The sequence below is a fragment of the Acanthopagrus latus genome, chromosome 2 (assembly GCF_904848185.1).
Source record: "Acanthopagrus latus isolate v.2019 chromosome 2, fAcaLat1.1, whole genome shotgun sequence".
NCBI classification, from domain to species: Eukaryota; Metazoa; Chordata; class Actinopteri; order Spariformes; family Sparidae; genus Acanthopagrus; species Acanthopagrus latus.
In genome coordinates, this window is record NC_051040.1 from 23,726,291 (window position 1) to 23,798,379 (window position 72,089).

Sequence of the window (72,089 nt, forward strand, 5' to 3'; positions counted from 1 at the left end):
AACATTTTAAATGTGTGACAGCAGTAAATGAAGACGGAGGGATGAAAGCATTTACAAAGTGTTTATTCTCTGACTTTATTCACTCTGACATTTAGTCTCTGTTTTATTTTCATGTTGTTCATCTGACAAATGATGATGAGCAGCCGCCATCAGCCGTGAATCTTAACACTCATCTAGACTCCACACAGTTGGTTAGTTATTGACAGCAGCTGTCAGATAATATTCATGTCAATCATTGATTAGAGTGCAAATATATGCAAATAAGAATCTGCTATTAAATACAATACAGTCCTGTCTTTAACCCAGTTTACTTTATAGTTTCTCTCCCATCTTAACCTTATTATTTAGCCACATGACCTTTAACCTTGTCTGAACAACACGTGTCTATTTGAGCTCCACTCAGACGGAGCAACATCATTTTGTTGTATATACCTGTACAATGACAATAAAGTTATTATTATTTATTGTGTTCAAAGACTCATTGATCTTCTACTAATGAAGCTCTGCTGCTGCCACCGCAGACTGTTCCTGTCCTGGTTTTGTGGACCTGATTAATGCTGAAAATAGAGGCTGCAGTTTTCACAATCCATTGCTGAGCCTCCTGCAGTGTTGTGGTCTCTGAGAGAGAAATATCTCAGATAGTCTAATGTCAGCATCAGCCCTTTATGGCTGACCACAGTGGTGATCTGAGAACTCCAGTGTTGCTTATTACAAAGGATCAATGGTCCATGAGAGAGCTGTGATGTAGTGAGGAAATATAATGTTCCTCTCCCTCTGTCCAGATAACTTGTTTGTGACTGTGTACCCAGTATGAAGGCTGTGTTGAATATCACAGTGATAAACCACAGATAGAGGCTGACACTTGTTTCTACTCAGTGTCTCTAATTTACTGAAAACATCAGCTGTCTCTCTGAGCAGTGAACAGGAAATAAAACCGATGTAGGAGAAGAATCTGGATGTTGAGTGAGACACACATGTAGATGTACTGCATGTGTGTGTGTGGGGAGGCTGACAGTTTGTTTGGTGATCGTCTGAGGCTCTGGTTGTTGTGATGTGTCCAGCACTGTTGTTGGCACATAGTGAGCCCTCGTTTGTAGCCTTTCTGATGACTGAGCACGCAGAATTGTCAGTAGAGCCCGTCAGTGATCATCCGTCATCTCTCTGATCAATTGTTTGGCTAAGACGAGAAGAGAAACGGAAAGAAAAACAGAAAAAAAAGGCTTTGTGTCACAATAGCATCTATGATTTCACCTATTATTATTGTGTTCTCAATTACAAGTGACTATATGAGCGACACTTGTTTCAACGTTTTTTATATCCACAGCCCCAAGTCTTCTGGTGTCCCTTTGTCAATGACAAATACAGACCGCCACACCTGGTGGTGTGGAGAGTTATGACGTCTCCTGCAGGCGCAGGATGTTCCAGCTGGTTGGTCGTCGGCTGAAGTCTCTGCTCTGTTTCTAAAGTGCAGCTTCTTGGCCGAGACACGGGCGATGTGAGGCAACGAGACAGTGAACTTTCATCATCAGCAGTTCTTTGATGCTGCTCTGGTGTGTCTGGGCCCGAACACTTTCAGGCATGTAAGCTGTTGAAAAGGCTCTGCTGCACTTGTTCAAACACTGGAACCTGTTCCTGATGCCCCACATTACAAACAAGTGAAGCACAGAGCAGCAAGACATCAGGCAGCAGGACGTTATTCAACCTGACTGCAGGTGTCAGTGAAGGACGTCAGCATTAAGTTTAATGATGAAATGATTCCCCTCAGGTAGGTCACAGCAGAGCAGCTTTATGAAACTGTGTCATATGTGAGCCAGCACCCTGCAGTCTTCACTTTTAATCTGCTCACCTGACCTGAAGTCAGTGTTTACTCTCTTTGTCAGACAGAGGGACGATGTGTGTCCCCTCAGTGTGGTGGTCCATCCAGCATCTTTTATATTCATTCTGCAAATGTTGCATTTGCCGATTCTTTTGTTTGCACTTTGTGTGTAGTTCCTTTAAGTGAAGGTAAGGGAACAAATGGGAGAGCAGCAGCAGCAGCAGCTGTTGTTGTTGTTGTTGTTGTTGTTGTTGTTGTTGTTGTTGTTGTTGTTGTGTTGTGGCCGTGTGCTCCAGATGAAAAAGGTGACACATGAGGGAAAGACTCCAGTCCAAGTCCCAAACTCTGGTCCCCGTCTCTGGATCCCAGCACAGGACTGTTGTTCTCTCTGCTCCATGTGTCTCGTCTACATGTAGTCGGAGTTGTTCAACAAACTCCAACTTAACTTCTGACCACTGTGCGTCTGAACTGGTGTCTCTATGAACAAACTATTCATTGATTCAGCTGTTTTTCTTTTTTGTCCTCTCTTTGCTGCTTTTGTCTTTTTGTCTCTTCTCAAGACTTCACAGTCAGAAGATGATGTTCACTGACCTCCGTTCACTTCAGATTCATGATACTGTTGTCAGTGATTCATGAACTCCTCTTTCTCTCACAGACAATAGTACTCCATCTTCAAAATGTTCATCCTGCTTCTTCTGCTCTGTGTACGAGATACAAAGGAAGTGTTCCTGAGTCAGTCTCAGTCTCTGGAGATTTATATGATGGATGAATCATCGTGCTGGCCAACACAGCACATTTAGAAATATTAAAAGGAATTATATCACACAGCACCACTCACAATAAATCACATTAAATCCCATGGGAAAGGTCCAAACGATTTATAAGACTATGATATATAAGCACAGAAATTCAACTACAAACCAGGTGAATCTTTTTGAATTTATTGTAGGATGTAATGAAACTTCACATGACATGATTGATATAAACGTCTCCCAGCATCCTGTCTGATCACCACGCAGTCGTCTGGTCCTGAGAACAACAGCTGACTGCAGTTCAGTAACAAGCAGCAGCCTCAGTCAGTCGGCTGTGCTGTGTGTGATGAGTTTCATTGGTGGGAAATCCATGCAAGAAAATATCATCTGTCAGATAGTTTAGTTTTCCATCATAACACAGAGTGTTGACATGTTTGTGTCTTGTTCCTCTGACTGCAGCTCTCAACACATTCAGTCATGTTAAAGTTTTGCTTCAGTGAGTCTGAATTCTTGTCGCTGTCGACGATTCAGCCTCAGTCAGTCTGACAGGAAGAACACAAAGGTGTGAAACATGCTAAGAAGCGTTATGACGGTGTTAGCTGCAGGTCTGAGTGTCAGTCCTGTAAACGTCCTCCTTGTTTGGCTGTCAGAGTGAAGAATGTGCTCTGTGTTTCAGACTCTTTGACTCTGTCTGACCTCCTGAGATTGAACTCCTGAGCTGCTCCACACTGAGAGAGAAAAGTTTCAGTGGGAAGCTCTCTGCTTCCTTCAAAACTGCATCCTGTTAAATTTAACTCTGATAAATCACAGTGGTGAAGCACTGATGGGATGATTGGACCGCTGCGTGGGAGTAAAGTGGGACACACATTTCTTGTTTAGATGTTGCAGAGCTCTCAGCCGCTCTGAAGAATGAGACCAGCAGAAAGAGCATTTGGCCTCTGATGAATGTAATTATGTGAGCGCTTCAAATAACTGCAGGTCTGTGTGGAGCAGCTCGTGTGATGCATTATGTTTATGGCTGTTTACTGTCAAACTGTGTGTGGATATTTTTAGCTGGCTGGATGAACAGAACGCACAAGGAGTTTGTTTGTGCAGACAGATGAGACCTTAATGTGTCTTCTGACAGTCGTATTTTAAGATGAACACACACACACACACACACACACACACACACACACACACACACACACAGTAATAAAGTCTTCTCATCACTGGTATCTATGAAAGTATCAAGAGCAAATCTCTGAAAGTGAAGTGATCATACAGAAGGTGATCAGCTGTCAGCTTTGTTTCCTCCCTGCTGGTCAGTGTCGGAGCTCTCTGAGGGTTCACAGAGCTCATGAGGTCGTCTTGTTGGGATGAAGGATCCAGGAAGAGTTCTCACTGCGACAGCTGAATCATTTTGTTGTTACGACCTCGATCACACCACGAGAGCCAGACTGGCTGTATCATTAACAGGCTCTGTGTTCCCAATCCACCGTTCAACAAACACTGATTTTAATGAGGCAGCATTTTGTTGTTTTTATTTTCCCCACAAAACTCATCTTGAAGTCTCCACAGAAATGTTTTTCATGCTTTGAACGCAAAAGTGTGTTTTGTTCTGAGCCCAGAGAATCACCAAGTGCTCCATTTATCCACATGTTTAATGATGAGGAGTTCAACAAACTGAGTCATTTTTACTGAATACATTTTTCTTTCTTTGAGCTGTTGTCGGCATCTGTTCTGTAATTTATGATGAAATAATGTGTTGCAGTGGAGCTCAGCTTTACCAAAAGCTCCTGTCAGTGTGGACATGGATTTATTTTATACCCTGTATATCATCTGACTATTTATTTTACTCAAACACATAATGCATAAAAGACAGAGCAGCACATGTTTTAATGTTGAAGCTCTTTAATCATACTGGACCATCAAACCTCAGCATCCAACATACTGTGGCTTCATTTCTCTCTCGTGGTTTTCATGATCTCCCACAGTAACTCAAAGTGTCTCCGAGCCTCCAACATCAGTGTCCACAGTTCATAAAGTTTTGCTCCAGACGCTCAGCGTCTTGTTAGAGCTGAACATACGCAGTCTAAACCCAGAGGTCACTTGTTGGTTGGAGTTGTTTGCTGGTGAAGTCGGCCTTGATGCTCCGCTCTCTTCTTGCTGTCTGGCTCCACATAAACATCAGAGGCGATTTGTGCCGCTTCGCTGATTCTGTTAATATCTGAGAGAGCAGCAGACGTGTTTGTACTTCAGATGGTCCAGTTTCTGCACCTGTGTGAGCGGTATACATGTCACCTGGTCCTGATGCATCCACCCTCCTTCTGTGTGATCACCAGAGAGCAGCAGGCAGTCAGAGATTCTCTCTGAGCTCAGTTTTCTCCTCCAGGACCAGCAGCTTTGTGAGTTTTAGGGTTATTGGGCCTCCTCAGGGACACAAAGCTAACTATTAGCCCTGTTTCTCTGGAGGACAGAGCTAACCTTCAGTTTATCTGTCACCAGAGCCACTGGGGACAAAGTGAGAGCAGGGTCAAGGAACCAGCAGAGGTGGCTGAGAGTAAAATAATAAATGAATGATGAAAAAAGCAAACAGAATTATGTTTAAATCTGTCTCAGTCTGGCTCTTTCATCAGCCCAGATGGAGGCTGCCAAGCTGTTAAATGATGCCTCGTTCGTCTCTCGCTGGCAGCAGCCTTCATGCTGAGAAACACACAGATTAGCTGTCACACAAACACACAAACGCACACAATTTCATCAGATCACTGGACTCATTAGCCTCTGTTTGTGCCGTACATAGACAGAAACATGTTGCCTGAGTGTTGTGCTCCTGGATTGTGAGGACTTTTAAAGCCGTCAGCGTCGGTGGCTCTCAGGCTCAGTGACACTGTGAGACTCTAAATATAGAAGTGGTTGGATCGCAGCCACACAAAGCTCCGCTGACTGTATCGATCACTGGATACTTTCTTTTATTGGGAACCATTTAAAATGTCCTCGGGGAAAACAAATGACTGTAACTGTCAAACTGCAAACACACCAGAGGCTCGTTGTCTTTAAGAAGCTTTTTATAATCTCTTTACTCTCCCCTCTGCTTTTCATAATTACCTCAAAACACATCGACAAGTACAAACTGGAAGGTTAAGGTTCTTTATTTGTTTCATTTCCTCATTTTCTTTTTCATTTTGTGTGTTTTTTCAGCTGCCAGAGGCACCAACACAGTCTCCAGTCATCACTGCGCCAGATTCATCCATGAACATGTTATTATGTGTTTTCTGGTCATTTAGCTGCCGACCTTTTCCCCGCCTCCCTCTAATGATCCATGTGTTCCCCACACAGACGTCCTCACCTGAGGCTGCTCTGCACAGCTCTGCTGGAATCTCAATTAAATGTGTCTCCTCAGCTGGATGTTTACCAAAGCTATGAGGCTGAGTGCCGTGCTGGAGGACTCAAAGTTCTCAGTGAAATGAAGGATTTTTATATTGCTTAGCTGCTTGTTGTCTCATTAAAACTACTGGGTGAGGTTTGGAAATGAAACAAGTAGAAATGGAGGCACGTTCAGAAACCTTTACTCATGTATGTCTCAGACTAAAGTGTGGTGGAGAGATCCTGCAGGGTCACAGCAGCTGTCTGTGTTTCACTGTGTGTGTGTGTGTGTGTGTGTGTGTGTGTGTGTGTGTGTGTGTGTGTGTGTGTGTGTGTGTGTGTGTGTGTGTGTGTGTGCCGTCCACACACTGTCAGTTATTCTCTCATGGGTCGTTTATTGATATCACCCTCGTCTTCTTTGCCTCCATCACTCTGCAGGAGCAGATTGAGAGCTGAATTGGCTGTTTTACCACAAATTCATATTTCAGTATTCAGTCATTAATCTGCAGTTGTTTGAAATATTTTACTGATTTCAGCTCTTTCTTTAACAAAAAGTCAATGATCCATTTGCTTTCCACTGGTGAAGCAGCTTTGATTTCTTCACCCAGCAGCTGTAATAAGATCACTGAACATTCACACTTTAATCTGACAGTAATTAGCTCATAACTGGCTGAATGTCATAACATCCTGAGAAGACGAGCTCTTGTAGCGTGAAAATTTTCTCTGTGTAAAAGGTCAGACCTCTCTCTCTCTCTCTCTCTCTCTCTCTCTCTCTCTGTTTCAAAGATAATATCAAGCATCCTGCTGTTTTTAACTGGATCAGAAAGAATGTTATTCCTGAGTTTTTCTGTTTCTAGATGTAGTGTTTGTTGGTCGTTATCTGCCGGTCATCACATGAAGGCTTCCGAAAGTTAAATCTGAAGGTTTTCTTATTGTTTAAAATGCACTTTAAAAATTCATGAAACACAAAACACAATCCAAAGATTTGTGTCTCCTCCAGCAGCATCAATTTTAGTTTGACTGACAAGTCTTTTAATTTGAAAATGTTTTCTGAACTTTTGTTGAAGTGATGTCGGCAGTGTTTTTGCACCTTTTCCCAACTCATTATATTTTCATTCAAAAACGTTTTTTCTGTCATTCTCTTTTGAGAAAGTCTTTTGGTCTTGTTCTCACACCAAATGTCTGAGCGTGTCGTCGGGTCCGGGGACAAAGTGAGAGCTGCTAATGTGCTCATTAATCTCTGATTGCTCGGAGGGTCTCAGTTCTGAGCACAGAGCAGAAATGTCAGAGCGGCCGTGATCACTGTGAGCCAGGTTAGATAAATCACATGAATCATTCCTGCTTCTGTCACATTCTCATCTTCAGTTTTACACCTCAGTATCTGTGCAGCGTTCACACACTTCCTGTTCATCTGAGCCTGAACTCTGAGCTGTCCATCATCTCAGATCAGAATCAGAAGCAGATGCGGCGGTCATTTACAAAGATATTGTAGCTGGATGTAATTTCCACTTGATGTGAGTTCTGCGTAAATTGCAGTTGGAACATTTCAGGCTTTGGTGGAGTCACAAAACATGTCATTGCATCGCTGATGAATCTTTTAATCAGTGATGATCTGCTGATAAAACTCATGTGTCAGTTCAGTCTTGGAGCACTTCTTTTCTGGCCTCTCAGGATCCACAACAGACACAAACTCCTGCATGTTGTCGAGGCAGTGACTGCCGTCTGACAGCAGGAGAGTTTAAAAGCAGGCGGAGACAGTCGGGTGGAGGAGACGGAGGCTGTGGAGTCGGAACAGTGGAGTTTCTAATGACTTACTGAATAACAAGCGTGTCTGAACACACCTGGAGCAGCTGTCAGTCAAACCAGCTGCAGCAGCCGTCACTGTCATTTCAACACTAACACACACACACGACTTGTTGGTGAGTTGTGTGTTACACAACAGACTGTTTATTAACTGAACAGTTAACAGATGACATCACTGCTCAGACAGACCAGTCGTACATGTTAATGGTCATCACTGTTATTTTGATATAATTGAAGGAACAGACAGCTGCTGTAGACTTACTGGACTTTATCGTGCTTATAATGAGCTTCATGTGTGCTGTAAATGGCGAGCAGTGTTTCAGTGTGTGTTATACAGTGTCGGGGCTCAGTCGTGGTCACTGAGGCCTGTCTGTAGCTGTGATCTGGTTCACTGGAGGGAGAATCTCTGAGGGTCACACAATTATTATTATTGTTTGCCTCTTTGTCTCAGTTCAGTAATACAGATGTGTTTCCATCTGGAAGAGTCACTTTGTTCCGTCCTACATCGTTTTTTTTTGCTCCGTCAGAGGTGATCTTTCTCTCCACCCATCTGTCTTGAGTTCCCAGCCCCGCTCTGTCTGCACCACACGGGGGGAGACAGAACAAGCTGAGCCCCTTTTGACTCTGCAGGCTTCACCATTCATCTCCATCTGTCCCAACACACAAAACACACGTTCACACTCTCTTCCAAGGCCTCGGCAGCGTCGGCATGAGAGTACAGCCTCTCCCTTTCTACCCGAGGAGAAGAGACTCCGGGTTCTCTGTGTTTCTGACACATGTTGTGTCTCCATCCTCAGCTCTCTGCTCTGAGTTTAGACTCTCACATCTCAGATCAGACTCAGAGGAAGTGCTCACCGCGCTTCAGATGGACACTCACCAAACACTGACCCACATCACAATGTTTGTGTACCACAGTCTGCTACCGATATGACCACATCAGATTATATGATCCTGCTGTTATGTTTTAAGTGTTTAATATCAATAATATTGTGTGATGTTAAAAATCACTGCAGCACGAGTCGCCGATGTCCAGTCCAGTGTGACGTTATTGTTTAGAACATATAATGTTTCTGCTGGGACAGTTTTATGAGTTCAGCTCCTTTAAATATTTATCACATCGCAGCATGAAGAGAAAGTGAGTTCAAAGGAGGATCGTGCTAATTGGAACAAATGTGTTTTCTCTGCCTGCGAGACAGAAGAGACCTCAGTGAACAGAGCGCTGACTGAAACTCAGATGGTAACATCTCGTTAGATCTCTAATAAAGAAAAGACTTTTATGATGGAGTTGAAGGGAAACGTCTCATTGTTCAGAACAGTATCACTGTTTAATCTGTCCTGATTCACCAACCAGCATCACACTGACTCTGAAAGTTTCCACATGTATAGATTAGTTATATATGAACATCCTGACAGTCAGTCTGCATCAACATCATCTGACTCAACATTTTAACACCACGTCCCACTGAGTGAGTTAACTTGCAGTTTATCTCCTGAATAATTCATTGACTTCACAGCACATGCACTGTGACTCCCACACATGAGGCCTGTTTAATGGACCCCAGGGACAGTATTACAGAGAGACTCCACAGAGGAGAATACGTGGTCATTCAGAGACACACAAACATTCATGACAAGGTCAAACATGTTGTTAGAAAGCAGATAACGTATCTTTTTAAAAAGCTAATACATATTAGATCTATGAGTGCATGAGTCAGAATAAGCACCATTTAAATTGTGTTACCTCCAACAGGAATCGTAAAGTAAAAAAACAAGATGAAAAAAGCAAAAGCATCAAACATTAATAAATGCTTGAGTTAATAATTCAGGAGGGATGTGGCCTCATCTGTGTCCTGCAGCTCAGTTCACAGCTCATTTCATGCACACGTCTCTGTGCTGCTTGGAAACTAAAAGACAAGTTGTTTGATGAGGTGCTGCAGCCCTTCCTGACTGCTGGGTGAAGAGCAGCAGCCCTCGCCCAAAGCAGCACGCCTTCACTTTCACCTGGCACGTTTCTTCTTCTCCTCTCTGTGGAGGCAGAGCGATGAGGTCCTGCCATAAATGACAGCTGGGATAGTAGCCAGCACCATCAAGGCAGAAAGGCAGACACCATCATTCAGCCGTCCTCTCCTTCCTAAAAGCCTTTGTGCCTAAAAATACAGAGCTGTCCTCCTGCTTCCTGCCCACTCATGTGCCCAAGGCAGACTAGATGATGCCTCCACCCAAAACCCCACTTTTGGTGTCTCACTGCTCTGTCAAATTGTTTTCACAGATGAGATCAAACCTGATGACTCTGACTGCATCTCTGAGCACAGACATGTTAAATTATGAAGTCACATGTAGAGGAATAAAACTCTGTGTCCTCATAAGAATGTAAAAAAAAAAAAGAAAAAAAAAAGTCCTCAATGATTTATTTTACTGCTCTTTTGATTATTGGTCCTGGAAAGCGTCTGAACCTTCAGGACCAAGTGAAGTACACACTGCAGGCTTCACTTATCTCCTGTAGCCTCCTGCACAGACCCACAGACCCTTAAAGACTCCATCATGAAGATCAATATAACAGAGTCCCCACAAGGTGAAATAATGTCTCGTCTGTTTCCAGGACGTGCTCACGCTGATGTCACTGAAACCATTACAGTATCCTGATCTGGCATCTTTAAATGTCCTTCTGTTAAATGTCAACTCACGCAGCCTCAGAGACAGATATCAGTCTCAGCACCGAGCCTCGTCACGTCCCTTTCTCCAGCAGTGACAGGTCCGAGAGACGTGGTGTGACTCCTGCTGCTGGGGACGAGGCGGATCAGAACCTTTGACAGCTGATTAGATCAGAGCTTCAGGGTGTGTACAGGAGCTTGTTTGTGTCTCTTGATGGAAACACACAGCTGAATGAAGGTTTTTCCTCCAGCAGGGCGGATCTATCGTCGTGGACAAAGAGGAGGGTCGGTTCAGTTCTTCGTCACAGTTCACCAGGTTTAACAGCTCCCTCCTCGCTGTCACCGATCAGCTGGAAGAGTTTGTGTGTGTCGGCTGGACAAAGCTTTGTGGTGGATGAGGCTGTGTGCTGCTGCAGGGTGTGTTGCTGTAATACACACTGAGTCCTTTATTATGAAGCACACACAGCCGTCCATGCATATTGTCTCTTACATCACACCGATGTGTTTCTGCAGATGAGTTACATGCAGTCACTGCGTTCACAGACGTTCATTCTGGTCAGTAGACGATACATAATTCTTTATTATCTGTCTGACAGAGATGATGGGCACAGATTTATTCAGACGTCGTCAGATTTAAGTTCCACAGCTTCAGCCTGTTTGTAAAGTGAGTGAGGATTGATTTCTCTGTGGAGGAGAATAGATTGAATATTTGGGCGGTGATAGATGTGATCACTGCACTTTATGAGATGCCTGTTTGTGCAGTTTTAAATCACAAGATTTGCAGTGAAAAAAAACAGCAGAAGACGAGCGGTCGTCAGTACAGAATCCTTTAACAGGTGTTTGAACGCACAGTAGCTGTTAAATGAAGCTGACAGCTGGAAAAATCAAATGTGTGTGGAGAACATTTTCAGACGGTGGATGTCAGGACTTTACAGCAGAAGTTCCTGATCATGTGTAGACGACTGGCTCAGCTGTAAGACTGTCTCCAAAGAGTGTTTAAAGGACAGCTGGTGGATTCAGTCAATTCTTCCGTCTCTCTCTTTGTGTCCTTTCACACAGTGAAAGTGAATCAGCAACACAAATTGTATTCTTCCTGTTCACGAGCCAAGCGGATCTTGTTTGTGGAGAGGCGGGTGGCTGTTAAGGAGATTTAATGGCTCTAATGTTGACTTCGATGATGTGATTTGTCAGAGATATAACTGAAACACTACGAGGAGCCATTAAACTAAACTGTGGTGTAGCTTTTGTCTTTATGGGCGATGAAGGTGAACACAGAGGATGGATCATGACGGGAGCAGTCCAGGTTAATCACTTTCACTGAACTGCTGTACAGCGACAGGCGACAGACTCAGAGGAGAAACTAAACTCAGGTTGTAACCAGCTGGAAGATTTCTCATGTCTCAGTGTAGTGAAGCTGTCAAACAGCCTGCAGCCTGTGGAAACTGTGCTCACTGTAACAGTGACAATATGACACACATGTTACTGCACATTACATCACACAAACAGTGAGCTGATTTTTCAGTGAACAATAGTCTGTTGTTCATTGATTACAGTGTTAATTTCCTTCCTTGTGGACATGGACTTTTCCATATCAGTGTTGCTCACAGTGACCAGGACAGTTTCTACATCGTTCATCAGGAGTTTGAACCGAAAGTTCTCATGTTTTAGCCTCATGGAGCTGAATACAGTTCTGTTGGCTCATTAACTCTCATCTGTGATCCTCTGAGTGTCACATTAAACCCAGTGTGATGCATTATAGTCATTTCACTTATAACATAACAAGTATCATGTTTGTCCTGATTCAGTTGCCTCTGTGTGAAGAATCATCAAACAGCAGCAAACCACATCAACATATATTTCACTTCTACTCTAACACGTATTTTTGTAACTTTTCCAGAGTATCTTTGGCTTTGATCTGAACCTCAGCTGGTACTTTAGAAACACAGATGAGGAGAGAGATATCCACAGACTGAGGTGTGTGTGTGTGTGTGTGTGTGTGTGTGTGTGATGATATCTCCACAGTGAAAAAGTCTCTCGTCCTGACTTTCTTCCTGCAGCAGTTAGTGTGAGGAGAGAACCACTGCTGGCTGTTTGATCTGGTTCCTCATCTTCCTCCTCCTGGCTCGTCTGCATGTTAAAGCCTCAGGCTGGAGTCCTGCCGGCTCTCCCTCACCTCATATACACTGACACTGATCTGTATGTTGGAGAGGGTTGTAGAGCTTCTGATTAACTCTTCATCTTTGTGGTCATTAACATGAACACATGTAGCTGAATCATTCAAACAAGCTCACATTATCTGTTCCTCTCTCCAGTACTAACGACTACAGTGATGATGTATTTGATTCAAACAGCCACAGACTCTGGATCAGCCTCACAGTAGATTTGAGCTCATGCAACGTCTCTGAGCTTTAGAAGAAAAACGTAGAGGCCATCTTGAGATGAGAACAGCTGTGATGCAAGATGATATGTATGCTGCAGTGAAACACATGAAATGAGAGAAGGAAGCAAAACAGATGAACTGTGCCAGATTTATTCAATATGCTCGACCACCCTCACGTGGTCAAGCTGAGATATCGTTCTCTGAGTTCAGTCACCTTCACAAAACCTCCAGAAAAACCTTTGATGGCAGAAAATGAGCTGCTTCATCACTCGGCCTGGTGACTTGTTTAGAGAGAAGACTGAAGAATTGATCACATAACTCACTCACTGTTCAGACTGTTGACACTCATGTTCTCATGAAGCCTCTGAGCCCTCGTCACTCTTTATCATTTATCTTGATCAGTTAGCAGTAATGTGCCGACTCCAGCCAGTTGTGGATTTGATGATAAAAACACATGAATATCTTCACATCCCAGATAACACCTCATACTCATCCTTTGCCAAACACTGCTGCACTTTTTATTTTGTCCTCTCTGTCTTTCCTCACACTCTGCCTGTAACATCCTCCAGACAGGTTTCATATCTCTCTCCATCTGTTTCCCTCGAGACTCTGCTCAGGTAGAAGAGCTTCTGCATCCACAAACAGCCTCACACACATTCACTCTCACACACACACACACACACACACACACACACAAATTCACACTCACACAGAGGTTGTGATGTGTGAAGAGAAATAGAAGAAACACATTTCAGTGCAGAGCGGTGTCAGTGGGCTTCTCCTCATCACTCCGCTCTCTCTTTGCTTCATCCTTCTGACACTTTTGGTGGATGGTGTGATCTTTCCTGTTGCTCTGTTTCTGTGTGAAGTGACTGTCTCTTTATTTAAAGGATCATTTCACGGGCCACTCTCGTTGTTCATCCTCAAGCAAAAGACAAATAGATAATCTGCAGCTGATGATGAATCCCTTCTATAAACTCCGTCTTTTGGTCTCTTCTCTGAATCCCACTGAGCGTTACACATCAGTGTCTTCAGACTCCATCTGCTACGTCCTTTTCACCTCATGTCAACCTGACCTCAGGCCAGCCTCTCTCAAGCTGCCACGCCAGGCAGAGCTGGCACACACACACTGTCTCAGCCTGGCACAGATCAGATCCTGTCAGCCTCTGTTACTACAGGAGACGTCAGATCATCACTAAATCAGCTAATGATGAAAGACACAGAGAGAGATGAGTTTTCAGCAGCTGGACTGAGCTGCAGCAGAAGCTCTGCTACATGCTGATGTGAAGCTAAATGGTCATTTTGCTGTTTAAAGTCCACATGTGTATAAATCTGTATCTCTGATCTCTTCTGTATGTTTTTCATGCTCGTACTTGTAACATCAGTTTTCTTCCTCTGGAGCATTTTAAAAACACTGCTGCTTCATGTTCAGCCTGGATGAGCTCTGTATCTCTCCTCTCTCCATGTTTTTGCTTCATTTCATAAGTTCAGAGTGTCTCTTGATACTGTTGCACCTCTTAAAGTTAAAATATGAGCTGCCAAAACACACCTTCAGATGATTTAAGAGGACAGGGTGCTGATGGAGGAGGTTAAAGCTGACACTGTATCATCTGGGAGGAGAAGTTGTAAAATTTAACCGGGCAGTGTGTGAGGAAGATGTTTTTACTGCAGTGACTTGAAGCTGATCATGAGTTTGTATATGTTTTAATTGCATTTTTCTTTTTTCTCCGTCTTCTGTTTTTTCTCTCCGGGAACTCATTGTGAATCTTCTTCTGTGGATCCTGAAATGCAGGTAAGACATGATCAGTTCTTCTACAGATGAAGTGTGACAGTTCACACACAGGTGTGTCTGTGTGCTGTGTGTCACTGTGTGGTCGAATGATGGGAGGATACTTGTATTAAGAGGATTTCCTACATCAGTTGGTTGATGCAGGTGGAGATTCACAGGCTGTTACGTGGTGGGAGTGGTGTGTGTGACGTGTGTGTGAATTGAATGCAGTGTGTTTTTACCGTCCTTGAAAAGCAGAAGCTGTTATGCTGCATATATTTGAATTGGGGCACTGCTGAAATACACATATCACCAGATTACATTGGTATTACAACACTCCTGTGCTCATAATGTAGTGAGGTGATAACTCTCCCTGTGGAGTGAATCTGACTGACAGAACAGACTTTAAAGAGGATGTAAAGCAGAAAGCAGCTCTGTAGTTTTGTCACAGTTCTTCCTCCCTGTGTCTCTTTGTCTTTGTAAACTCGAGGACAGATGTCGTGACTCATCAGACCGACCTCTGTAGTGATGCAGCAGACACACACACACACACACACACACACACACACACACACACACACACACACACACACACACACACACACACACACACACACACACAAGTGGGCCGACACTTCAGCTCTGTGAGCAAGTGCTTTGTAATGTGGGCTCCAGATGAGACAGAGCGAGACAGAAGTGCACTGTCAGCAGTGTCTTTACACACAATCAGGGGATCTTAACTCGTCCAGTGTATTCTCATCTTGTTCAGAACAAGCAGGAGAAATCATTCCAGCCTCTCCACGTTTTCTCCAAATGAAACACACACTATTGACTTCAGCTTCATGGAGCTCTGTGCTGTCAGCAAACCTGAAGCACCTCAGAGAAGCCACATGTTGTGTTTGGATCCCAGACGCACTAAAGAACTGCCTGAGCATTGTGTAGTGAAGCCAAGCTAATGAAGAGCCAGGCATTAGACTGAGCCTGATGTTTTCTATTGGCCACATCCAGCCAGACATTACCTTCAGTATTTCACCTGTCACTGTATTTACTCAGTGTGCAGAGCTCAGCCAGCTGAACAGGTCCTGCATGTGGTCCTGCACACTGTCCCTCATCTGTCACTGAATGTAGGTCAGACTTTTACTGGAGTTCTCACAACACAAACAAACCATATAAACACAATTTTCTCACCAACGTTCATCTGGAGGACAGAAACACTGTGAGCTGGACGTTAATTATAAATGAAGACACCTGGAGGTCAGCAGCTCTCAGCCTGGTGTTCAGTAGAAGACGTGAGCACACTGCATTAATGTGAACCTTCTCTCTAATGAGGGAGTGTGATGAGGAGCGCTTGTTTTCCCTCCAGTCGTCAGATTGTGATCACAGAAGTGTAAAATCCTGAGGAACTGTCTGTAATCAGAGATTTTACTGGACTGGTAGCTTTGCTGCAGGACTTGTCCTGTCATGGCGACTGTCTGCGTTTGAAGCTTTAATCTTTTGTAGAAAGTATTCTGACACTGTGATCTGTTACCTGCCCTCCATGAGGTGAGTCATTATGAAACTACCTACTGCTCAGCGTGTACCTAAATGATGACACATCATGGCTTTAACATCACAGATTGTCCTCGGGACACCATGAGCACATAAATATGTAAAAGTGAGCCCACACATATAAGTGACTTTCTCCAGAGAAATCAGCTCGACTCTCTCTGAACTGCAGCAGATACTCGAGGCAGAGGAACTCTATAAATCCTGTATTAGCTCTGTGGCACTGAGGGGAGATCACTCTGGCGAACAAACGTTCATCCATCATCAATTTGTGCCGTGTCATGTATTAACAATGGTGGGAGTGATATGTCACTGATCAGATTCAGGTTGATGGTCAAAGGTGACCAACTTCAGTGATTCAGTCTCAGAGCTTGTGTCAGTCTTCATCATGAGATCACATATTTAATATAAAAGCAGAGTGCTGACTCTTCCAGATTCTGGTGGGAAAAGAAAGGCAACGTTAATCAAAACAGATCATGTACACATGCTGACAGGAAGTTGTTTCTTCTCTATGTAGTTGTTCACTGTCTGTTTAATCTCATCTGTGTTAATTACACCATGAAGCAACAATTGTCTCCAGCTGACCTTAAATCCTCCAACCCTCTGTGACTTCACTTCACTCTGATGGTGTTTATAATCCACCACAGTCCCTGTCAGTGTCTCCCAGCCTCTAACATCTGTGTGTACACTTTGTAAAGTTTGCTCCAGATGAGCTCCAGCGTCTCATCAGAGCTGAATGTGTGGAGTATAAACCCAGAGGTCGACTGCTGGCTTTAATTGTTCAGTAGTGAAGACGCCGCTCTGCTCTCCTCCTGTCTGACTGGTGTGGTGTGAGGATCAGAGGTGATTTGTGCTGCTTCACAGGTTCTTGGAATAATGTGTGAGCAGAGTCAGAAGCTGTGAGCTGTTCTTGGTTATCTGAGCGTCCTCAGTGTAAAGCAGCTTCAGCTGGCTGACTTTCTTGTGCAGTACACGATGCAAACATGCTGCTGGTGGTGATGAAGAGACTGAAGAAGCTGCTCTGCTGGCTGTGAATGTAGATGGAGTCTGATGTCTGACTGAGAAACAGATCAGCAGAGACATCAAGACAAACTTGATACTGGATGAAGATGATGGAGAAGAAGGGAGGAGGGAGAAAATGGCTGCCAGGAAGCGGGAAGGCTTCATTTATTAGTTGAGAGAGGAATGGAAGTGTGCCTGAGTGTGTGTGTGTGTGTGTGAAAAACAGAGAGAGAAAATGTCTCTCTCACAGCTTCTACATTTATTATCTCTGTCCCGTCTTCCCAGACGGATGCTGTCAGGCAGTTTAATGATGCCTGTTTTTCCTTCAGTGGTTCTGTCAGCGGTCATCATGCTGAGAAACACACTTGTGGTCTCAAACACACATAAATACACAACTACACACACACACACACACACACACACACAGACACACACACACACACACACACAAATCATTATCAGAAATAACTCTTTGTTTCTAACGACATGTGTTGTGATGACTGTGATCAGTAAACTCCACTGACCTGTCTCACTGTTTCATTCATACAGAGAACAAACATGTTGTGTGTTCTGACATCACTGCACACAAAGATTCCTCAAAGGTGAGAAAGCATCGACACACTACAGGGACAACAACGAGCAGCAGAACCATTTTCACTGAGTTTCCTTCAGCAGTTTCTCTCGACGTCAGCGAGGTAGAAAATATAGAACAGATGGAATTTACAGCCACACTGGAGACGTCTGCACTGGTCACAAGAAACTGTATTTCTACTGAGAAACACTTGAAATGGCCTCAGTGGCTGTAGCACTGGTTCAAGGCAGCACTCTCAGCATCACACACTCACCACCCACTCTCCCAGCAGAGCACCCACTCTTCTTTTACAGCACCCGGCTCTCTTTTCATTGCTCTCATTCTTGAGCAGCCAGTCTTCCAGTGTCGACCGGTGGGACTCCTCCCAGAAACATTTATTCCACTAACTTCACACAAAAATGTGCCTCGCTCTCTGCAGGAGGTTCAGATGGCCAACTTTTCCTCTGCTGATCTGACGTCACAGCCGAACTGAAATACAGGATGTTGATGAGATGAAACAAACGTTGCTGTCACTGCATGTCTTTGAGTTTGAGGACTCATGTGGAGCGATGTCTGACAGAAACCAATGAGAACTTTTTATGAAGCTTTAATAACAGAACTGTCTGTTGCCACTTTAATTAAAACTGGAACACTGAAAGATGTTGACATGACATTTATACTATTATTTTTTCAGGACATGTTCTATCACTAAAGGTTTTAATGCTGTTCAGTATCTCAGCCTGCAGTCATCAGCACAGCAATGTGTCTGTGATCACAGTACAGTGAGATCAGAGCAGAAGTTCTACTGTATTCAGTGTTTGTCTCCTTCTGATCTCTGGAGCAGAGCTCCCGCTGGGATTAACACTTCATGTTTGACTGCAGGAAAGAACAAAAACACCTCCAGCAGTCTGCTGAGTGAAGGTTTTCCCCGTTCAGATGAAGACTGAAGGTCAGGAGCACATTCTGTCCTCACTAACTCACCAGTGCCATTTTCCTTGGCAACAGTCTTACCACGACCTTCCTGAGGCTCCGTGTCATAAACACAGGAGAGAATACAATTTAGAGCAGACTTCAGAAAATCAGAAAAAAAAGGTTTCTTTAAACTTATCACAGCAGAAGCAATGAACAAAACAATAGTGTCCATCAGTTACTGTAATTCAGTGATGATTGTGATCGGCTGGATATCTGTAGACACGTAAAAAACAAAACAATTAAATGTGTAAAAATACTCTCTTGTGTGTATTTTACATACTGAACACCTGAACTTCACCTCTGTCACTGTTCTATTTGACATGTAGAGCAGATGAGTCATTTAAAATGTCATTTCAGAGGTCTGTTGGTTATATTAGGATTATTAATCATGCCCATTATAAACAGTGTTTGAGAAGAGGATTTAAAACCTCCCCACAGCACCACATCTGACAGATCAAATGTCATTTTAATCAATCAGACACTGTTTGAACTTCTCTTTACCCTCTGCTGTCCTCCTGTAGGCCGACGTGACCAGACATAATGTATTAAGCCTTTAAAACAGACTGGGAACATTTCTGCTTGGTTTTAATCAGCAGTGGTGACTGTTTGACAGTGAAGACAACAACTCCCATAAACCCACACAACTTCTGTCCTCTGATTTCATCAAGAGACTCAAAGCAGCAGAACTTATATACTGTGTGATTACATAATTCAATCAGATCATTTCAGCACAAGAAAGAACTAAAGTAGAGATGAGCTGGTGGAAGTCTTTCTATGTGATCACATGTATAGATGGTTTAAAAAAAATGGTACAGATGCTGTAGATTGACTGGAAAGTTAGTTTTAGTGGGGAAGAAAAAAAAAAAGATGTTGAGAGTGTGATATCGCTGCAGAGAAGTCATTCTTAGGTTGATGTATTTCTAAGTTATTTCAAGTCAGCACCTCTAAGAGAACTGAACATTAAAGAGTTTCTTTTTTTGTTTAAAGATGGACTCCTCTGGTCTTCACACCTGCATGTTTGCCTTGAAGAGGAACTTGAAAGCTCTTCCAGCTGAAGTGTCGTCCACTTCAGTCCAGTGAAGAACAGACTGCTAATTCCAAAGTCACCTCCAGAGATTTCACTGGATGTCTGCAAACACTGTCCATGTTCCTGTCCTGATGGACGCTCTGTATCAGATCCAGTCTGTTGTATCACTGACAGATGATGTCCACTGATGACATCAACAGTTCAGAAACCACTGAACATGTGAGATGTAGCTCTGTGTCTGCTGACACTTGTCAAAGTAACAACAGTGAGTGTGGGGACATTATATTGTAACACACACTATGATAGAAGGTGGAGGTTACCACAGTTTAACCAAACGCTTCACATTTCTATCACTGACACAGCAGCTGCCTCTCCTGAGGCCATCACACACCATGTAGACACACAGATGGAGCCCTGAGGGTTAAACATGTCTCCCTGACTGTCTCCTTCTCTAGTTTCTCTCTTTCACACTCTGTCTTTCTCAAGTCCACCTCTGAGTAAATGTTCCCTCCAGGTGAGCTGTTCTGCTCACCAGCCACCGTCACACTGACTTATTATCACAGGACATTAAGAGAGACGTTGCACCTGGAGATCAGGGCTCCACTGACTGTTCTCTGATGAGACAGTGATGAAAGGTTGATGTCACTGTACAGATGCTCTCTCCTCCTCTTGGCTCTGGGTCGGGGTCAGGCTCATTTGATAGGGGTCACCCCTTCAGACCAGAACTGTTGAATCTTTATTCTGAGGTGAGTTTAAACTGTAACACATCTGTGGACACTTGATGTGGTTTGACAGATGACTGACACGTTTCCTCATGAAGGCTGCAGAAGTGATGCACAGCTGAATTATTTAACCCAGAGTGTTCATTCTGTGGGTTGTCACTTTGTCACCTGTTGGTAAACTGAGTGATTTCCAGCCACTTCACTGGCTGTCAGTCACTGTGACATCCTAATAAGATCTAAATCCTCACAGCTCCATTTGAAAACCATCCGGCTGCTGTCAGGAAGGAGAGGACAGGAAGTGCCGCCTCGGTCCGATCCATCCGTCTGTCCGATGTGCACCACGCCTGCATCGGCCTGGTTTAATGCTCCTGCCTCAGCTCAGTGTCACTTACTGTCGGGGCAGTGATCTGATTCTTTTCTGATGTGCAGCGTCGCTCCATGGATAGATGTTGGGATGTCTGATTGTGGAGCTGCTCTTCTGTCGTTTCCTCCACTCTGTAGAGCTGGTGGAAGAAAACAACGTGCAGAGTGAGAAGTGACGGAGCTCCAAAACCTGAGGCTTGATTCAGACCACATCAGGTGGTGCAGAGAAACTTCAGCTGGCTTTGTGTAGACAGAGAGGAGGTGATGAACAGAGAGAGAAGTTACACCTTTAACCATTTCCCTGTGTCGTCTGACAGACTTCTGTCTCTCAGCTGAACGCTGAGTCATGCTCTGCTGCCAGGCACCAGTCAGCATTAATAATGAGTGAATATATCCAGAGACTCACACTTCTCCCCTCTCTTATTAAACACACAGCTCCTGGAGCTTGTGTACATCATGCAGAGCTCTCCAGTGGCAGTAAAGCTTTGTGGCAGAACAGCTGGATATTATTACTCACTCACAAAGGGAAAACACTGTCAGCTGTTCACTCAGCAGGACCAGGTCTACATTTACATGTGTAAGTCAGGAGGCTAATGTGAGCTCATGTGCTTTCCACTAGAAAATCTAATTAGTGCTTATTATTGTCCTCATGAATTCATTGTCTGTACAAGAAAGAGCTTTAGTGACTGAAGAGCTGCTGCAGGCTCAGCTGCTCCTGGACTGAGTTTGGTTTGGATTCTGAATGCCATTAAATCATTTCTCTGTTGTTTGAGGCTCATGTTACTGTAGCTCTGTGTTCAAGTTAATTTAACAGATGTGTCGGCTTCTTGAAATCATTGTAAAATTATGTAAATCGTTTAAATCAAGAAAACAACATTTGTTCATCCTATGAATAAAAGTGTGTTTTTGTAATTGAGCTGACTTAGTGAACAGTCTAATGTTATCACCACATCAGAAAACCCATGAATTAAAGCTCAGCTAGTCTTAAACACAAATCGTCCTGTGAGGATGCGTGTTGTGTATGTTTATTGAGAGTTTAAGCACTGATCTCCATTTCAGACACTTGATCCTTTTTAAATCCACAGTAAGTTCAGGACTTAAATGTCCTCATGGAATATGGATGCACTGCCTGTTTTTCTCCGGCCTATGTATCCTCCCACATGACCCACAGCCTCTAAAATCCTCCATTATTAATATTGATGTAGCAGAATCTCTCACCAGGTGAGATCATGTCTCATCTATTATGCCAGGTCTCGCTGCTCTCAGCCATGTGGGACTAAACTGTTTCTTATTCAGTCTCAGTCAGTTTCCCATTTTCACTGGAGATGAAAACTCACATAAAAATCATTCATCTGAACATCCTCTGCTTTTTAACTTGTGCTGAAGTTATTTGTCTCTCAATCAAGCACCAAATACTTGCAATAATAGCAACTCTCTGCTGTTAGAAACACAAAGTTGTCATCCTCCCTCATTGTTGTGTTGTTTACCAGGACAACAGAACTCAGTGAGGGTTAAAGCAGTGAAGATCTGACCTGTACATGAGCTCTGACCACAGAGCTGTTCCTGTGTGTGGTCTCACCTGAACAGCTTCATACTAAAAGCTCTAATTCAGACCTCCATCTGAACCGTTTGACTGTGATGGACAGCTGAATGAATAATAACCTGGTATTATAAACAGCTCCGCCTCTCTGCTGGAGTTAAAGAGAGAGAAAATGTTACAGACCTGTCAGCTATCAGTGACCTAACATACAGACATTACAGAACCAGCCTGGATCATCATGTGACAGGACACGTCTTTGGGTTTTAATGAACTTGTTCTGCTTCATAGAGATGATTATATTCTGTGTCATCTTGTTAATAATTCTTTGATGGCGTCACATCAGCAGCTGTCAGGCAGCAAAGAGTTTCTGTCCAAAGTCAATGAAAGGCATCTTCACAATCCTCTTAACAAGATTAATGCTGACCAGTGATTTATTTTTGATGTGGACTGAAGCTGATTCTGGCTCTGCTCTCTTGGCACAAGACTGGTTTCCTCTTAGATGAGCTGGAACAAGTTGTCTGGCTCAGAGGATGAGTTCTGTCCAGCAGCTTTATGTAGCTGCTTGTTGTTCATTGATGACATGGTTGTTAATAGATGTAATATTCACTGAGGTCAGAGACACAGTCACATGCACACAGCTCCCTGGAAGTTGCAGCTGTGCTGTACATTGACCTCTGGACGGTGTTATGATCTTTCTTATGACTGAAAACAAGAGATGCTCTTCTGGATGCTGAAGGCTGTGCACAGTCAGAGGTGAAATTAAATTCTGTCTGTCTTAGTAAAGGCCACGCTGGGAACAGGGAGCGAGCCAAGAGCAACAATCTGTCCCAGAGGTGAGATACGAGAGTGGAGAGGGCACAATGATAAAGGTTTACAATGACACCCTGGCACTGTGGATGGGACTCTGTGCTGTAGGAGAGAGACTGGCTGAGAGTTGTGTTACAGCTCTCTGACTGACAGACAAAGACCAACGTTGTTGGCATCCTGCCTAGAAGAACACAAAGCTTCAGGCAATGTGACTGTGATTTTGGGCTGTATTCATAAAGTCGAGTCTTCTTGACTTTACAAAACTTCCTGCAGGTTTCTGTCCCACTGAGACACACACACACACACACAGCGACATGGACCAGAACACGCTGATGTGTGAGTCAGTGCAGCAGTGTGAGTCTGTCTCCATCAGTTGTAGAGCAGCACACACTGTGTGTGTTCGGGTGATGGAATCACACACCCACTGCTCTTATTAACATGGTGACAGCTCAGCCTGCTGATCTGTGTGAGGAGACTCATGAGGATCAGATGCAGAAGAACACGATTCTAATCATTATTCGGTCCTCTTAGATTTCTGTCAGGGAGAATAAAACAAGGATTTTAAAGTTTCATTCTGCTCATTCTGTTCACACTGAGTGCTGATTCAGGTGAGCTGCTCTGCACAAACTCTTTAAACCCCAAAGGAATAAACTGAAGGTGTCTGTGCTCTCTGACTCTGATGAAGCTTCTGAAACTGCTGAAGTTGTTGTTGTCAATTCAAGATCAGTTGATTTGATCTGACTGTAGAAGAATAAACTCCATCTTAACGAGTCTGTTTTTCATTACATTAGTAAATACCAAGCACTCAACACTAATTGTATCCATCCAGTCTACACATAACAAAATTAAAGTCAACACTTGTTCCAGCTCCAGCTCCAGCTCTTGTTCCCATTTTTCACAAGTTGCAGTAAAACACAAGACTTCCAAAACAAGTAAAATGGTAGTTAACACTCCTTTTTTTCAAGATACTCCATCCACCTGACAGATGTGGCATATCAAGATGCTGATTAAACAGCAGGATTAGTGAACAGGTGTGTGTTGGACTGGTCACAATAAGAGGCCACTTTAATATGAGCAGTTTAATCACCCAGTATCATTACAGATGTTGCAGGTTCTGAGGGAGGATGTTGTTGGCAGGCTGACTACACAAATGTCACCAGAGCTGTTGTGTATCTCGACAAACGAGGAGAGCTCACTGATACAGATTTTAACCAGTTTGCGCTCAAACTCTGAGTTCAAGAAAAAGTCTCAGATCTTTAGATGACAAACAGATGTGTTGAGTTTATGTTTTCTTAATTGTATTGTAGGAAAATGTGTTTTATTAGAAGATACTTGACTAAATGCTCGATAGAGGGTGGCTGAAAAATGTGTTGCTAGGATCCACAATTTTGAGTGTTAAACACAATGTCTAGACAAACAAAGTATAAAGCAACAGAAGCATGATAAATATAGTTAATGGAGATTTTACTAACAGATTAAACAGGTTTACATCCTGCAACAGGTGAGCAACGTCAAACTTACCTGAGGATGAGAGAAGCAGCAGGCAGACAGGACACAGTGAGCTGAACAGTCAAGTGAAAGAATGTGACGACGTGCTGAAGGAAGAGTGAGGACTGGCAGTCTGACGAGCCAATCAGGTGCAGCTGGGGAGGCGGGTGCTGTAACAGGTGGTCAGGAGGCTGATGGACAGGTGAGACATGACTGATCCTGTCCAACATCACAGACATGAGACAGCAGGAGAGAGCAGCAGGAGCACAAACAAATATGAATCAGAGGTAAACATGTCAGACAGAGGAGACGGTAAAATGCAGGGTAGATCCTGGAGGGTTATCTGGTCGATCAATGTGGGTGAACAGTTTTCCTTTCAGATGAATCGTTAAAAATATCTCTCACCTTCTCTCTCTGCATCGCTCACATTCAGTGGGATAATTACAACAAGCAGAAAGGTGGAAGCAGAAAACCTCCACCGGCCTCCCTCATACCTCGTCATAAATATTTATGAAGACATTTGAATAATGTGATTTTGTAACAACAAAATATCATTTGGAGGGAGGAAGAGTGGAGAGTGGGAAGGTGAAGAATGTCAACAAGCAGAGGAGGAAGAATCTGCCAGAGTCAGAGTTTGGTCTTCTGGGGCTGATGAAGGAGACACAGTCTGGAGGTGAAATTCATTTGAGTTTTCGTGGTGACACACTTTGAAACCTGTTCCCCATCTGATCTGCTCCTGACGGCCTGCTGTGTGTTTACAGCCGCTCTCCACTTCCACTGACTCTGTAGTTTGAAGGTTGTAGACACTAAAACTCTACAACAAGTTCTTTTCCTCCGAATCAGCCTCAGGAAACTAAACAAAACTCTGACACATGAGCTGGTGGTCAGAGGACATGAGAACAGAACAAACATGGTGTGAATGGTAATTATCCACGGTCTGTTCTATTTGTTTGGATAGAACAAAAAGTGAATACATAAATAAAATCATGACATGTTGTACGAGCTGATGTCCTGGTACAGACGGTACAAACAAATTGATTTTCAGAGCCAAGATGACTGTCTTTTTAAACATGTATCATATGTTCCCCCTGTTGAGAAGTGCTGTTCCTCTGTTTGTATCTGTTGACTGGAACTGGAAAAGGTGCACGACACCGTGAATGTTACTGAGTTAGGACCTCACAAAGAAAAGGTCATTATCTCAGTGACTCACAGTTTATTTTTGCATGTCAACATTAACGCTGTATTTTTTTATAATCATCACTCAGATGTGTGAGTCCTCTGCAGATGATATTAATACTGACAAAATGAACAAACTCAGGATTCATATCAGAAAGATGCCTCTCTGATGGTTCAGACTGTCTCCACTCACATTATTCAGGATATAATGACAGATGTGAGATTCAGTGTGTTCCCTGACAGAATGTCAAATAGATGGTGGAGGAAAAAAAAGTTCTGCTGGTGTCTTTGAAACCTTCACAAGAAGAGGAAGGACAACTTTCATCACCATGACTCATACAGAGAGAGAGAGAGAGAGAGAGAGAGAGAGAGAGAGAGAGAGAGAGAGAGAGAGAGAGAGAGAGAGAGAGAGAGAGAGAGAGAGAGAGAGAGAGAGAGAGAGAGAGAGAGAGAGAGAGAGAGAGAGAGAGAGAGAAAGAGAAAGGGGAAGTGAAAAGACAACTCTGGACCTTTGTGGAGCTTTAATGGTAACACATGATCATCAGTCTGAATGATTTCATCTGGTCATTAATGTCTCATTAACATGTGTGACAGGATGTTTCTGTGTGTTGTTGTAAATCCTGTATTTATTGTGTTATGATGAAGTGAGGTTTTGTGGTCTTTCTTCTTCACTGTGCTCATTTATATCCCTCAAAGGTGTCGGGCTGCCATGTTTCCTCCTGTTCTGCGAGCTTGGCACATTCTGTAGAAAAATATGTGTAATTTATGTATTAAAGAGAACCATTTGGATGATAGTGTTATCTTGGGAAAAGCACAGATACTAATTTCAGTGATTAAAATCATTTTGATTACTGGAGCTCCTGGATAATACTCTGATGCAGTCATCCATTAAGCACAGTGAAATTCCCACAGAAACTAAATGTGGTTGTGGCCGTTACACAGAGCGGTTCTGCCTCTGGAACAGAAACATGTTTGTCTGTGATCCATTCGGAGCTTTTAACAACATTTAGCTTGAGTTTTGTTGTACAGGGCGGTCTCAGTCGAGTGGTTTCATTTGATTTTCAGTGGTGGATTGATACAACAGAGAAGTAAATAATTAAATGTGCCAGTGTTTCTCAGCCACTAAGCTGGTATTCTGTCTGCACACTCTGTAAGATATATAAGTAGGTGAACTATAGATATCCCAGCAGTGAAAACATGTTCTATTTGTTCTAACACATGCGTGCTGCAGATTCAGAAGCAGTAATCATGACAGTAGAGACGGACAGTTTCAATGTGAAGCTGTCAGTCAAAGCAGCCACATCATGTCTGCTGCTGTGAATCAGATCGAGCACACAGGACGGTGTGAAGGTGAAGAGTCACGGCAGCAGGATACAAACACTGGAGAGAGGAATACATGTTGGTATTAATAGCACACACACACACGCACACACACACACACACACACACACACACACACACACGCACACACACATACACCAATTTATTTCTGATAGTACCTGAAGACAACACTGGATGCCAGGTTTTCAGAGTCTATTTATTATTAGAACAAAGAATAAATCTTCAACACAAAACCACCTGACAATGCTGAATTATTAATAGGCCTGAATCAAATGATGGTGAGCCTATATGATGAAAACAAGTCATTTATATGAATTGGGTAAACCTGTGTTTAAAGTCTTTTTACATGTATTCAATTCAACTAGATGATAAGACAACATAACATAACATATCACGAGATAAGCATGTTTGATCCTTTACTGGGGAAATACACAAAAAACAAAGAAGGAAAGAAGGAAGGAAATACCAGATATATCTAATGATATCATCACCTTATTCCTCACTTTTCTTTCTCACGTTAACACGACTGTGTCTGCGCTCGATGAAAAGTCAGTCTGAAGAGCTGTTGTCCTGTGAACCTGCCCTTAATATACGTAGGCCCGGAATGGAATGTTGCTGTGGAGGTTCTATTTGGCTTTGATTGTTGCTTTGATTTCACACACACACACACACACACACACACACACACACACACACACACACACACACACACACACACACACACACACACACACACACACACGCACACACACACACACACACACACACACACACACTCATGCCAGACATAATATGATGAGGCACTGTGTGTCAGCATGCTGTACACAGTAAAACTGTGAACTGTGAGCTTTGTTTTGTAAAGCACAGCAGGAGCTTTCAGCTTTGGGCACAAAAGGACGGCTTGTAAGTCCATACATAGGACCATGATATTGTTGCTGTCCTTGCTTTTGTTGGACAACTTTTCGGTGCGGGCCTCTTCTTTTCAAAGGAGGTGGTGCTGCCACTCGTTATCAGGAAAGTTGCTGGTCTTGAAAGCACAACAGATGTTGCACTGGTCCTTTTTTGGGTGGTAAAGGTCTAGGTTGAACTCATCTGTGAACACTTGCCTTGAAAAGTGTTACATTCTCCTCTGCTGCAGTGTGACAATACACTGCACACAGATTAGCCATCGACTGAAACACAGGTCCCAGATACTGTTTGGATGTTGTGGATCTGCAGTAGTGTCAGGGCACCTTTGGGAGGTTGTGCAAAAAACTGCAAATGAATTCATGACCTGCCACTGAATGAAGAGTGTCGCTGTGTGTTTGTCCCTCTGTGTCTGCTTGCATGTGTCCTTCCTTTGCCCAGTTAAGTGCAGACCACTCGCCTGTTCCTAGGGTGGACAAAAACATATCTTTGCAGATGCTTCTTCTCTGCCTGCTGACCCATAAAAAAAACAACAGGGAATTTGATCTTTGGGAATTTTCAGCCCTCCTTCTCCTTTGCATGGGACCACATCAATTAGATCACACACAAACACCCTCTTCTCCTCCCAGGTCATATGTTGCCAAAAGTCCATGAAAATGTTATTCCTCTCGGGCTCGCCGATTGCACTGCAGCGATGTTTAGCTGACTTGATACATGCTGCTGATGAACATCGAGGCCCCATAGCCTGTTGCTCCCTCATTATGTCCTTCTGCCTCTGTTTTTCAACTTATGACTCTCTGGTGGTTTCTCTCCCCCTGTTGATGTACATTTCCTCCAGGGTTTTCTGCTTTTTCAGCTGCTTTTTGGTGTCTTCAAGCTCTTGGATAAGTCTCTCCTGAGACATGTCTACGGGGTACGGGAGTACTCCATTTCATTCGGCTGGTATATTCTGTCTCAGAAAACTGCTGTTGTTGTCTCTGATGAACAGATATTGTTGCATTGTTCCTCACTTTTCTTTCTCACGTTAACACAACCGTGTCTGCGCTCGATGAAAAATCAGACTGAAGAGCTGTTGTCCTGTGAACCTGCCCTTAATATAGGCCTGGAATGGAATGTTGCTGTGGAGGTTCTATTTGGCTTTGATTGTTGCTTTGATTTCACACACACACACACACACACACACACACACACACACACACACACACACACACACACACACACACACACACACACACACACACACACCCTGCATCAATTCACAGCTGTTTGTTTCTGTAACATCTGTGACTCAACAACACCAGCCTCCTACACGTGTCAACAGTCGATGCTGCACTGAGACACCAGATGGACACAGTTTGATTTGTCACAGTGTTCAGAGGAGATCATTTCATGGTAACTCTGTGTGTGTGTGTGTGTGTGTGTGTGTGTGTGTGTGTGTGTGTGTGTGTGTGTGTGTGTGTGTGTGTGTGTGTGTGTGTGCGTGCATGTGTGTGTGTGTGTGTGTGTGTGTTATTTTTCCATCTTCTCCACTACTGAACTCTGTGTCTGGTAGTCGACCTCTGGCAGTCATGTGACTAATAACTGTCCTGTATAAAACATGACGCTGCTTTGCTGAGAACAGACATCCAGCAGCTGTGATCTGTATTCACAGAGGAGCAGGAGGAGGAAGGCAGAGATGATTGATAGACAGTTAGAGGAGAATAGTTGTATTTTCACTGGTCTTTGCTTTCAGTGTTTCACCGTCTGCAACAACAACAACAGAAGAAGAAAACCAGCCACTAATGTGACGCTTCATTCATTTAAAAACTGCACTCAGGAACTGGATGCTGTTACATTACAAACACTGTCAGACTGTAATATGAAAATACATATCCAGGAGAAATGAACTGGCTTCAAGCCATTCATTATTCAGCAGCAGATCATTAAAATGTACAAAGGTGCTCTTTGTACATTGTAATGATCTGCTGCCAGCCCACATGTATCAGTATTTACTGAACTGTGGTCCAGCTAATATCAGGGAAGATGTAGACGCTCCTGGCAGAGACGGATTTTAATAACCTTCTTCTAGCTTATAAGTAACATCAGCATTAAAATCTGAGTTTTACATGACATCATTCACATCGAATAGTTTGGCTTATTAACCTTAAACTGTTTGTGTGCTGAGCCGTCAGACCCGTAAATAAAAAGATAAATAAATGAGTGCAGGTTTGTTCCAGTATTTGATGAGTCAGCTCCAGAGGTGAGATCTTCTGGGAGTGAACACTTTCTCATCGTGACCTTTTGACACTGTTACTTATTTATGACTCACTCAAAACTCTGCTTGTGTTGTTATGAATTTATACAATGAAATTAGAGAAATTATATTAGACACTGGCTCATTTTCATGTTCAGGATCTTTCACTTTTTACTGCACTTGATGAACATTAACATCTGCAGCATCAGGCTGTAATGAGGAGTTCATAGAAGCATTGGAGAGACAAAGACTAAACATGGAGATGAAGAATTGAATCACAGCTAAAGATAAATGCATCAGCTCCATCAACCAGGACCAGAGTCGGTCCAGCAGGCCTCAGTGTGTCTCCTGGTTAAATGGCCACACGGCGCTGTGACACACACTCAGCCTTTAGTCCAGTCTCTGTGGAGGACAGTAAGCTATCAGCTGACATCTCAACAGAGCCAACACAGGAAGCTGATAACAGACCTGGCTGATGGAGAGGACTGATGATGGAGGAGGAGAGGTGACTGTGGAGAAAATGGTCAAATCCAGCTGTCTGCCAGCGGAGAAGAAGACGAGCTGCTGATCATCTGAAAAGCGAGTGAAAGGGTGGAGTGTCACACAATAGATGTCTTAGTCAGCCTCCTTCATCCGCTGGTGCTGCCTGTCATCTCAGATGGATGCTGTCACAGAGTGTGTCTTTGTGTGTACAGTATATGTGTGAACACTGTCACAGAATGGAACAGTCAAACATGTGACTGTTGTATTTGTTCTCTTGTTCGTGTTGTTTGTTGCAGTCCAACATAAACTGATGATCCCAGTGAGAGCTGCTGTTTAAACGCTGGGTTGTCTCCGTCCTCTGTCACTGTTTCAGCCACTGAACTCTGATCAGATATTCTTTATGCGATGGCCACAGATGAGCGACGAGATAATTGCTTCCCTGATGGAACCAGGGGATTGTGGGTAATCAGATAAGTATTCTAATCAAAAGGTTTTAAAGGCTGACCACCTAATTACACGTTGGGTTACGACTCCATTATTGTCTATTAACTTCTATCAGATTGTGCACTGAATAACAAGCTGGTGGTGAACAGTGAGGATGAATACAGAGGCTTTAGTTTCAGTCGGGCACCAACACTCAGCAGTGTGAGTAGAACAGAGAGCAGCACTTTGTTTCACTGTACAGCAGGTCGGTTGTTGTTGAGTCATACAGTGGTTTGTGTTTGTGATCAGAGGCTGATGATGGAGACGAGATCTGCTGCCGTGTCCTCAAACAAGACACATTATGAGGACATGGATCACATCAGAAAGAGACTGTGTTGGGAATACAGTATAGATTTAACATAAAGAGCACCGATCTCTTTTCTTCAGTGTGTGTGAGCTGCTGGAACATCCTGTCACACTCCGTCTCTCTGTGGAATAAGAACCAGCAGGTGACACAGACCATCAGCTCCACTACATGAGTGTAGAAACCAGAGGAGCTCCGTCAGTGGAGCTGAGCTGAGCCTCATGTGGTCGTTCAGTCCAGACTGGACTCGGTGCTCGTGTCCTCCGCTGGACTCTTGGCAGTCAGGTTGGTCTCAGTAGCAGATAACAGCTGGCAGGGTCACAGTAGCTGTCTGTTTGTGTCTGTAGCTGCACTTTGTTTCCATCACACTTAAAGCCGTTTGACCCTTTTGACTTCCTCTTTACTTTTCTCAGTGTGACTCTTCTGACTCACTGTCGTCAAACACCTTCATGAACTTTTCTTGGTTAAACACTCATGTGATCTTCATTCAAAGGCTGAATTTATTTCCATCCAGGCTTCTCAGTGACATTTGATAGATGTCAGTAAGTCTTCATCCTGTATGTTTATATGTTGATCAGTCTGATCGTGTTTCTGCTCCAAGAGGCCCTTGAATCTTCCAAAGTGTCATTCAGGTGTGAGAAAGATCTGAGACTTTGTTCTCATCATTTTGTTTTTGACATTAGTTTACAGTGTGACCAGCAACATGCTGTTAGTTCATGCTGAGAAAACAGTTTCAACAAAACACTGATGCTATTAACTATGTGCAAAAATGTCGTCATTTTGCTGATTTGACACATAAATATTAGATCAAAGAGAGAAATTTCACCAGTTTCAACAGGAAGTGAATGTTTATCTCAGCGTGTGCAAAAATAGTTTAAAAACGTGTTGGACTCATTTTACACATGTGCACAAACATGAATACGACATCCTCCTGTCTCTCATACACACCATCGTATTTGACATTACTGTGTCATGTATAATAACATTTCAGAGATTGAGTTTATTAGTTTAATATATTCTGTCCATGAGGAAGAGAGTGTACAACACCACATCTTCAGCTTCAGTGTCATTTTAATGATCCAGCCACAGTGTGAACCTCCACTCGTTAACCTCTCCTGCCCTCATTTTATCTCTCATGTTTCACTGAAGATAAAAAAAAAATGATGAAATGTTTTCTACAACATGAAATCATCTTGATTTTGTCCACCTTTATCTTCCCATGTCTACAGTAACTACTTCTTGACTAAGCTGCTCTCAGTCAGCAGTTCTCCTCAGATCAACATCACAGTATCTGAACACAACTGTGTGAAACATCAAGGACCAGTGAACATCTGACTCGTTCTGCAGCTCGTTTGCTTTGTACCAGACTGTGAAGCTGCAGCGCTCTAACTGAGACAAAAGGCCTGATGGGAAACATCTTCACCAGATATTCATTTAGAGGCTTCTTCACTTTCTTCAGACATCGTTCAACACGGTTCAGCAAAATGCAGCGTACCAATACTGAGAGGGTTGGATCTGTGAAACAGAATATACAGAGTGATATCAGAGTGAGGAGGTGGATCCTTCTGGGAAACACTTTGTTCAAAATGCATTAAGAGAAAACTGCTGATCCTCTTAAACCAAGATTCATTTATAATGAGTAGGAACAGAAGAAGGAACAGGAAGTTGTTGACAGATTTAAACTTCACTGACAGAAAATCAGGAGTTGAACTTAAATGTACATCAACTTCTAATATTCTGTTTGTGTCACTCTGAACCTGCTTTACATCATTAATATATTTATCTCACTTCATCCTCTGCATTTCTTTTTGATTCTTTTCTGAAACCGAGATGGAAAAAAACAAACACATTATTCCACCTGTCAGCCTGTTTCCTCCTCTCCGGCCGTGGTTTCCCTCCGGTCACCATCACAGCTGCTTCCTAACGTAGTTCGATGATAATGAGACATAAACGTGGATTAAACAGCTCTCAGCATGTACAGTATGCATCCCAACGCTCCAGCCTCTGGAATACAAAATAGGATTGTTTGTGTCTCTGGTCTGTGATTCGTCTCGCTCTGTTGTGTTGTTTCTGTTATATTAATACAATGTTTTACTTTGTGCAGTCGACTGAGTGTCTTTATGACTAATATACTTCGTTACAGAACACAGCTTTAGCACGTGAGACAAACCTCTCCAGTCACTGTAAGAGCTGTTTGGCTCAGTCTTTGTGTATTACATTCTCACAAAGAGAATCAACTTAAGCAGGATTAGAGTTCATGTTCTGTAATTATAAGTCATGAAGTATCAGAAGCTTCTGCTAATGTTCTCTCTCTGGTCTCCGTTAGAAAATCTAATTAGAGCTTAATCTTTGCCTCTTGAAATGATTGTCCTCATCAGAATGAGCTGATGTGATTAAAGTGTGGGGAGCTCAGTCGGGTCCGGACCAGGTTTGTTTTGGTTTCCTGAGTCTCATGATGTCACTGTCATCTGGTTAAAGCTCAGATGTGATTGGCTCATTTTGTCCCACAGCTGCATTTCTTAAAGAAAATCTGTAGATCTCGTCATTATTTCTCATAGAATAAAGATATAAAGTGACTGGATGCTGTGCTCTGGAGCGTCTGTGTTTGGATCATAATGGTGTGTTTCAGTTGTTTCTGCTGCTGCTCGTCCAGCTGATGATGCATCTCACCTCCCACCAACAACCAGCATCCATCTGTCAGCTGTTTGCTCCTCATCTCTCTGTGATGTCACTTCCTTTAAATCACAGCCTGTAGTTAATGCACTAAACACGTTGATATCTAACATATCAGCCATGCAGCTGTGATGTTGTCTTTTAAAAGCTGAACTAACAACTTGAACTCGGTCATATTTGATGTTGAATCACAGTGTTTCATCCAGTCACACACTGATCACAGAGCAGTTGTACCTCTGGAGATCTGCAGTGCTGTCACTGAGTAACAACATGTTTTTGCTCCATTGATCTCAAGCCGTGTTCTTCCACTGTCAGACGTGTCTGTGTTCAGCTTCAGCTGCAGTAATCCCTGTATTTACAAAGTCGTCCTCGTGTTGAGAGCTTTGCTCTGTTCAAGGCCACTGAGCTGTTGACTTCAGCCTGCAGGGACTCCACAGTGTCGTGTGATGGAAAGAAAACACATTCAGCTTCATTAGAGACCGACACAACTTGTCAAAACCAAACTATCAACTTGATTCCTACAAAAGCTGATCAGTTATCAATAATTTTTTGTTGAGTTTTTCTAATTTTGGACTGCAGTTCACCATGTTTACCAGTTTGATGTTTATAAATAATATACTTTATTTGTTTTTGACACTTTTCTGTACAGCTACAAACTTCTTTACCAAACACGATAAGTCCTTAAATACTTATAGTTTAGACATAATGTTTAGTTTATAACAGTTATCATAACTAGATAAAACTATATATTTATCTATAGATAAAACTTTATAAGATATTTCCTATATTTCTTTAATCTAATGGGAAGAATACATTAAGAACAATAACTGTCCTCTCATCATAAGCAACAGGAAACTGTTCTGCCCTGTGAGCATGATACGATTATATTTTAAGAGCAGCCCTTTATTTTCACTTAAGATTCAAGTATTGAAATTTAAACTCCAGCCTCGAGCTCAAAAGACAACTGAGAGATGAAGGTTACAGCAGCTCTACATTTCAATGAGGATTCCTCATTTCAAAGGTCAAAGTCAGACTTGAATGTAAATTGAGTTTTCCATCAGGGAGAACTCTGAAGAAGGAAACAGATTCCTCAAGTCCACAACAACATGAACACACTGAAAGTTTCCTCCCTGAGAAGATTGGAAGAGTCCGGTCGACACGTTTGGCTGCTATTGATCAACTCTTCATTAAATCTCCACTCCAGATGTTTTCTCTCTTTTAAAGCAGGTGTTGATTAAACCAGCCGGACCTCTCAGGAAGCATATTCTCATTATTCAGAGTTTTGTTCAACAGCAAAGTAAACATGCTCTTATTGTAACAGAGAAACATCTGGAGAGCCGTCCACCTCACATCTGGAAGATCCATCTGGAGCAGAGAGTCATTTATATGACAAAGGACAGACAGACAGTTGAACTTTTCATGCTGATATTGTGCTGCTCTAAAAAAGTAAATACATTATAAACAGCACTCTCCTGCTGATACAGCCATATTCCCTCTGTGTATCACAGGTAGACCAATGAAAGCTTCTCACATGATCACACTGTCTTCTTTCAACATATTAAACACTCGAGCACTCTCGAAGTAGACGAGACTGTATTCCTTAGAGTCCTCAAACTAATGTAACACTGAACTCTAATGAATCAAATATTCAGCTCACATACTGTGTATCACAGCTGTAATCATGTTGATCTGTGAAGTCACTTTTCTGCAGGAGTTTAAGTTATTTCCTCCTCTCATATGAAACGACTGTCAGACTGTCTGCAGGTTGATAATAAGGCTGATAATAACCCTCTCAGGTTGTTACACCACAGCTGTCACAGTGAATCACATCTTAATGGAAAATTAAAGTGGAGATCTCAGATTTAGGTTTAGCTGTGACTTCTGATCTGCTTATTATCTTCAGAGTCACACACACACACACACACACATTCATACAGTATATTTGTGTCAGGTGGACTTTCTGTCACTTTGGAAGATTTGTTTTCACTTTGTGGGGAAAACGATGAAGGTTGTGCAGGATGTGTGTCTTTTATTAGATATCTGACCTCTGACACAAGACTGCATGTGTTTCATTCATTCATTCATTCGTTCACTGGCTTCATCATGTCACACAATATGATAATTAAGGCATAAAATGAATTCTAAAAAATTGATCATTAATTAATATTAATTATCTCAGACACATTTATTCAAGCCTGAAGGTTAAACGCACACAATTTAATTTAACGCTAGTGTTAGGAAGTTTTGAATGCTAACGTTAGCCAATATGTTGTTTTAATTGAAATGTGGCCCGATGTCCCTCCAGATTTTCACTATAAAATGTCAATGAACACTTTTCAGCTGCAGATCACTCAGGAAGCTGTGAGATTAACAAATGAGTCTGATTCTCTGTGTTTATTCGACTTATAGCCTGAAACACAGCAGCTTAACAATATACCAGCATTCAAGCTTCACACCCTGAGAGTGACTTTGGAGGAACAAGGCTGCAGTGTGACTATGATATTATATCATATATTATTTTATATGTATGTAGTCTATTGCATGATAAAACGTGTCTTCTGGAGACTGCTCAGCCCACAGCTGAACCACAAACTGCTCTCTCTCTGAAGAAGTGAGAACATGTTTTTTCTCTCCCCTTCTTTATTTTATCTCCTGAAACCTTTACTATCACTTTTTAAAAAAATGTGTCTCATGTCAGATTTTACTGTTAAATCTCCTCCCTCCAGCTAGAGAAGCTTATTATTCTCAGCACTGAGACACATGACATTTATTTCTTGGCTTTCTGCAGACGTGCAGCAGCAGATGTGAGAAATGTGATTGGACTCCTGCTGCAGGCGGAAAGACAAACAGGAAGCAGTGAAAAGCTCTGGCAGCGGTTGTGTAGCTGTAGACGTGTGAAGAGAGAAGAATGAGTCTGAGTGGAGGTCTCATGTCACAGAGCAGAGGACGGAGACAGCAGCAGGACCACCACTGTAGACCAACATGTCCTGTCTGCTCATACGAGAGGCTGCTAAACTGTCTGACGGACTGTTGATGAGGACCAGAAGAAATACACATTTACACTGAGATCAGATAACTGTTACAGCAAAACAAAATAGGATTTTCCATGTGAAACAAACTGGTGTGTAGTGTGACCTAGAACATAAAGAAGTAGAGATGTTGGTGTTCTGGAGATGAGGAGAGAGGGAGAGACAAAGGACTGGTGGAGAAAATAAACATTGTTGAAATGCTCCTTTAAAGTCCTTTTCCTTGAAGTTAATTGAGGAGTTCTGGTTGAGAAGGAGGAGACTCAGGTCATCTCTCTGTCACAGCTCTGCAGGTTTAACAGCTCTCTCCTCGTCAGCTCTCAGCTGAACACTTTGTGTTTTCGCTGTGACAGGGCAGATCTACTGCAGCTGTCCATGGAGACATTTCTTCTGGACGTTGTCATTGTTGGTTAGAACTGGTTGGTGGGCTGCTGGAGGCTGAAGACTGGATGCTGCTTCTCTCAGTGTTCATTCAACACTCACAGTCAGTTTATCAGTGACGATGTTAAAGCATCTTTAATCTATTTCTACACCAGCCTTTGTTACAGTTACTACAGAAAAGACAGAGACGTGCTAACAAGTGTGATCTCAGTGGAAACAGTGTCGACTCTCTAACTGTAAACACTCTGCTCACATTGAAGCTCATTATTTTTCTCATCGTGTGATGATGATAAGATGGTAATTTTCTCTGTTGCTGAGCTGAAAGCTCTGCAGGTTTTGTTTGTCACTCGGTAATGAAGGATTATTTTACTTCTCAAGTGGAATACTTTGAATATTTACACACTGATTGACACAGCAGGAGAATTATGAGAGAGCTGCAATCAGATTAAAGGATGATTGCTCAAAATAACAGATTTAATCACAACAGATTAAAAACAGTTCACTTAGACAATCCTCAGACTGTGATGGAAATGTGTATTCTAACCTCCATGATTTTATACAAGTGTCTCTCTGAGGCCGACACCCTCATCTGTAATATGTCATTAACATGTGCTAACACTACAGAGAGCAGTGTTCACAGTTACTGTACAATCATACACAAACCACCTTTATATTTCACTTATGATCTCTATTATACATAAATCTCAATGCTCGTGTGACTATTGACTACTGAGACTGCTGATTCATCAGAATTAATATGATGGAGCACTGACCAATATTATGAAGAGGAACCTTTTAGAGACGCATGACTGAACCACCGGACCACTTTAATTACCTTCATCATAGACGGTACATTTACCACCCATTCATTTATAACGAGAACAATTCTGTGTTTAATTTTCCAGTTGAGCTGTTCCACATGCAGGAGGCACCTGAACGTTTCCATAATGTCAGCTTTTATTCAGACTGGGGTCTGTGAATCATCTCGGCTCTGACTGATAGTTGAATAAATAATGAGTCAGTGTTTAAAACAGGATGCTGGGAGCACAGCTCCACCTCTCTGCTGGAGCTGAACACAGGGAGGACAGAGGAGACGGCAGACAGCTCCCAGTGAGTGAACCTGTCCTCCAGCTGCAGGTGTTGAAGCAGCTCAGAGGACAGGCTGCTGTGGCTGCAGAGCAGACGGACAGCAGTGAAATCAGAAACTGCAGAGAGACGAGGGAACAGACAGATAGTTCCCAAAGAGACTTCAATAGAGACAGTGAGGAGATATTTAAAGGACAATTTCTGCTTTTGTTCGATTTCCTCCATTTCCTGTTGTTATGAAGTCACTGTAATGTTGTTAGATTCGGACTTCATCTCATGTTTCAAGTCTCACAGTGGTTTAAAGTCAGCCTCATGGAGCTGAGCTGCTGAGATCTGTCTAGTGTATCATACTTGCTGCTGATTTGATCCAAAACTACAAGATGAGAACCATCAGGTTTATCTTCCACTGTTAATAGTTTAAAGTAGATGTGTCATTTATGTTTGTTCTAGTATTCTATTAAAAAGAAGACGCAGGTCAGAGCTGAACTTCAAGGCTCTCTACCTTGAGATGTGAAGTCTTAATGCAGTTTGTCTCCATGTTAATGTGAAGAAACATGCAATAATGTGGAAGGTTTGAAGTTCATTACTTTGACTCCACAGTCAGACAAAGCATTTGTTTCCTGATGTGAGTGAATGTCACTGATGGTGATTCTTCAAATGGTCCCTCCTGTTTCTGCCCTCTGGTGTTGTTGGCTAACAGATGCTCTTTCACAGGACTGTCACCACTGGCCTCCCTCACAGTTCCCCTTTAAAACATCATCATAATGATTCATCAAGACATTTAGCAAAGAGTTTTTCTGATGACAGAAATGTATCTGGAATATAGAACAGCAGAGAGCAGAAAGACAGAAGAGATGAAGAAGAGCTGATCTTTTAGATGAACATATAAGTTCCTGGTCTGAACAACAGAACCAGAGTTCCTCTTATTGAGTCAGTGTCTTGGACTGTGTGAGCTGGAAATAGTTCAGTTTGTTTTTTATCAGCCTCTCCGCTCTTGTTCTGTCTTTGAGCCTCAGTTACACAGTTCAGGAGACAAAATGACTTCATGGCTTTGTTGAAGGGTGGACGGAGAGAAAACACCACAGAGCCACAGCTTCTCTCTGAACCCAGAGCAGCAGGTAAAACTGTTCACAGAGGGAGATATCATCAGCTCTTTCTTATATCCACTGGATCCTCTGGGATTTGATCAGCTAAGTCTCACTAAAGACAAAATCATCTTCACCTGGACCTGTGAACAGAATCAGAACCTCACAGTTTAACTTCAGAGACTGATGAGAAGAAGGTGATCGATTGTCTCCACCTCCACACAGTCAAGTAAGCCGCTCCATCAGCTGGATGGAGGTGTGTGTCCAGGAGTGATCCCATGAGGGAGAGATGTGAGTCTGGACAGAGCTGGAAAATGTGACTCATGAACTCCGTCCTTCAGGGAAAATGATAAATGGGATCAACAGCAGTGTGTTGATGTTGTTCTGCCTCAGTGACACAGTGACTCAACAGCTGCTTGTATCGCTGAGAGCCGCTTATCAGGCTGACTGCCCGCACACATATTCACACACACGCACGCACGCACGCACGCACACACACACACACACACACACACACACACACACACACACACACACACAAACTCACCTCTCCAGACTCCCTGCAGAGGACGCTCACACAGACGTCCAATCCCAGAATGACTTCTGTTATTTCTTTAAAGAAGTCTTATCAGAGCCGAAGGTTTCCTCTCTAATCTGAATTCAGTTGATCCGATCATCAGTCAAGTCTCATTTCTATTTAACATTTACAATAAAATATGAATTTCAAGTCCACAGAGTTCATCTGTGTGATCATGACAGGGAGTCAAAGTAATAATAAAAGTAAGTTGAGTTGAGTGTCAGCACTGGATCACTTCATAAAGTGCTGCTCCAGTTCTGCACTGCTCCCAGGTCAGTCAATAGATTGTGTATTGTGAGGTCCACAGGTCATGCTTTGACATCTATGAGTCACCGATCAGTCCAGATATATTTCCTCTATGTTCTATATCTCAGTGCTCTGGCTCTGCATCACACATTTATTATTCTCTTTATCAGTTTCATATTAGAGTGGATGGAGGCAGGGGAGTGTTTGAGAGCTCCCATAAGGCCTGTTTGTATCTCACACAGCTGATGGAGCTCTTACTACATTAAAGGAGGCAGCATCACTCCTCTCCTGCAGAGCAGCAGGAGTAGTTTGGTGTGAGAGCAGTGTGCATGTGTGTGCTGAGCACAGCTGGGTGGAGTTTTGACACCCGGGCAGCTGTTTATTTGAGACATTAACAGGCTGTTTAATCTAGTTATCAGTTTAAGTGTGAAAGTACATGTTATCTTTGTCACTAAAGACTGTGGAGAGAAGATGTTTTCTCTTCTTTCCTTCAGGCAGAATTCATTTTCAAAGCAATTGCACAATGCAGATTTGCTGAAACTGAATGAGTCTAAACTAGGACAATTTAAATATGAAAATCTGGAGTTTATACTTTGTTTGCTGTAAAAGCAGAGAGCGTTCAGACACCAGCGTCTGTCTGTGGATCAACAGGAAGGTACTGCAGAAGAAAACAATAGTTCATTTATTTCCTCGTGACTTAATGAGTGATAATTTCCAGCTGAGACAGCAGGTGGTTGTGATCAGCTGCAGTAGCTGACATGATATTAAACCAACAGTATTCAGACTAAGGACAAGAACAAGAAGCCAGTGTGTTACAGGTCAACACAGTAGCTGATGATCAACGACGTGTTTTCTCATTCGTTAATAAGCTGCAGAGTTTTCCCTCAGTTCACTGGTTCTGTCCATCAGCCCTGCGGGTAAACTGCAGGGCTGATTCTGTTTCCATCAGAGAAGCAACACGAGGGATGGAAGCCACCTGTCTCCTCTTTTCTCACACCAATCTCTCTCAGTAATTATCCTGTTGTCTCCTGCACTTCCTGTTTCATGACATCTTCCTGCTGCACATAGTTTACTTCCACGGAACATGTCTCCATATGAGGAACACTTTTCTGCCTGTTGTTGTAGTGAAAGTCTTATCAGGTTCTCTCTCTGTCTCTCTTTCTTTCAAATCAAAGCTGAAAGGAATTTATAGAAGCAGACATTTTTCAACTGTGAGTAATTTTTACAAAGCGAAACATATTTGCATATTTTCTCCACACTGTTAATGTGCTGATGAATCAGTTAAACACTCAGTGATTTCAGCTTTTAAAATATTCATGCTAAAATATCCAGCACTTCAAAATGTGTCTGTGATTGGACATCATTAATTTGAAGTTACTTTGTGCTGCTGTCCAGCACACTTCATCCCAGCAGTGTTGAAGTCATCTGTTCTTGTACAGAGGCTGAACTGGGCTGCGTCTCTTTGACAGAGCGAGGTGAAGAGGCCTTCTGATGACTGTTTGTCTGCTGCCTGCTGCTTGAAATGACCATCAAGTGTCTCTGCAATCCATTCAGTCCATAATGAGCCCTTTCGCATTCAATAACAACTGCACAGGGGACTTTTTGGAGGATGTGCAGTAAAGTGGAACAAGCTTCAATCAACAAGTAATCATACAAGATGAGATGTTTAAAAAACAGAGACATATTTCTGAACATCTCTTTAATTCATGTGTGAAAGACTTTGAAGACTCACCAAGTCTCCAGGCTCATGTCTCTGCAGCGTGTGGACGGAGACATTCACAGATATTATGTCCACAGGTGGAGTGATGGAGGAGACGAGTCTTGTTCTCTGCAGTGAATCTTAACACCAACCTCGACTTCACACAGTGTTGAATTTGATCAAATCATAATTTTCTTTGGTGCTGTTTTATTTGTACTGTATCTGGAAGGAGTCTTTTTAGTCTTTGTAATGTTTATAAGTATGAGACATTTTATGGGAAAGTCCTGTGTTTAAACTATATCAGTCTTGTTTCTATTTGCTGGTTTGGTTTTGTTTTAACACATAGGATGTGAAGACAGTGTGTAAATGGAGCAGATGCTCCACACTCTGTGATTCTGATTTGTTCTAATTGCAAATTACCATAAAAGTTTATATGTAAACAATAAATTAACACACAGTGTTGTGACAACTGTTAAAGTCCTGAATCTTTTTGTTGGCTCTCATGAATATTTGGTCCACAGTAGTGAGGTTGGTTGGTGAGGTCACCATGAGGATCCACTTACACCCTCTCTTTAGTTTGATGAAGCACAAAGTCTATATCTGCTGAAGATCCAGCTGGGAGCACATTACACATCACCTCTGTGTTCACACAGAGCCGAGCCAGAGCAGCAACACTGCTGTGTTAATGCTTTAACAGCCACCACAGAGTCAACAGGCTGAACACAGCAGGCAGAGGGCTGCTGAGGTGGAAGCAAACTGTAGCAGAAGCAAGTGAAGGAGGAACAAGTGTGACAGGTCAGGTCAGACATACAGTCTAGTACATGTGGCGTTCATGTGTTCACTGACACATTTCCTGTCAGCAGGAGCCTTAAAGAAGACAGCAGTTTGTACACGAGAGGAAACAGGAAGACATATTTTTTGTTTCTCTTTAATGCTCTGGAGAAGAGACGCAGTGATTCCTGAGTGAACTAAAGATTGATTCACATATGTTGAATGGAAGTGAGTGTTACAGGAGCTTTCATAAAGAACAGAAGCTTCATCATTTTTAACATGAACAATTAAAACAAAAACATCAAGGTCCAATGATTCAGTACCTGCATCTTTACCTCTTAAGACATTTTGTCCATCAGTACTTTCAGCACGAGTTTTGTATAAAATATACAGTAATGTCTCAGTGTGATGCTTGTTTCTGTGAATATTAATCTTGTATGATGTAAAAGAAGAGAGACGTTTCTTTCAGCAGAACATTTGACCAGAGAGGCTTTTATCTCTTTCTGACAGTTTTAAAGGGAAACATGTTTCCTGTTCATGCTGAGCTGCCAGTGGCTGTTTGTGGCTGTGCTCTGTCTTCTCCTCTGCTCTGTCTTTGCCTCTCACAGTGTTCACAGCAACATTCAGAACAGTTTGTTTCCTCCATGAATGCAGAGTCACTCGTGGGCTGTGACGCTCTCACCTTTCTGTCCTTGTTCTCCTCCCTCGTTCTCTCCTTTCTCTCTCTTCAGCTCCGAGATGTTCAGTCTCATTTGCATTCACCTTCTCCCTAAAATAAGTGCAGTGTGTGTGTGTGTGTGTGTGTGTGTGTGTGTGTGTGTGTGTGTGTGTGTTAGTGTCATCTCATCATGCACAACAACTTGTTTGCACAGCTCAACATTCATTTGTCTGTCTTCACACACTGTTGATGTTTCTCTTCACTCACTCTATATAATAACAGTTAGACACACAATACTTTGTCAGCTCTGCCCATCACACCATCTCTACAAGGTGTGTGTGAGCTCTCTGAGCAGAGACAGTATGACTGTATGCTGACTTCAAGTTACACTTCACAGGGCTTCACACAGCAGATGACTGAGGAAACACAGACAGTGCTTTCATAATGACATGTCTCAGCAGGTCTGGTACATGACTCTGAAAAGTATTTTCCAGGTGAAACAGAGTGTGACCATGTGTGAGTTTCATCCTTCATATTGTGAATAAAGACAACACAGTAATGGATGTATTGTGTGTGTATGGATGAACTCTCACACTGCAGTCTGTAAACAAACATATTTATGATGTGATCCTTTTGTTTCCATATCAAACAGACTGAAAACTCACTGAACTGAACCTCATTTCTAATCAGACCATCTGATGCAAACTGTGGACCTCATGTCAAATGTCAGATCTGATCTAACAGCTCTCATGTTAAATCATTTATTGGACTGTTTGTGTCTGATGGAAACATTGCTAAGGTGAGGACAGAGCAGCCCTGTCACTGAGCTGTTTCCTCCTAATTACAGTTATTTGAACAGCCTCCACCTCAGCGGCTCAGTGGGGGGTCGAGGACGGACCCCACACACACACACACACACACACACACACACACAGACTGCAGCTGAGCTTTTCACTGCCTTTAATTTGAACCAAAGCAGAAACTGAATGAATGCTGTGTTTTAGTTTCACACTGATAACAAACAGTTCTTCAGTATAAATTTGGGTTGAAGTCAAAGTACTAATGTTTTGTTGAAACTGATCAATTATAATGTTGTCAAGTCTCTGTGTAATACTAAATCTCTACTGGCCAAAATAAAAGTGAATGTGGTATTTTGTTATAGTTTAAAGCTTTAGGCCATCATCCAGGTCACACAGCCTCATTCTCATCCTCTCTCTACAACTTCGGCTCCTCTTCTTAGTTCGTTCTTAAGACTTTGATTATGAGCTCCTAAACCTGACGTCTCCTCCTGCCTTGATCATGATGCTGCTTCTCAGCAGGTTGTTTATTTCAGCTGTTGAGCTGTTTTTCTGCTTTATTCTGTTCAGGAAGAGATTCCAGTCTAGAGAAACCCGGAGTCAGTTACCTGGGTGAAGGCCAGACATACAAAACAAAACAAAGTGTGACATTCATTACATCAGCCACCTCCTGCTGGTGTCATCTCTGCTGGTCAACAGCTTCTTCACCACAGGGTTTTTAAAAACCTTGTTTGGTGTGGTGACCTTAAAAACACTGAATAACATGACAGTGTTGTTCCTCACCGTCTCTCTCCTCCTCTGCTGCTCCAACAAGCCGGTCTGATGGGACAATGATGTAAAAAGAGATGGAGAGGTGATGGACAATAAACTGGGAGAGGTATCAATATGACTATAAATTCAGATCCACAAGACAAATATGTGCAACAAGCTGTAACATTTGAATAATAGAAGAGGAAAGAAGAACACCTTACTGGTTATGACTAAAACATGCAGGTGTTCCATCTCATTTCATAGATAATAATAATAATGAGACAACATTTACAGGAACAAACACATCAGGATGAGGAGTGACAGATGAATTTTCTCATGTATTGAGAGAAGAACTCAGCAAACACAGTTGAATCTTTCACCAGCAGTTCTGTGACTTTTGCATGGCTCATACTGTGAGACGTGGCAGCAGGAAAGTGTCAGGTGTCATTAATGACACTAACGCTGGTTGCTGGGCTCTGTTAGTGTGTTTGCTCTCTCACTGACTGAACCACATACTACAGTGGAACAGAACCTCGTTAGTGTGATTAATCACACCTGTGCTTCTCCTGCTGTGACCAGTAGAAACATCTCCAGAGAAACAAACATTCTGAGAGCTGAACAAAAGTCCCAAACAAGGAGAACTTTTTCACCAGAGCTGTTATTTAGTTACATCAGGCAGGCAGAGCAGGCTGTCTGTGTGCAGGGCAGGATGTCTGCAGTAGGAGGGTTCAGACATACTGGGTCGTCCAGAGTGCTGCTGGGTTCAGGTGGAGTTTGCTGCACAAGCTGTCAGTACCTGAGAGGTCCAGAGTTCCAGTGGAGGGTCGTCCTCAGGGTCCTGGTTCTGACCTCTGTTCTGTGGAACAGCTTTAATTTTACATGGCAGCAGAAACATGTGGAGAGCTGCTGTACTGCAGCATCACCTGAAGTAACATGTGGGAGACGAGCAGCAGTGTAACGCTGGTGTTCCACTTTTTATTGTGTTCACAAAAGCATCGCTGATCACTTTTTTTTCACGTCTCACCTTTTTTCTTCAGTTCTCAGCGGCCTGCTGTATCTCTGAAGTTTAGAACAGATAACAAATGAAAAAGCCTTTGAGTCACACCGGCCCACATTTTAATGATGTGTTGTTTGTGTTTTTCTAAAGTGAGGTTTTCTTTGTCTGTGTGAAAATAGAATTCCAGTCCATTTCTGACAGAGTTTCTGCTGTGACATCATTAATGTGCAGCTTTAAACGAATGAGCCTTCACATCAGCGACTGTTTATCTAAACCTGTTGATGTTTCAGACGACTGAACACTGAGACCACAGTCACAGCAACATCCCACTATTCTCCTCTCAGTGGCTATCGATCATCTTCTCTCCTCCGTTCTCTCGTTTATGAAGTGACGCAGCAGCTGTTGGTTCACTCACAGCAAAGAAACATAACGCTGTAATTTAAAGACAGTGAGGCAGAGATTTATTATTCCGTCTCTGTTAACTCACATTGTTCTCTTCTTTAGAGACACCAGCCCTCATGTCATCCAGTGAGATTTCTTCTTGTGTCCAAAGTCAGATGTCAACACTCACGGTGGACCAAGTGTCCCACTGTGCTGTGAATCATCTGTTAGAGTTAGAATGAGTCAAAAACGTCACAGTGTCAATAGTTCACATGTAACTGTGATGTCAGAGCAGCACAAACTCTGAACATGATCACGAGACCTGAACTGTGCTCAGAATACAAATGGAGAGCTGATAAGATTTATGTTTTGTAAAATGATTCCCACACCAGATGATGAGACGTCCAACTGTGCCAACATACAAAAGCTGCCACCTGCCTCCAACACACACGCATTACTGTGTGTGTTACTCAAAGACAGCAGGGTTCATATAACCACTTGTAACTGTCACACTGGCTTCTTTCAAAATAAAACCATCATGTATGTGTCGTAGTAAACATCTGTGTGAACCAGTCTCTGTCTGAGAAGCAGCATCTGCTTCACTCTTTGATTCAGCTTCACTCTGGTCTTTTAGCTTCTCACTGAAGTCAACAAGCTGCTCTCATTGTTCTTTTTTCAGTGTGTAAGTGCTCTTCATCTGCTGAGTATCATTATAATCACAGGTAGCTGTTCCACCTCCTCTGTCTTCCTCTAACGAGGCTGCTCATCATTTATCATGGCTGCTGTGTTTGTCAGAGAAGCTTTATGAGAGAGAAACAAGTGGAGGAGATGAATTAGAAACTGTCTGTGATGTGACAATAATCACTTTGTCACTGTAAACAAATGGAGTAACATAGTAACACAAATCAGGAAGCTGTGTATTCCTGTGTGACTTGAATCAGATTTTACTTGAACATGAAGTGAATCAGATTACATGAACATACGGCTTCATGAAGGAGTGATGAAGAGAAAAGATGAAAACTGGACGCGTCATCAGTCGATGACAATATAAGACTGTTTGACAGTTTCACTGAGTGTGTGCAGAACAGGATGAAATATTCATGGAGGGAAGTGAACATGCAGTCAGAAGCTCCTGCTGCTGTATACATGCAGTATTGATTATAACTGTTGAGTCCTCCTCCTGTGTGAGTGTCTATGATGTAATACAGGCCGGCAGCCATCCAACAGTTTGGCTCTGTTAAACTTGTCTGGCTGTTCTATATTTCTCATGTCAGACTGCAGCTGGCTGAGTGTCTCGACAGAGGAAAAGTAAAGCAGCATCAGTTTGTCTCAGAGATCAGCATGTGTTTCCACTATATGGACCTTTGGAGGTGAGGAGATACAGTCACATACAATGAGTTAAATGTTAGTTTTCATTGGAGGTTGAGATAAACTGCACTGGGGTTAGGGTTAACCCTGACCCTGAGATGTAAACTTCATGAAAGTTCCTGCTAGTTTTAGGTTTCAGGTAGTTTAACTTAGTTTACTAATGTCACTAGCTTCATCTGAGGTCTGACAGTCATCACTCTGTGATTCACACACACAGTATCCATCCTTTGTTTGACTCTCATTCTTCCAGTGAACAGGAGGATGAAGGATTATTATTCAGTCACAGCCAAACATTTCTCCTGCAGCGCTGCATTGATCCACACTTCTGTGGTTAAAACTGTCAGATTCCAGTAAATACAGAACACATGCAGGCAGGGAGCATCTGCTTGTGATTAAAGACAACAGATACATCCATCTATCTCTCGTCCACACTCGTGTCATTTAAGGATGAACAGTGTGCACAAAAAATCATCTATCATGAGGCAAATTATGAAAACTGTTGTGATGTCATCAAATAAAATTGTTGGAGCAGAAAGAAAATGGAGCATTTTTGATCTTTACTTCAATTGATGTGCTGCAGTGACTGATGTAGACACTCTTTTGTCCCTGAAAGACATTTATTGACCTTTCTGTCTTCAGCTGTCATGCAGACTGGTCCTGAAGGTGAGTGCTGCTGTTCATCAGTCTCAGCAGCAGCTGGATGAGGAGATGTTGTGTCTCTGAGACGTTTGAGTTGATTTGAACTGATACAAACTGGGATCTTTACTGCCATCATTGTTACATTTTCTACTTTCTAAACATTTTCTGTATGATTGGAGAGCTTGGAGAAAACACTCTCACCTTGTGTGGTCAACACACACACTGATCTTCTGTGTACTCCAGTTCTTTGATTTATAATTTCAGAGATTCACTATATGTCATCGTAATGTCTTCTTTTTTTTCCTTCGGTCTTTGCCTCGAGCACTTTATCTCACTCACTGCTCCTCCTCCTCAAACTAATTACCAGAATCAGGTCTCATTTTTCTATTACCTTTAACCAAAGTTTGCTTAGAAAAATATATATTATAAAACAGTCTGAATGCAGCATAATGGATGTGACTGATGAGATGGAACTGCAGCAGGACTGAAAGTAATGAAGCCCTGATACATCTATCTATCACTGGAGAGAGAGAGGGAGAGAGAGAACGATGGATACAGAGAGGGAAGGATGGAGTGAGAGAGAAATGTGAGACAGAAGAAGAAACAAAGAGAGAGAAGGAAGATAAAATCTCCCCCAGCAGAGATCTGTGTCCTCTGCACACAGTCCAGTAGTGGAGTACTGAGTGTCTGTCTCTGGCTTTTCCTCTCCCACTCTCTGTTAAACAGCTCTGGACTTGTAGAGCTGAGAACAATGACTGGCAGAAGAAGCTTTTATTCTAATGTTCACCTTTTGTTCAAACATTATCAGCTTTCTCAACAAGGAAAACAAGGAGAGTGTGTGAAAACACAATCAGGGAGATTTGTGCTCTGCTCTCCTATATTGACCTGCTGACAGTCTGAGTCTGAACATCATGGAGAAGAGTTTTACTGCTCGACTCTCAGTGACATGAAGAGTCGTGCACGTGTTCAGCACAGACACACAGATACTTGTACATACTGAACACTCCTGCAGTGTTTGAGCCACAGTGATTCTGTCTGGTTGAAATGGAGTCCAGCGTCTTCACAGTTGTTCTCTCTGCTGCTCTGTGACTGACGGAGCAATTAGTCCATGAAACGGTTCAACAGTACATCCTCCCCCTGGTCTTTATGTCAGACTCTTCAGTGAAACACACCTTATGATCATCGTTCTGCAGGCCGACAGAACGACACTGACATGAACATTTCCTCTTCACCCAGCGCTCCCTGCTGTCGGGGTGGCTGGTAGGACGGAGCTTGTAGTGATCATGTGAACAGGAGCATCTGGTCCTGTGACAGGCGTCAGGAAACAGCCTGGCTGTTTGCAGCAGAGCAGAGAGAAGAGCTGGCCTGAACTCCCTGCAGACTGACAGCTCGCTGACAGTCACACACACTCTGGCTGGAGACAGAGAGCAACTGTTGGTTAGGAAACACTGAATGTCTAAATTCATTATATATGCAGTGTGACTGTGTTTGAGGACGGTGAGTTAAGGTTACTGTTTAAGATATAATATCTGTAATGTCGTGCACATTTGTCTTCCTCGAGAGAACTTTAAATGAGCCACACTGAAGGCTTCATGTGCTCTGAGCTCCTTTGGATTCAGTGTTAATTAGACAGCACATGAAGTGTGGCAGACAGAGGGGAAGAATCTCCTCCTCCAGGTTTCACCACCTCCACTGAACACAAGCAATCATCGCAACAAATGTCGGCACCTCAGTGAATATTCATTTGAATCACGTGTTCACAGAAATGTTCGTTTTCCTTCACATGATGTTGATGAATCTCACATTTAGCATATTGAATGATATGATATTTTTACATTTTAACACAGTCAGAATTATAAATTACCAAGACAGAGAGAGAAAGACACAGTGAGAAAGAAACAACACGGGCCAGCACCCTGAGGACAAACAGTAGAAACTCCACTTGACAGAGATTTATCTGCACTTCAGACGGTCGAATTCAATTGACTTTCCCAAAGAGAGAATTATCACAATCCATCATTTCCTAAAGTACACGACACCATCGATGATACCTCCATGGAGAACATGATGGATCCTCTGGTTAATGCATCTGATTGGATGCACTTTGGGGTTCAACACACCCTCAGATCCCTGAAGCATATCCATCACTACAGATTTTTACAACAGCAAAGCTGTTTGGACTCTGGTGCTCTAACTGTGATAAAAGCTACAGTATGAGTCATATTTCCTTAAGAACACATTTCATTACCAGACAGATGCTCAGTGTGGTGAATTGTTCCTGGAGTTTCCTGTGACTGTGTTTCTCTCTGCTGAGAGCTTCATCAAAGCTGCTCCCTGCACAGTTAACACTTTCATTATCTGAATGAGAATGAATTATGGACACTTCAGGGTCAAAAGGACAAGAAGTGACCGTTCCCTTCTTCCAGAGTGGAGCTACTGTGTTGGAGAAATGTAAAGGTCGGTTCAGTTCTCTGTCACAGCTGAGCAGGTTTAACAGCTCGCTCTCTGCTGTCACCTATCAGCTGGAATGTGTCCCACATATCTGCTGCTGGACAAACGCTGTGCTGGGATCAGACTGTGTGCTGGAGCAGGTTAGTGTGACAGGGCAGATTGTCCGTTGGGATGATTTTCCACATCGTGCTTCTCTCATTGTACGTTGAACAGTCAGTGACAGTGTGAAGACTCCTTCTGGCAGCAGATGAATTTCTTCTGACATAAAAACCTGTTTCTCTCCTGCTGTCATCATCTGCTCATGACGAGGCAAAGACACAGTAATTAAACCTCTGATCTGAAAAGACACATTTACACCACAATTAGTTCACTGTTATCTCCTTTCTATAGTTTCATCCTCACTGACTGGTTACCTTCCAGAGAAGAATGCTGTCACAGTGTGAACATAAATGAACGTATCTAACAGAGAGAAATATAAAAGTATCCGTCAGAATATGATGAGATAGTAGTTTTAGTCACAGCTTCTGAAGTAAGCGAGGTGTCCTCTCTCAGTCTGTCTCTCTGTTCTGGCTTCTTAAACAAAGCTTGATAAGCGGTGGCAGTTATTTATATGGTAATTCACCAGAGAAACACATCACACACACTCAGGATGCAGTAGAATGGAAATGAGACTCTGTGGCTCCATATGTGGCTGTGTGTGTTCAAGTGTGTGTTGTGGCTAAATTCACATTATACTAACATCATGTTGACTCTCAGGACCGTCAGGAGACTTGTTATGTATCAGATGTACGGCTGTGTACAGGGCTGCGTATGTCACATGTTGGGTCCAGTCCAGCATACGCCGCCTCACAAACTCTCCACTCGGTAACTGAAGCGATCCAGTTATCTGGACACTAAACAGCTGTGAGCTACAGCCAATGAGACGTGGAGAGGAGACAGCAGAGGAAACAGTGCCGCTTTGCTCCAGAGTCAGATCTCAACAGGAGGAGGAACAGCACCGAGCCTCGTTACATAGACCATCAGCTGGTGGACTGGTGCTGTAGCAGAGAATACTGACAGGATCGATCTGTGAGGTATTTCATGATTAGACAGGAAGAGTCACACTTACATGGGAACAACTCAACACAGCAGCATGTTTTAATTTGCAGGTTATTTCAGAGATTGTCTTTTGCTCTGAAACAACTGGACAGAAAACTACAGGACTGCAGCTGCTGACTCACTGTCATGGTGATCCAACAAAATGCCCCGTCATCATCTTTCAGTCAAGAGCAGGTACAAGAGCAACGTTTCCTTTTCTAAACACTGAACATATTCAGTAGCGTCGGTCACAGAAACTCTGTTCTGTCTCTCACTTTGTCAAAGGAGCTGAATCTATTTTCCTTATCAGTCAGACAATAAGCTGGGAGGAAGAAAAGAACTGAGCGAGTGGAGGATGACATCCATAAAAGATGAGGAAGGTGCTGAAATGGATTCAAACAAAAGCTTTGAATCTGGAGACTTAATGGACCTCCTGAGTAGAGATGACAGGAGAGGTGGACAGATCGGAGAGGGAAGGAAAGATAAAGACAGATAAAAGGAAATGTGGAGGAGGAAGAAAGAGGAAAAAGAGAAAAGATCAGAATGATTAGAGGAAACAAGACAGGTCTGTAGAGAGAAAACAACATTTTTCAACCTCACTTCTCCGGCTTCATCTTCGGCCACTCCAGGGCTCTGCTGGATTAAATGTATTCAGAGCTGCTTTCAGTGAATAATTCCACTTCAGCTCCACCAGAGAGGACGAGACATCCAGACTGCATCACATATCTGACAGTTTAACAGCAGACCAAAGTCCTGTTGAGAAATCTGCAATTTCTTCACAGCTGCAGGAATAATCACTTTGTTGTCACAGTAATAAATGAGCCTTTTACTCTTTATTCAAACACAGTGCTAAATGATCTCATGTCACACACTGACTTCCAGACTTCTGTCACTGATAACATGATGTGTGCAGGTGGATCCAGCTCAGTGCTGGTTGACAGAGGCAGCTGAAGTCCTCCTCCTGGGTTACCAAGTAACGTCATGTATGTATGTGATGTAAGTTCAGTACGTAGGTTAAAATGAGTCAGTGTTGACTTTGGTTTCACACAGGACACCAGCAGCGATCATCTGCCGACTTTGTCACTTGTTACACTCCATCGTCTGATTTCTTTCTTTGCGACTACGGCCACTAGAGGTCACGTCTAACAATGAACATGAACACAGGCGTTCTGCTGCTTGCACTAATGTAAACCTTCATACAGTCTCATTAATGAGCTGATGATCAGTGAGTCATGTTGTTAATCTGCTGTCAGAGAGGTTCAGTAAGAAGATGGAGATCAGTTGGGCGTCTCGTATCTCTTCAGGATGTGAAATAAATAAATGAACTTTACTCGACTGAATGAGAAGCTTCACTATAGTTCACTCCATGTGTGGTCTGAGGTTTTAAGAAAATACATTTAAGACAAGATTAACCAAAACTTGTCTGGACCTCAAAGCTTTAGAAGTCATCTTGAAATAAGAACATATGACATCAGAATAAGAGAGCTTCAGGCCTGCTGTGCTCCCATCAGCCTGCAGGCTGCACTGTGTTGTATGATGCATCAGTCCTGCTCTGACCTCTGACAGTTTGATTGTGTGATGCAGCAGAGACTTTCTGTCTGCATGCAGTCTGGACTCTCTGTGTGCTGTGTTAGTATGAAGTCTTGGTGTCAGTCACACCTGAGAGTGAATGAAGGCTGTGGAGCTGCTGCCTCACTCTGCTGCTGCTGCTGCTGGAGCTCTGACTTCTCTCTCCTCAGTCTGCTCTCATCCTGTGACTTTCAAACAAAATCACACAGAAACAAAATCACACGCGGTGAAAACTAAATCTACATTTGATGCTCTCTGTGTGAAGAGTCTCAAGTTTCCTGTCATGTCTGTAAAATTCATTCTCATTGTTGAGTATTGTCGTTCAGAGGGATGTGAATTGAAGCGGCAGATGTTTTCCTGTATTTTCTGCTGCACATAAATGACCTCTGACCCTCTCTGTGTGAAATAAAACACACACACACATCCAATTTATATCTGGTGTGTTGACATGTGTGCCGACCAACAACAACAGCCTCCTACATAGTTCAACACTCTGATAAAATGTGTCGCTGCACCGAGACATCAGCACTATGAAATCAGATTTCATAGTTCTCCAGATCTCAAGGTTACCAACCCACTGTGTGTTTGTATGTGTGTTTGTGTGTGTGTGTCGGCGTCACTGTGTCTGAAAGTGTTTGTGAGTCTCTGCTGTGACATGATTTACTGTTGGTGCTGATGTAAAGTGGCTAGAAATGTAATTCAGTGATGATTTTAGCTGCTGAAAATTCAACAATTCAACATCACAATCTGAATTTCAGTTTGAGGTGAGAAATGGAGAATAGTCATGATACTGAGAGAAGTTCAGTGAGTGTCTGCTGGTAGAAATGATTGTACAGATAAATATAGATGATTTAATTATTAGACAATAAATCAAAACCATTTATACAGACACATGTCACAAAACAAAATCACTGAGTACAATCTAACATGTTGAGGAGGTCAACTAAAGCAGTGGAGTGTTATTCTGTCCACAGTGACACAGAATTACTGACAATTCAGACATTTTGAGGACGGCACTTCAAGATGTTCATGTCAGGTTGAAGGACTGTGTTGACATTCAGTTCTTTCAGCATTAAATTCATATTTCAGGAACATATTTGTGTGTCTCGAGTTGTATTAATGTTGGTCCTCTGTTTGTGTTTAAATTCATTACATGTTCATTATATTCTGACAAGTAATAATAAGCAGCCTCCATCAGCCTGTCAGTGAAGGTGTCACTCATCAATCACATTAAAGAGAAAAGAAACAAACACTGAGCCTGAAATGAAATGCTTTTCATCAAATCTCAAATCTCTACCTGTTTTGTTAAATTAAAACATTCTTGTATGAATAATAAAAAAGAAATTAAGTTAAAGTAAAGAAACCACATCCCTCAGAGGAAACAGTGGATAGTACTTTCACTACACATAATGTACTTTTCTCTGTGTGAATGTTTCCAACTTCAAATCTCTAAACGTCAAATCTCCTCCTGAACTGCTTGTTCATGTTTGAGCCCATGACAGCTGAAAAGAGATTCACATCAGATCTCAGTGTTAACTATCTGAGCTTTGCTCACACTCTGCAGCACAAATCAAACTTCTCACAGTCAGAGAGCTCTCACAGTCTGAAGATCTGACACCACAGGTACGCCGTGACATCACAGGAAGAAACCACTGACAGTAAATGTGGCTCAGAACACGTTGGGATTGTTGACTGTCATTTATATAATAAAATGCTGACTGCAGCACATCAGAGTTTATAGTGAAAACGCTGATTTTCCTTTAAGTCTTGTGTTATTGTCATTTAGTTTTAGTTCGGAGGGTCAGTGGGATCAAACAAGAGAGATCATATTTCTGAATATTGAGAACGACATGTCCCTGTGCAAAGTGAACAGGATGCATCACAAAGTGTTTCAGAGCCTGTTTCAGGCCATTTGGTGTTGATTTGTATCTATTTGTAATGACAGTTTTTTTAAAAAAAAATCTAGATCAGTCACTGACTTTAGTGAATGACTGAAGGTTAGACTTGAAATAGGAATTCCACCAAAATCCAATAAAATCGGGTCTTTCCCATTCAACTAGTATCAGAAGACATTGCAGCATTGATTTTGAGTCAATATATCAAATGACCTGGAAGCTATTGAAAAAGACGTCTCTCTATCCAAAGTGAATTTTGTGTCAACTGTTCAAATTCCAAAAATCTTCGTGCAGAAAGTGTTTAGGGGTGCAGGGTTGGAGGCAGGCCTGTGAATGGGATGGGATGGATAAGAATTGTTCCTGTGTGTTGTGTTTAGTTGTCCACCACTGGCTTGATCTTTCAAGTGTGCGTGTGTGTGCGTATTTGAGATTGGGGTGATTTCTTCTGGATACCTTGTTCCTGGTGGCCCACATCTCCACTGGTTCAGCTCAGCTTTGAACATTGTCCTTGCCCTTCTCTAATGAATGTTTATATTGTGTGTCTACTCATTAGTATTCTGATATTGTTATACATCAAAATACTTTACATAAAAAATGGGTATATACGCAAAAGTTAACATGTATGTATGTAAAAGTGAGTATGTATATGTGAGAGAGTGAGTATGTATGTACATGGCTGTAATTAATTTGTACGCAACAGTGAGTATGTACGTATGTATGTAAAAGTGGGTATGTACGTAATAGTGAGTGTGTAAGTATGTATGTAAAAGTGGGAATGTACGTAACAGTGAGTTTGTACGTATGTATGTAAAAGTGGGGATGTACGTAAGAATAGGTCTGTATGTATGTATGTATGTATGTATGTATGTAAATGGTGAATTGTCTTGCATTTCTACAGTGCTTTTTCAGTTTTCTGACCGCTCAACACTTGTTCACACACACATTCAAACACTGATGGTGGAGTCTGCCATGCAAGGCATAAGAGTGAGAGAGTATGTATGGACGTAATTGTGATTAGTTTGTACGTATCAGTGAGAATGTATGTATGAAAATGGTAAATGGTCTTCTATTTTTATAGCCCTTTTTCCAAACTTCTGATAGTGTTGTGAAGCTCAACATGCTTGTTATACTCACCCATTAACGCACAGTTAGTTGACAATACAGTCTACGTCAAAGCAAACACCACAAACAACATCACAGTCAACATCATACTCAACCTCACAGTCAAGATAAGTCTATATCAAAGAACAAACAACATCACAGTCAACATCATACTCAACCTCACAGTCAAGATAAGTCTATATCAAAGTCAACATCACAATCAACATCACAGTCAACATCAAAGTCTACATCACAGTATACATCACAGTCTATAGCACAGTCTACATCAAAGTCAACATCACAGGCTACAACACAGTCTACATCAAAGTCATCATTAAAGGCAACATGAAGGTCTACGTTACAGTTCACATCACAGTCTACCTCAAAGTCAACATGACAATCAGCATCACAGTGTACCTCAAAGTCAACATCACAGTCTATGTCAACTGTCAACATCACAGTCAACATCACAGTTTACATCACAGTCTACAACACAGTCTATATCAAAGTCAACATCAAAGTCAACGTCAAAGTCAACATAACAGTCAACATCAAAGTCAACGTCAAAGTCAACATAACAGTCAACATCAAAGTCAACGTCAAAGTCAACATAACAGTCAACATCGAAGTAAAAATCAAGGCCTACATCACAGTTTACATGACAGTCTACATCACAGTCTACATCAAAGTCTACAACACAGTCAACATCACAGTCTACAACACAGTCAACATCACGGTCTACATCACAGTCTACATCAAAGTCAACATCACAGTCTACAACACAATCAACATCACAGTCTACATCAAAGTCGACATCACCGTCAACATCACAGTCAACGTCATAATCAACATCAAAGTCAACACCACAGTTTATATCACAATCAAGATCAAAGCCAACATCAAAGCCTACATAATAGCCTACATCAACGTCAACATCAAAGTCAACATCAAAGCCAACATCAAAGCCTACATCACAGTCTACATCACAGCCAACATCACAGTCAACATTAAATTCTACATCAAAGCCAACATCAAAGCCTACATCATAGCCTACATCAAAGCCTATATCACAGTCTACATCAAAGCCTATATCATAGTCTACATCAAAGCGTACATCACACTCAACATCACAGTCTACATCAAAGTCAACATCACAGTCAACGTCACAATTAACATCAACGTCAACAACACAGTTTATATCACAATCAACATCAAAGTCAACATCAAAGCCAACATCAAAGCCAACATCAAACCAACATCAAAGCCTACATCACAGTCTACAGCACAGTCTACATCGAAATCAACATCATAGTTTACATCACATTCTGCATCACCGTCTACCTCGAATCCAACATCAAAGCCTACATCACAGTCTGCATCACAGTCAACATCACAGTCTACATCAGTGTCTACATCAAAGTCAACATTGCAGTCTACAACACAGTCAACATCACAGTCAACATCAAAGTCTGCATCACAGTCAACATCACAGTCTACAACAAACTCAACATCATAGTATACATCACAATCAACATCACAACCTACATCAAAGTCAACATAAAAGTCAACATCAAAGTCAACATCGAAGCCAACATCAAAGCGTACATCACAGTCTACATCACACTCAACATCACAGTCAACATCAAAGTCTACCTCAAATTCAACGTCACAATTAACATCACACTCTACATCAGTGTCTACTTTAAAGTCAACATCACAGTCAACATCAAATTCTACATCAACGTCAACATCAAAGTCAACATCAAAGCCTACATCACAGTCTACATCACAGTCATCATTAAATTCTAAATCAAAGCCAACATCAAAGACTACTTCACAGTCTACATCACAGTCTACCTCAAAGTCAACATCTCAATCAACATCACAGTCTACATCAGTGTCTACATCAAATTCAACAACACAGTCAACCTCAAAGTCAACATCACAGTCTACATCACAGTTTACATCACAGTCAACAGCACAGTCAACATCACAGTCTACATCAGTGTCAACATCACAGTCTACAACACAGTCAACCTAAAAATCAACATCATTATCAACATCACAATCTACACCAAAGACTACATCAACGTCAACCTCAAAGTCAACATCGAAGCCAACATCAACGCCAACATCAAAGCCTACCTCACAGTCTACATAACAATCTACATCACAGTCAACATCACATTCCACACCAAAGCCAACATCATAGTCAACATCTCAATCAACATCACAGTCTACCTCAAATACAAAATCACAATCAACATCACAATAAACATCAAAGTCAACATCACAGTCTACATCACAGTTTATATAACAGTCAACATCACAGTTAACATCACAGTCTACATCACAATCAACATCACAATAAACATCAAAGTCAACATCACAGTTTACATCACAGTCTACTTCAGTGTCTACATCAGTGTCAACATGACAGTCTACAACACAGTCAACATCATAGATTACATCACAATCTACATCACAGTCTACATCAACATCAACATCAAAGTTAACATCAAAGCCAACATCAAAGCCTACATCATAGCCTACATCAACATCAAAGTCAACATCAAAGCCAACATCAAAGCCTACATCACAGTCTATCTCGAAGTCTATCTCAAAGTCAACATCTCAATCAACATCAAAGTCTACATGAGTGTCTACATCAAATTCAACATCACAGTCTACAACAGAGTCAATATCACAGTGTGCATCAAAGTCAACCTCAAAGTCAACATCACAGTCTACATCACAGTTTACATAACAGTCAACATCACAGTTAACATCACAGTCTACCTCAAAGACAAAATCAGAGTCGACATCATAGTTTACATGACAGTCTACATCACAGTCTACCTCAAAGTTAACATCAAAGCCAACATCCCAAAACTCTTGTGTCTTCAGGTCTCCTGTCACAAAATGACAGTTTCTATTGAGATGAACAATTGGATCACTTTTAAATGATTCACTGTGTCTTTTCTCAGTATTAATCAGTGTTGTTCAGTCTGGGATTTCTTCCTCCACTCAGCGACATTTGAAGCCAATTCATGATGGGAAGTTAACAAAACTGATAAATGAACCAGTTTGGTTTGATGCCACATAATCAGCAGCGCTGTATATTGGATCTTCTAGCTGGCAGCTGGTTGTGGCTGCTGGTGCAGCACTCAGCAGTATGTTAACAAAGGGACGCCACAGAAGCTCTTTATTCCTGCTGTATATGTGTTTACATGTGTAGAGAAGGTTAGCAGTAGAAGGGCAGATGCCACTTGTGAAAAAAAATATGTTTGTGATGTTAAATCCAGTGGTCTGATTTAAAGTTGTTCTGCATCGTTTCTTCTGTCATATGTTGATCTTGTCATGGCTCCACCGATAAAGCTGATCCAGCTCACGTCTATTACGTGACCTCACTTCCTGTCCAACTCGAAGGATGTTGTTCAGGGCATCGACACACACTCAGTCAAGCATGATACGAGAGAGAAACACAAGACATGCTGATGAGAAACAGGGAGAGAAAAGAGAGTCAGTCAGAAAGAGGAAGAATATTTGTCCTCACGTCTTCTCTTCTGTCTGCTTCTGTGATTAAATGTTGGCAGTAATGAAGCTCTCCAGACTGTAAATATTTCAGCTCTGCGAGGAAATGTCAGTGTTTGGTGATGAAGTTGTGACAGAAGCCGCTCAGTTGGACTGAAATGATGAAATCAGGTGGAGTGAGAAAATACATCGGGTGTTCAGAGGCGATGCTGCATCAGAAGTTTCCTGTTCAACTGTTTCTATTCTCCGTTTATGGATGCAAGAATTTTCATTGTAACTCATCTGAACAGGTTACAGTCGTTTCAGTTGCAGTGATTCATCTCATGACTCTGGAGTCAGAGTGATACTGTTGCTGAGTGTTTGGACGAGCAAAGATTCTGCTTTATTCAGTTTAAATTATCACTGCTTAACCTGTGTGTTTCTGGCTCTGCTGTATTTTAAGCTCTATCTGCTTTTTTACATCTGCTCTTCTTGTGTGTGTGAATGATTCCTCTCAGACAGCAACATAAGAAAAGAGCAGACAGGAGGAAGAAATCTCTCTTTGTGTTAGTTTTGTGTTTTCTCAAAACAGCAGAATTAAGATCTGCTGTGATGACTGATGTGATAGATTTGTGGGTTTGCTCAGGAATATAAAAAAAGATGCATCTGTTGATTTGACACCACACGGTGCTCGGTGTGATTGTTCAGACCTCTGCAGTTCAGACAAGATGAGGCTCCTTCATGTTGCCCTGCTGCTCCTCAGGCTGACTGAAACTTGTCGTCTTGCAGCATCGATGCCCTTTTCTGGAGGATCCATCCAATTAATTTGGACAAATTAGACTTTGTAATTTTAATGAGAGATTTGTTTGCTTCTGGAGTTCACAGTGAGAGACACGGATACAGAGAGACAGCGAGGGGAAGACTGAGTGTCAGTGAGCTCTGTTTCCTCTGGATCCTTAATCTGGTCACGTCTCCGATAATGAATCTCACAGTCCCAGAGCACTAATGAGATGTTTTCACTGCTGTGTTGGAGTGAAACAGGATGCAGGCTGTAGCCTCCAGCTGTTTAAAACAACACACCCTCACCTACACTTCCACTTTAATGAAAGTAAGACTGCTACAAAAACATCCAGATGTGTCTCAGCTAATATTACACCAGCTCAGTTATTTACAGTCTGTGTTCTGTCAACAATGTGAGTATTTCAAACATAGTGTTTCATTTGTAGTGCTAGTTGTAATGTTTGTAAAGATAAAGACAATACAAGTAAATGTAGAAGTCCAACAACAAACAGCTCATTTGAACAACACAGTTCAGAGGTTAAACGTAATTCAGCTCAGTTTACACTTCTGCAAATCAAGGACATGTGCAAACATGTGCATGTAATATGTCCCATACTGACATTTGTACAATGCATTTATAATGTAGCTCTCTTTCAGCTCTCACACTCATCTGAACATGTAGGAGACCTTCTTATCCAACATGTCATATATCTAACACATGTTCATTGTGCTGTATACAGGCTGCAAGGCTACATTACGTCACAGTTTAGTGTTTGTATCTGAAGGTGCTCCAGTGGCCGACACTTAGCTGAGCTTTCATTTTTCCTCCTTGTGGCACTGAAAGATACAAAATGTGTGATTTCTCTATGAGGATATTACACATGTACAAAAGGAAGACACAATAAAAGTTGTTTCTGTATCTCTTTCCTTTGCAGTAAAACATCTTTAGATATTTAAAGTTTTCTATTGCAGTTTGTGGTGTTTTATTTCACTGTAGAGAACAGCTGCTGGACTCAAGTTCAACATGTCAGCCTTGTTCTCCTGTAAATACAAATCACGTTGAGTTAACGCTGGTCAGTGTCACACCATGAAATATCAGACTGAACCATCATGATGTGTCATCACACACCCACTCACACACACTCATTTATTTTAGTACATAGGTTAATAATGTGTCTGGTGCCACCAGGAGATTGGGAGTAATCAGTCAATAATCAGTCATTTAATCAACAGCCTTAAAAGGCCGGTCCTCCAATTACCTGCTGTGGTTTGACTCCATTATCACTAATTAACTTATAGGATGTGTATTGAATAATAAATGGCTGGTGCAGAGAACAAGCGGGGATCCAGCTGAGACACAGAAGCATTTGTTTCAATGCTGCATCATTAATGCATCAGTGGAACAGCTAGCAGCTCACATATTGAACCAAACCTCCTGAGTGTTTTAATTTGTAGGTTTTCAATGCACAGCTGACTGGTAGGAGACACTGAGGTCGATATGAGAGACTTCATCTCCCAGTTTACCTGAGAGAACTTCAGGTTCCTCAGGAGGAGCTGGAGGAGGTCCAGGATCCAGATACATGGTTAGAAATGATCTCATGAGGAGAAGTTTGCTCTCGTCACAAGACAAATCATCAGCAGGAGTGAGACTCATCATACAGCCAATGAGCTCTGCTGCAAAGCAGCTGTGTGAAATGATTCAAATCAAAGCAGTTAAAGTTTTACATGATTTGATCAACTCCACTCAGGAAGTGAATAAGTGTGTTATTGCCCAGATTCTAAAGTTTCACATGTGATTGAGACTTTTATATTTCTGAAATGAACCGTCTTCCTTTCTGTGAGAGTCTGAACGTCTGCTGATCAATTTTTTTATTAATACAGAATAACACAGAGCTCACAGTGTATTTATGATCTGATGGTCATTAATTGCTCAAACACCAGTCTAAGTGTTCCTGTTTGATTTGACCTGGAGACAGAAAAGACACTGAATGACTGACAGGTGAGACAGGGACTTTGAGGAGAGCTGGAGGAAGTGATGAAGCCCTCTGCACCACAGTCTTTGTCCCTGCTGACTTCACTGTTGGCCTGAGGAGAGCTGCAGGCAGACACCAGGGTCACCGGCTGCTTCTTTTTACCTGCCAGCAGCGAGCCTCAGCTGGAGGCTGTGACATGCAGGAGGTTCATGCTCTCTGCCTCAGCCCACTGTACAGCTCCAAGCAGTAGACTTTACCCTGACACCATCAACAGGCTCCACTGTGGAGTTACTCTCTAACAAAAACTAATTCATATCTTACATTTATCTTATTCATTTAAGTTCTTTCTTTGCCCACAGTAAATGATCCCTGCTGACGACAGCTGTGAAGCAGATGTAATTTATTTACCCAACACTTTTAATAAGATCACTGAGCAGCCACACTTTAATCTGACATTAATTAACAATAAGCCGGCCGGCGGACAGCCTGTTTAAAACATAATGTTGGGACTCCAGTGAGTCTCTCAGACCTTCAGCACACACAGAAATCAGAGCAGAGTTATTCCAAAAAGAGCAAAGAGCACATCTGCTGTTTCAAGCTTTCAGTTTCACTTTAAAACCACCATCATGAGCAGCAGTGGAGTCAGGAAACAACAGCTGATGAGCTGGTCTGACAGCCGACTGCTCAGCTCGGAGACGATGAGGACAAAGAGAGACGAGCTCCTCTGTGGTCTGTGCTGCAACAAGCAAACAGACGTGACTTCCATCAGAAAAGACTTCCTGTAGCTACTGACCATTATTCTTCATTTTAATGAAAGTATCTCAGGTTTTCATCGCTCTACAACACTGCGTGTGAAATGTATAGGTGTGAATGGAAATGTAATTGATATATTTTTAAGGTGTTTGATTTACTCTGTCCCCACTTATGTATCTGTGTACATGTGCAGGATGACCAGGACTCTTAACACAGTTAGACTGACATGGAGCAAGATCACCATCTGGACAGGAGGATGTAGAAAAAGTCATACATAAAATTATGTAAAAGTAATGTGGAGGTGTGGAGAGTGTGTGGTGTTTTAAAGGTTAAAATTTAACCTTTGATCAGTGTTTAATATTGATAGAGCAGCACAGAATGACTGGCCTCTGGGAGCTTCAGCTGACATTAACTGAAACCAAATGTGAAAAAGGTCCAATATTACATAATCAGCTGGAGAATAAAGTTCACATTGACAGTCTTGATGTATGAAGCTGCGGTCAGACACACATGCAGGACCACAGAAAGACAGAGAGAGAGGAGATGAAGTGAAAGTGATAAAGAGAGGTGAACACTTCTGGTTCAGCTGACTCTCTGTCTCCTGTCTTCTTCTCTAACTGAATGTCAGCATTCATGAAGCTCTTCACACTGTCAGCAGCTCGACCCTGACAGGTGAGCAGGTAATGGAGTGGTGCCCAAACAAACAGTGATCGATCAGCAGCTCAGCTGGACGTAATCAGTAAAGTTCAAACTCAGCATCAGATCTGCTGGAATCACCAGTGAGAACTTAATCTAAAGACTCTCTGTTCCAGCTTGAAGCCTGACACACACTGTAGCTGTCAGCCAAATATTAATGTCCACACACAAATATATAAAACTGAATATAACAGGTTTAATACAGGTACGGTTTAATGCAGGGCTGCTTGTTTTCTATTAGATCAGTGTGTGTGTGTGTGTATACAGCAGGTGTACCTAATAAACTGGTAACTCAGGCTGGATGCTGGTCTGGATGAGGGTTTATGTGTCCATGAATGTAAAAATACTAAATAATATCTCCATGTGGCTCCATCTCAGGTGTGATACAGCTGTGTCTGACAACACAGGTGTTGTTCATGGCTCAATTAAACCTGCAGATCTCAGATCAGGCAGGAGAACAGGGTATAGAAGGAGCATGCAGCAGTGAGATGAGTGTTAGCGAGCCTCATCTGCCATCAGTCATCATGGACATTATCTGCTTCTCAGCTCACAACCTGACAGATGGACTGCTGCTGTCAGCACATGTTGACATGTGAGGTTACCTTGTTGGGCTGAGTCATGGCTCCAGGAGCTGACTGACTGCCAGGTCCACATGAAGAGCTTCATGCTGTGGAGGCTGACACCTTTGTGAAGAACAGCTGGTGACATGTTAACAGTGACTGAACCGAGACAGTGTGTTCCCTCGTGTTGAACAGCAGAGGAGTTCACACTCTGCTCTCATCTGACCGACTTCTCAGCTACATCTGTCAGAGATTTATACATCTGTGAAGGTGCCTGCTGTTCAGTTTATCTGCCTCATACACAATAATGTCACAATAATGCACACTGACCTACACATTTTACATATTTTCCTCCTACACTCTCCTGTCAATCAAACACATTCACTGATTAATTTTCTTTACAGGACACACACACACACACACACACACACACACACACACACACACACACACACACACACACACACACACACACACACTTTCTTTCACTTAATGAGATGCAGATCAAAGATGAGATGCAGATTTCAGTGATGAACTCAAACGAGGATGATGGTGATTCTCAAATAATTAAATATCAAAGACAAGAAAAACACAAGAATACATCTAACAGCTGATCTGGAGCCTGTAGTTTGATCATCATGGGATCTCTGATGTCTCTGATGAAGCTTTGTATCAAGGTCAGGTGTAGGTTCCAGGTCTCACAGAGTCTGAGGGCTTCACGGCTCGAAACTGCTAAAAACAGCAGGTGTACCTAATAAACTGGTAACTCAGGCTGGATGTTGGTCCTGAGCACTGAATCTGAGGATTAATGGCCCCATGAATGTAAAATGCTAATAATATCTTTATATTGCTCCATCTCAGGTGTGCTACAGCTGTGACTTCATCGTCTTTTCTGTCTCCAGGTCAAATCAAACAGGAACACTTAGACTGGTGTTTGAGCAATTAAAGAACATCAGATCATAAATACACTGTGAGCTCTGTGTTATTCTGTATTAATAAAAAAATTGATCAGCAGACGTTCAGACTCTCACAGAAAGGAAGACGGTTCATTTCAGAAATATAAAAGTCTCAATCACATGTGAAACTTTAGAATCTGGGCAATAACACACTTATTCACTTCCTGAGTGGAGTTGATCAAATCATGTAAAACTTTAACTGCTTTGATTTGAATCATTTCACACAGCTGCTTTGCAGCAGAGCTCATTGGCTGTATGATGAGTCTCACTCCTGCTGATGACAACACAGGTGAAACACAAACTGGGTCAGAACACACTGAACATAACTCATCTGGAGTCACTCTGCAGCTGTTTGAGTTTTGGATTTGAAGATAAAACAGATATTATATCCTGGATTATATAACTGACTCTATCTGCACACTGAAACACAAAACTTTCTGTTCAACAAATATTTCATAAACCTGCTGAGTAATTATGCAGGCAGAGTTTGTAAAGATGCCACTGGCTCTGTTTGTGTGACTTTTATGAGGTGAACAGAGAAAAATGTGATCTATGTTTAATAACTCTACAGCCCCTCTCTGGATATGAACTGATCTCCACATGACACAAGCTGACATGTTGTTCAGTCCTTTAGTTGTTGTGTGTTTGTGCCTCCTGCTGTGAGTTCAGCTGGATATCAGAACACAGAAGAGTCTGACTTTGATATTTCACTGTGGACGTCCATACTCAGGACTGACACAGGTCCTGGCAGCAGTGAGCGTCTGTCTGTGTCCTCTGCTCGCTGATGGAAGTCTCTGTGGGTCGGACGACGGCAGGAAACAAACACGTGTGTGTTTTTGGAGAGGAACGGTTGTGTGTTTACTCATCAGTGTGTTTACAGCTGATCTGTGTCGACTCTCACTGAAATCAGTGGATTAACCGGGTGTTTTGTTTCAGACCGTTTGTAGGTGTGACAGTGTGTGTGGAGGTGTTTGTGTGTTCATGAAAAAGACAGCAGGTGGAGGATTTAACCATCAGTAACACAGCGCTCTTATTAAACAGCCCTGCTTGTGTTCAGTGACGACAGAGTCTCAAGCTGTTTCTGTCCTGATGGCTGCACACGGTTTGTTTGAAGGTAAAGATCAACACAACATCAACAAGATTTAAACAGCAGGTTTCAGTGCAGAGCCACAGCTCGCCTCAACTTTACCTCTCACTTACAATCTGCATCCGTCCTGCACTCGTCTTTCATTCATCATTTAGTTTCCTCTTAGTGCAGCTGTTTGACATGACAAGACATTGCTGCTGTTGTTGGTATTGTCCATTATGTTTTTTTTTTGTTGTTGTTTTGTTTTTTTAACTTTCCTTTTAAGCACCGAGGAGCAAAGATCCTTTACAGGTGGAATACCTTATGTAACAATATGACAGCTCTCCACCCTGTGACTGAGCAGGACAATACTCTATCTGCCCTCATTCAGCTCTCAGAGGGATTCAGAGGCAGTCAGAACGTGTGGAGGCTGTATTGAAGAAAACGAGGCAGTGATCTGAGCACAAACGAGCAGCGAGAAGGAGCTTATAAATATCCAGTCATGACCACCTCAGAGATCGCTCCTGTTTGTTCGACATTGCAGGATAAAAAGGATTTGAGAGACAACAAAGGAGAAATACAGGAAGTGAGATAAAGCCTTAAATCCTCCTATGGAAATAAGCAGACGCCAGTACAAACAGGAAACAGCTCCACATGCTTGTTGTGTGCTGGAGGTTGTGTGAAATTGAAAGGATCAGCTCGTAGCCGAAGCCCATGAAGAACATGAACAGCCTCTTTAGTTAATCTGCTTCTTCCAGTCAGCCTCCGTGTGAAAGCCTCCACAGTGGCTTCATTGAACTCAGGCTGTGCTGAGCTCAACAGGCCTCACCTCCAGCCTCACTGATATGGACCTGCTATTTACACAGAGGAAACAAGTCCTGCACACTGATTCTGCTGCTTCGTCACTGAACCTCCTGCAGGAAAAAACACTGAAGAGCCCAGTGATTGAAGAGAAACAGGGGTTGGCACAGAGACAGACAGCAGAGGTCTGGAGATCTCCCAGCATGCACAGGGTGAAGACACCGCTGGTGCTGGGTAGGAGGAGGGTGGAACAGCAACACATTACATTAAAAAGACACAGTGGTTAAAACACGTGACGGAGAGATGCTGAGGAGGAAAACTCACCTTGACAGAAGGAAACATTCACAGGACGGAGCTTTGTTTTCTTCCTGCAGTGGGATTGTTTGCTGTTAGTTTCAGTGTTAGAGGAGAAAAACACCAAGACATCAGCACAACAGGAAGAACTGCAGCAGCCCGGATGTTTGTGGGTCTGCTGAGCAGCAAAGAACAAAAAGAAAGCTGGTTTAAAGAAGTGTGAGACGAGTTTTTGTCACAGCAGAAAGAAGAATGTCACACTTGATGAGGTGCATGGAGCTTTGTATTACTCCATCTACAGTCCTGTGAACTTCCTGTTAAACTGTGTCTGAATCTGAAAATCCTTCTGACTGTCTGATTTGGAAGGTGTCAGGTGTGGAAGGTGTTTCTTACATCACATGACTCATCAGCTGAGAGAGGAAAGACGTCTGTGGGAACGCTCATTGGAGTCGATGTTGAAATCATCTCCTCCGACTCACAGCTGCTTGAACTGACGTGTGATGCTCTTTTACTGAAGTGACACAGTTTAGTTCTCCTGTTCAAGCATCTGTCCAGTGAACAGCTTGTTCATGTTTCAGATGAATGAATGAAGATTCTTCACAGTTTTATAATAAGGATAATAAAATATTTAGCCACTAACAACCTCTCTCTCCATCTCTTGTCTCTCTGCAGGTAAGATGGACGTTTGAACCAACTCCTGTTGTGTGTTTCTGTAGAGCTTGTACACACCTGTCTGCCTGTCTGACTGAGGGCTGACAAAGGCCTGTAGAGCCTGGAGAGAAACAGTAAGAGTTCACACACACGCACACACACACACACACACACACACACACACACACACACACACACACACACACACACACACACACACACACACACGCACGCACACTTGACACTTGGTGGGCAGAGGTCTGGTTTTCATTACAGATATCTATAGGATTGTATTTGTATATATTTCAGATGTGTCTGATAAGAATATGTGGTTCTTGGCTGCTCCACTGAAAAGCTGAAGTCATCTTCACAGTATCTTCTCATACTGTCTGTAGACCAGAGCATCACCCTCCTCCACCTGACATCACACATCAATCACATGGTGGCACTGAGTGGGTGGTAAGTGGTGACTGTCAGTCATCTCAGGCTGCAACATGTGTCGCTTTGATGAGCTGCTGTGTATTTTAGTGATTTTACTTTCCTCATTTGATTTCGTGGACTTTAGATTTATATTGAAATACTCGTCACAATGGCTAATGAGGTTTTGAAGCCTCGAGTGTCTCAGCTCTGGACAGACTGTGACCAGTTTAACCTCTGTTCACTCTTTACTGACGTCTGTCACTCCTGCAGATCAGATCAATAAAGTTTGACTTGACCAGGAAACACAGAGAGAATGAAGGACAGTTTATCAGCTTCAGCAGCAGCTCTGGTCTCAACTGCTCAGATAACTTCTCGACCCCAACAGGACACACAAACACACACGCATGCTCACACACACACACACACACACACACACACACACACACACACACACACACACACACACACACACACGCGCATGCTCACACACACACTCTCTCTCGCACCGGCACACTCAGATAAAAACAACAATCTGTCTGCAGTTAGAGAGACAAAGATGTTGGACATGAACACAGAGGGCGTCCTCCATCACTGTCCTGTTGTTCACAACAACACACAGCTGAATGATGAACATGAATGACAGAGACAGAGGGAGGAAACACAGAGGAGAAAATGAGCAGCTTGTCCAGCACGATTTTCACCTCAGACGATGAATCATTCACTCTCGATGTCTGAAGAAATTCATTTAATCGCAGCCTTTGAAAAAGTTGGTATCTTCTCTGAGAGCTTAAAAAACAACAACCAGCAGTTGAGAGAGCAGGTCTCAGAACTGCAGCGAGACAATGAAATGTATTGTTACTGTATCTGGACGAGTAAAAACAACAGGGACCTCTGAAGAGAAGGTCAGCTGGTTGTTTGTTTCCTGTATGAAACACATCTGTGAATATAAAAACCATCTGTGGTTGTTGAACTGAGAGCAGGATGCTGAATGAATGACAGCTGATTTGCATGTTGGTGGAGCAAAAAGATCAAATAGAGATTTGAGCTTCAGCGTCTGTTTATTGAAACATAATGAAGCTTCTTCTCTGTCTGGAGTGGAGCAGACTGAATACGGAGGCTCTGTCAGACATAATGGCTGTTTCTGAAAGAGCTGCTGGTGTCGGTGTTTTGTGCTGATTGTTCCAAAGTGCTGCTTTAATAAGAATCAGACTGCAAAGTGAAAACAGGTTTGTGGGAACACTGAGTCACCTTGAAGCTGTTTAACACCTGACAGCAGTGAAGCTGCAGCCTTTTCCAGACTGTCTCCTCAAACTGCACATCACAGTCTGAATATGTGGAGGGATGTGTGTTAATGGCTGTCTAATGGCTTCATGAGTCTCTCCTGTTGAAGGGTCGCTGCCCTCCAGACTGACCTTTGACCTTATTATAAACTAGAGGAGCTGAAGCATCTTGAGCAAACAGCTGAACTCCTCCAGACTCTCTTATTTCTCCTCCACAGTCCGGCCTCACTTCATTTCCTCTGAGCTGCTGCAGGACTCCTCACACTAACTGCTACAGACTGCTCGACTACGGCTCTGATTGGTCGGCTAAATAAAGCTGTTTGACGGCTGATTTAAACAGCCTGTACAGTTCAGCAGCACTGAGGACAGGAAGTGAACCAGCGTCCTCGTGTTATAGTAACAAGGAGCTTCACCTCTTTGTCTTCTTTGAGCCAGTGGAGAGATGAACACACTGAATGTCACAGATATGATGCATTCATGAATTTCTCCATTGTTTCCTTCATCATGTTTACAGATAGAAGGGGGGACTTTGTCAGTGCACATAGAAAAGGTTTCATTTGTTTGTATTGTCACAGTTGTTGACCTCTAATACTGTCATGACAACATAACGGTAAAGACAGTCGGTTTAATGTCTCGCTGTCGGCTTCATTTAGTTTCAATTGCTTTTGTTGGCCACTGGGAGACTGAGACAGATGTTGAGTCACAGCTGTCTCACAGTGAAGATGATGACAGGGCTTAGTCTTCCCTGAGCTACCTGGTGGGGTGAGCACTGGATGTCATGCTGGAGCTTTGTCAGCTGAGCAGCAACATTTGTGTCACAGAACACACACAGACACACACACACACCGAGTCACTACTGGAGGTTACTTGGCTGGCTTTAAGATTCCCACCACTGAAGCAGCTGACTGTCCGAGGACGAGCAGCAGCCTGTCACAGCAGGAGAGGACAGGATGGGAACAGTGAGGGAGCAAAGAGACATAATCTGTCCCAAAGGAGAGACACAAGCAGCAGCAGCAGGTTTGTCCACTTTGTGTCTCTTCTCATTCACTGATGATTCCTAACTCTGCACTCACACACACACAGGAACATATTCAGTCAAACTGATGTTTGTCTGCAGGAACACGTTTATCTCTGAGTCAGCACATCGAGCTCTGTTGGTTTCACACATAAGTGTAGGTCTCTGAGTAAGTACAGCCGCTCCCTCTTCAGCCTTTCAGTCAGTGATTCTGACAAATGGACTGATTCAGTGGCTCCACTCTGAATAATTTCATGCTGCTTTTCTGTTTGCAAAACAAACATCGGGGGAAAAGAGGTGAGCAGACAAAGAGCAGCAGATACTCTGTGTGTGTTTGGATGCTAGAAAGTGGCCGTAGGAAGAAAGTGTGATCCAGTCAGAGAACAGCTGCACAGCCCACTCCTCTCATTAACATGGTGACGGCTGTGAAGGGAGACGTGCACATGGAGATCAGTGAGGATTTGATCCAGTTCAACAGTTTCCCTCCTAATGTGATGATTATCATTATCCAGTCTCCTTTGCATAATGACATCATCGTTATCAAACACCACATCAGATCACAGTGTGAGATTTCTCACATTATCAACAAGAAAAGAGTGTCACAGCACAAAGCAAAAGATTTTACA

General features: G+C 42.5%; 1 protein-coding gene and 5 long non-coding RNA genes across 8 annotated transcripts; 2 read left to right on the top strand and 4 right to left on the bottom strand.

Annotated features, from left to right (window-relative positions):
* Window positions 1-11,646: 11,646 nt before the first annotated feature.
* Window positions 11,647-14,426, bottom strand: LOC119012083. The gene is made up of 3 exons (XR_005072363.1): window positions 14,121-14,426; window positions 12,659-13,951; window positions 11,647-12,561 (listed from the first exon to the last, which is right to left on the bottom strand). It is a non-coding gene; the product is annotated as an uncharacterized LOC119012083 (long non-coding RNA).
* A 12,483-nt stretch (window positions 14,427-26,909) lies between these two features.
* LOC119012058 lies at window positions 26,910-29,232 on the bottom strand. The gene is made up of 2 exons (XR_005072355.1): window positions 27,561-29,232; window positions 26,910-27,108 (listed from the first exon to the last, which is right to left on the bottom strand). It is a non-coding gene; the product is annotated as an uncharacterized LOC119012058 (long non-coding RNA).
* Window positions 29,233-31,211: 1,979 nt separating this feature from the next.
* Window positions 31,212-33,166, top strand: LOC119012076. Its single transcript, XR_005072361.1, has 3 exons — window positions 31,212-31,336; window positions 31,424-31,763; window positions 32,708-33,166. It is a non-coding gene; the product is annotated as an uncharacterized LOC119012076 (long non-coding RNA).
* An 11,323-nt stretch (window positions 33,167-44,489) lies between these two features.
* LOC119012036 lies at window positions 44,490-53,863 on the bottom strand. Of its 3 annotated transcripts, XR_005072345.1 has the most exons (11): window positions 53,800-53,863; window positions 52,741-52,866; window positions 52,284-52,573; window positions 51,803-52,129; window positions 51,477-51,522; window positions 50,861-51,400; window positions 49,785-50,026; window positions 46,252-47,405; window positions 45,449-46,083; window positions 45,261-45,296; window positions 44,490-45,085 (listed from the first exon to the last, which is right to left on the bottom strand). It is a non-coding gene; the product is annotated as an uncharacterized LOC119012036 (long non-coding RNA). The 3 variants fall into 3 exon arrangements; XR_005072344.1 differs by having other exon boundaries at window positions 44,493-45,085; window positions 45,898-47,405; XR_005072343.1 differs by having other exon boundaries at window positions 44,492-45,296; window positions 45,898-47,405.
* Window positions 53,864-54,994: 1,131 nt separating this feature from the next.
* Window positions 54,995-57,243, bottom strand: LOC119012047. The gene is made up of 2 exons (XR_005072346.1): window positions 57,123-57,243; window positions 54,995-57,086 (listed from the first exon to the last, which is right to left on the bottom strand). It is a non-coding gene; the product is annotated as an uncharacterized LOC119012047 (long non-coding RNA).
* On the top strand, window positions 57,074-58,552 carry LOC119012012. Its single transcript, XM_037085456.1, has 2 exons — window positions 57,074-57,962; window positions 58,028-58,552. The coding sequence occupies exons 1-2, from the start codon at window positions 57,145-57,147 to the stop codon at window positions 58,512-58,514; spliced, it is 1,305 nt and encodes a 434-aa protein (XP_036941351.1). The 5' UTR covers window positions 57,074-57,144; the 3' UTR covers window positions 58,515-58,552.
* Window positions 58,553-72,089: the final 13,537 nt, after the last annotated feature.

Bases quoted from the DNA above. Each gene is read 5' to 3' on its own strand.
- LOC119012012 (XM_037085456.1), top strand. From the start codon at position 57,145: ATGTCAACTGTCAACATCACAGTCAACATCACAGTTTACATCACAGTC. The intron at 57,963-58,027 runs ATCAAAGCCTAC...AGTTTACATCAC, and splicing joins AAAGCCAACATCAAACCAAC to ATTCTGCATCACCGTCTACC.